The 72089-nt window shown below is 41.2% G+C and overlaps 4 protein-coding genes across 5 annotated transcripts; 2 read left to right on the forward strand and 2 right to left on the reverse strand.

Annotated features, from left to right (window-relative positions):
• The first annotated feature begins 386 nt into the window (after positions 1-386).
• On the forward strand, positions 387-4352 carry LOC306993140 (uncharacterized protein). Of its 2 annotated transcripts, XM_079602722.1 has the most exons (3): positions 1091-1173; positions 1335-1351; positions 2394-4352. In XM_079602722.1, exons 2-3 carry the CDS (start codon positions 1341-1343, stop codon positions 3982-3984), a joined length of 1602 nt encoding a protein of 533 aa, XP_079458848.1. In that variant the 5' UTR covers positions 1091-1173; positions 1335-1340; the 3' UTR covers positions 3985-4352. The 2 variants fall into 2 exon arrangements, with proteins under 2 accessions (XP_079458847.1, XP_079458848.1); XM_079602721.1 differs by having other exon boundaries at positions 387-1351.
• A 13033-nt stretch (positions 4353-17385) lies between these two features.
• On the forward strand, positions 17386-26355 carry LOC306992303 (GTPase IMAP family member 4-like). The gene is made up of 4 exons (XM_079601013.1): positions 17386-17453; positions 22588-22657; positions 23082-23116; positions 23240-26355. The coding sequence occupies exons 2-4, from the start codon at positions 22644-22646 to the stop codon at positions 24487-24489; spliced, it is 1299 nt and encodes a 432-aa protein (XP_079457139.1). The 5' UTR covers positions 17386-17453; positions 22588-22643; the 3' UTR covers positions 24490-26355.
• Positions 26356-33524: 7169 nt separating this feature from the next.
• On the reverse strand, positions 33525-40805 carry LOC306994470 (uncharacterized protein; the record flags this gene model as incomplete). The annotated part of the gene is made up of 7 exons (XM_079604984.1): positions 33525-33895; positions 34149-34293; positions 35411-35768; positions 36024-36766; positions 36871-37055; positions 39253-39376; positions 40683-40805. 7 exons carry the CDS (start codon positions 40803-40805, stop codon positions 33525-33527), a joined length of 2049 nt encoding a protein of 682 aa, XP_079461110.1.
• A 17980-nt stretch (positions 40806-58785) lies between these two features.
• LOC306994471 (aerolysin-like protein) lies at positions 58786-60021 on the reverse strand (the record flags this gene model as incomplete). Its single annotated transcript, XM_079604985.1, has 1 exon — positions 58786-60021. The coding sequence occupies one exon, from the start codon at positions 60019-60021 to the stop codon at positions 59074-59076; it is 948 nt and encodes a 315-aa protein (XP_079461111.1). The 3' UTR covers positions 58786-59073.
• Between the last annotated feature and the right edge of the window lie 12068 nt (positions 60022-72089).

Here is a 72089-nt window from a genome sequence, read left to right on the forward strand (position 1 = left end):
TCATTTGTGGGTGGGACGGGTGGGACATGTCCCCACCACTTTTTGCCAGGGTCGATATTGTCCCCACTACTTTTTAAAACACCTCAGGGTACCAATACAAATAAATAAAACATATCTAGTTAACTAGCAGTGCATTAAAGCAGAAAAAGTTTCATTCACCAAACCTGCACCTGTATATCATAAAAGTATATCATAAAAGCATTTATAGTAGAATATTTATTCATCAAGATAATGAGTTAATCCATTAGCATTTTGGACAGCATGCACACATAAATGTTCCTGGTATTTTATAACAGACTATTCAGATAACAGTGACACGTAAGACACATTGGATTGGGAGGGACTTCAGGCTTGTTAAATAAACCAGTATTTCAGTGAAAGCTGATAGTTCAGACAGACACTCAATATCTTCAGTGAGTCCTCCAGTCCAGCACAAGGTCTTCAGTGAGTCCTTCAGTCCAGCACAAGGTCTTTAGTGAGTCCTTCAGTCCAGCACAAGGTCTTCAGTGAGTCCTTCAGTCCAGCACAAGATCTTCAGTGAGTCCTTCAGTCCAGCACAAGATCTTCAGTGAGTCCTTCAGTCCAACACAAGGTCTTCAGTGAGTTCTTCAGTCCAGCACAAGATCTTCAGTGAGTCCTCCAGTCCAGCACAAGATCTCCAGTGAGTCCTTCAGTCCAGCACAAGGTCTTCAGTGAGTCCTTCAGTCCAGCACAAGATCTTCAGTGAGTCCTCCAGTCCAGCACAAGATCTTCAGTGAGTCCTTTAGTCCAGCACAAGGTCTTCAGTGAGTCCTTCAGTCCAGCACAAGATCTTCAGTGAGTCCTTTAGTCCAGCACAAGGTCTTCAGTGAGTCCTTCAGTCCAGCACAAGATCTTCAGTGAGTCCTTCAGTCCAGCAAAAGATATTCAGTGAGTCCTTCAGTCCAGCACAAGATCTTCAGTGAGTCCTTCAGTCCAGCACAAGATCTTCAGTGAGTCCTTCAGTCCAGCACAAGATCTTCAGTGAGTCCTTCAGTCCAGCACAAGATCTTCAGTGAGTCCTTCAGTCCAGCAAAAGATATTCAGTGAGTCCTTCAGTCCAGCACAAGATCTTCAGTGAGTCCTTCAGTCCAGCACAAGATCTTCAGTGAGTCCTTCAGTCCAGCACAAGATCTTCAGTGAGTCCTTCAGTCCAGCACAAGGTCTTCAGTGAGTCCTTCAGTCCAGCACAAGATCTCTTCAGTGAGTCCTTCAGTCCAGCACAAGATCTTCAGTGAGTCCTCCAGTCCAGCACAAGATCTTCAGTGAGTCCTTCAGTCCAGCACAAGATCTTCAGTGAGTCCTTCAGTCCAGCGAGCACTATGGAACCCAGGTGAGTTTAAATTATTGTTTTTTCTCTTCTGCTTAAGCCCCTAATCTTTTTAATGTTTCACTGAACAAATAACAGATTGTATGGCTTTTTAGTTCACCCCGTGGATATATTCTCAATAAAAAGCAACCAGACTATAAAAAATATGTAACTTCATGAACTTAATAAATTGTCTGAATATCATTTACTTGATGGTTTGAGTTGAATGTGACAACATAATTGACTAAAAAGCCAACAGTTAATTTTGTCTAAAAAGAAAATGTATATATATATATAAAAAAAAAAAATTGTATTTGACTAAACAATTATTTGTGAAATTTATATCAAATTATTTGAGAATGGAGAATTAAACTGATCGGTTTAAAAAATCGTACAATTACTAATATTACTTAATTGAAATGAATATTATTGATCTTTAGCACACACATACGAAATTGAGTAAGTTTACTCAATTAAAACAATGCACCCCCCTCCCCCACCCCCTAACGTATGGACAACTCAACCGTTGAGTGAGCGTGGGCTGATTGTTTCTTCAGTCTCCAGAACAGTTCTCTCTTTTCTTCTCAGCGGCACAGAATTGGTGCATTTCCTCTGTGAAATTCAGGTTTGTGTATGTTTTATTTTAGCTATAAAATCATTAATGTCCTTTAAATCATTTTATTTCATGCAAAACAAAATACTGGGATGCAATCTGCTAAACGAGTGTCACGGCGTGATTGAAGCGACTGATGCCTTGCATAAAACACACAACATCAGTTGAACTGTGCACTGTTTGTTTATGGTCAGGTTATGGAGTTATGGAGTTCACCCTCTCTCCCAGCCCGGATCTTAAGATACAGATCATTGTCAGGCTCACACCTCCAGCTGTGTCAACGTTACATCAGGAAACTCAAAATACAGACAAAGAACATACAGCATTCATTTGTTAAATCATTAGGAACAAAATAGGAAATAAAAGATAAAAAAATGCCACTACACTGTATTTCTAATGTTCAATTCATTCAATGCGAAAAATTTGAGAAACATTTGCCTCCTTATTTTACAGACAGCCAAATCTTCAACCACGCAGATCAACTCGTATTCATCAAGGTCCTCCGAAACGATACCGTCTTCACACAGATAGAAAAGTGCTTGATGATAATGGAAAAGTCAGAAAATGGACTTATGGGAAAAAAGACACCAGTAAACAAAACAAAATTGTTCTGCTGGTGGGAGAAACCGGCGCTGGCAAGACGACCATCATCAACACCATGGTCAACTACTTACTGGAAGTGAAGTTTGAGGAAGAAATGTGGTATGAAATCACAGAAGAAGAAGCCAGAGACCAAGCAGAATCACAAACCTCTGAAATCACCATGTATGAGGTCTGTCCTATACAGAGTCCCATATCTCTCACCATCATTGATACTCCAGGATACGGAGACACTAGAGGACTGGACAAAGATCTGGAAGTTGCTGAGAATTTATCCATGTTGTTTCAGAGCAGTGACGGAGTTCGTGAGATTGACGCTGTGTGTTTCGTGATTCAAGCGTCTAAGAATCGTCTCTCGGACAGACAGAATTACATCATCAGTTCAATTCTGTCATTGTTTGGAAAAGACATTGTGAACAACATTGTGTTTTTAATCACACACTCTGATGGTATGACACCCAAAAACGTCCTCGGTGCCATTAATAAAGCTAAAATCCCCTGCAGACGAGACCACAAAAAACAACCTGTTCATTTCTTATTCAACAACCGGCAGGCTGACATCCGTCACACTAATGAACGACACATTAAAGCTCAAGGTAATGCCTGGGAAGAAAGCATGGATGGCATGAAGGATTTCCTTCAGTCTTTGAATGGAATGAACAGAAGAAATTTGGAGTTGACTTCAGATGTCCTGATAGAGCGCATTCGATTAGAAGCGTCCATGTGGAACTTACAGCTGCGCATTCAAGATAAAGAGCAGAAAAAGTCTAAACTACTTCAGATCCAAGAGGCAATGAAACAAAACAAGGAAAAGATTGAGGAACATAAAAACTTCAACATTAAACTCAAAAAGACTGTCAAAGAGAAGGTGCTCATTGAAAGCGCTTCATGGAAGAGCAGGAAGGCGACGACCTGCACCGTCTGTGAGGAAAACTGCCATGAGGTTGGCTGCTGGTGGGTTTCTGATCCCAGCAAATGTGAAGTCATGAAAGACGGTCACTGTACCGTGTGCACAGGGAAGTGCCATTACAGCAAACACGTCAAAGAAAACAAGAAATACATCATGAAATCCTCATTTGTGATGATGGAATTTGATGAATTTAATAAGGATTTTGAAAAAGCTCTAGAAAAAAACAAGAGGTTTTTGGTTATAATGGATTCACTTGAGAAAGATCTGAAGGAGCTTGAGGACCAGAAGCAAATTCTTCTGTTCAATGCTTACAAGACCATCAAGCATCTGTCTAAGATCGCATTAAAGCCAGACTCGGCCTTCACTCTTCAGCATCTGGACTTCTTCATCCCCAGAGTGAGGGAGGCTGGGAAAGAAAACTGGGTCCGAGAGCTGGAGGAAATGAGGAGAACCGCTGAATCTGAAGAAGCCAATAAAGATGCTCTGAGTTATCTGAAAGCTGGTCTGACAAAACTGTTCCTTGGTGGGGAATGACAAGAGATGAATCAATGTAAATGAAGACTTCTTACAATGAGAAAGGACATAATTCCCTTTACTGCAGCATGAGAAATACAATGAACAAGAATACCATAATGTTTTGAAATGATTAGTTTTACCAATCAATAAATACTCCATGACCTGCTTTAAATGAGTAGTCTAATTTTTGGGGTACTGGATGATAGCTTAACAGAAAATGTTGCAACCGCAAACATTACTTGTCTCACTATTTTATTTTGCTAGACCTGAATATAGAAAGTCTTTCCTGTGGTTTTTTTTTTTTTTTTTGCTTAAAGTCTTCAGATTATCAGATTATCTGTATATGAAAATTGTTAAAACTACAATAAATAAATTTCAGACATCATAAACTTGATATTTTCTTCATTTAATTTCTATTCCAGACACATGTTTTAGTTAAGCCGGCCAACCTCTTTAACTTCAGGTAACATTTGTCATTTTTGAGAAAGTATCCTATGTAAGGTTCGATTTCCTACAGGGGCTCAAGCTGCAAGACTGCCGGATGACTAAATAAATGTTATCAGTAAGATGGTAGAAAACTGTACATTTCTTACCACCCACTGCTACTAATACCAACGACGGGAATAAGTGCAGTTACAATAGCTAAATATGTGGGAGAGCGCTGTTATGGTGTGACAATATTGTATTGCAATAGGTAGCACTTCAAAGTCAATACCAAATCAAAATGAGTTAGCATATTATTTGTAATTGAAAATGTTGAATGACTATATGGTTACACTTAAAATAGTTACAAAATAGATGTATGAGATGATAAAATATTTTACTTTTTTACCATTACTTGTACCCAGCATATATGTAAAATGTTACCAGAGAGAGAGAGAGAGAGAGAGAGAGAGAGAGAGAGAGATTTTTTTTATTTAAATACACTTTATTTACTTGTAAAACAATAAGGTGTTCACAATTATCTTACAAACTCACATAACAAAAACAATAAATACTGTTAATAATAAAAAACAAAACATTAAAAAAATAATTAAATCATCATCATCTACTGAACAAATTACCTTATTTATCTCCCAAATGCACATGAAAGACTACACATTTAACCATCTTATAATAGACATGCTCTATTCTAAGCCGAGCCGGCACAAAGTCTGTGAAGATCTTAAACGCATCCAGAGAACCCTGTCCTAACAACTTATTTTTTCTGGATTTCCAAATAGCATGTTTTGCCAGCAGCCATATCACCCTGTAGCCCAATACCGGTTGCCCACTGAAGCTGAGCAGGGCTGAGCCTGGTCAGTACCTGGATGGGAGACTCCTGGTAAATCCAGGTTGCTGCTGGTAGAGGTGTTAGTGAGGCCAGCAGGGGGCGCTCACCCTGTGGTCTGTGTGGGTCCTAACGCCCCATTATAGTGACGGGGACACTATACTGACAAAGAGCGCCGGCCTTCGGATGAGGCGTTAAACCGAGGCCCTGACTCTCTGTGCTCATTAAAAATCCCAGGATGTCCTTCGTAAAAGAGTAGGGGTGTAACCCCGGTGTCCTGGCCAAAAATATGCCCTTTGGCCTCTGTCCATCATGGTCTCCTAATAATTGTAGTTTATTATTACAAGGACAATGCATATTAACATGACAAGTCAAAATATGCCAGAGTTAGCCAAAAGGCTAGTTTTCATCTGCAGTCCTAGGCCAGATGTATAATAGGCAACCTAAAAATACAATGTCAATACAACAATTTAAGCAGAACATAGATTATACAGAAATACAACAAACCCTACAAATTCTAAAATCAGCAGAGAGAAGAAGAGAGAAAAAAGAAAGAGAGAAAAATCATTCAATGTTGACATATTTGCATGCTAAAAAGCCAAATTTTAAAAGAAGAACGAAATCCATAATAACTATTTACTTCTCTAACTGACGTTGGGATGTCATTCCATTCTTTTGAGGCTTTAATGGAGAAAGCAGACTGACTAAAAGCAGTTTTCCTGAAATGAATCACACAGTCCCTTCTAAATGTACCTCTAGTGAGACGACTGTTTTCTGATCTTAGACTCAGAAACTCACTAAGAGGTGGTGGAGCCAGGCCATTGAGAATTTTATATGCTAAACAGCCATTTTTGAACTTAACAAAGTTTTCCCAACTCAACAAATTATATTTTGATAAAATCTTACAATGATGAAAATGACGTGGTTTCTTATCAAAAAATTTTAGCGTTTGTTTATATATAGTCTGTATTGGGAGCAAGGCGGAGTGGTTGGCCTGAGACCAAGTAGTTAGACAATAATTCAAATGCGAAAATATCATAGAGTGCATAAACATTTTGGCCGCTTGGGTAGACATTGAATTCCTGATATAACGAAAATTAGATAAATTAAATTTTATTTTCTTAACAGTATTTGAAATATGAGAATTAAACTTAAGCTTGGAGTCAATGATAATGCCAAGATATTTAAATTCTGAGACAATTTGAATTTTTTCACCAGTAATAAAAATGTCCGGATCGACTGCAGAGTTGGTGGTTTTACTAAAAAACATACCAACTGTTTTGGAAAGATTTAACTGCAGGCTACAGTGGTTTAACCATTCACTAATTTTAACCATAGCATTCGTAAGTTTGGCAGCCACTTCTGCTTTTGTTGTTCCATGTATATATAAAACAGTGTCATCTGCATACATTTGAACTCTCACTTCTGGGCACGCACTTGGCAAGTCATTAATATACATGCAAAACAAAAGGGGGCCCAATATAGACCCTTGAGGCACTCCAGTGGACAACTGAAGAGGTTCAGAATAATAGCTGCCAATACGTACAGCTTGTGATCGTTGAAAAAGATAAGAGGCTACCCACTTTAGAGCATTATCTGAGAAATTAAAATGAGATAGTTTAGACAGTAGAATATTGTGATTAACAGTGTCAAAGGCTTTCCTAAGATCTAAAAAAATAGCTCCAACAACCTTGTTCCTATCAAGCAATGATTTAATATTTTCGATAAAAAAACAGTTAGCTGTCTCAGTGGAGTGATTTGTCCTAAATCCAAATTGTAATGGATGAAGGGAAAAGACTGAATTATTCAAGTGATTCCTAATCTGTTGAGACACCCATTTTTCTAAAACCTTAGAAATGACTGGCAAAATGCTGATAGGTCTGTAATTGGAAATAATGTGTCTGTCTCCTGATTTAAATAAAGGGGAAACAATAGATAATTTCCAAGCATTTGGGAATTCCCCCACAGAAATAGATTGATTAATAATTTTTGTGATGGGGATAAGCAAGGACGAACCTAATTCTTTCAACATTGTATTATCCATACCAAAGACATCTTTCGCTTTAGAAGTATTAAGTGAACTGATTAAGGATTCAATATTTCTTTCCGAAGCGCTGGAAAGCACAAGGCTGTGCTCTGACGACAAGATAGGGCACTTACTAATATCTACGTGTGAGAAACCCTGTGCAATAGATGCAACAGAGTCTTTAAAATAGTTGTTAAAAGCTGTAGCAACCACAGTTGGATCAGAAATACTTTTCCCATCCAACACAAGTTCAACAGGTTTTCTGTCTTTATGTTCCTGCCCCCGCAATTTGTTTAATTGATCCCAAATCAATTTTGAATTGCCCCCTGCATTGTTTATAATGGTTAGAAAAAAGTCAGCCCTTGCTTTTCTTAACTGAGATGTAACTTTATTCCTCAACATTGCAAAACGGTGTTTATCAGTACTTAATTTTGAATTGTTAGCCCTTTTTTTTGCAAGATCACTGTCACAGTTCAGAAGGAGAGAGAGAGGACCCAAACGCAAAGGCAGATAATGTCTCTTTAATAAACTCAGGTAATCCACAAAAGGGAACACAGGCAGCCAACAAGGCGATAATGTCAACAGAAACTTTGTCTTCAAAAGCAAACGAGAAGGCTGGCGCACTGCCAGTAGCGGGGAAGACCGGCGAGCACAGAGAGCGGGTCCAGGTAACCAGTGGGCACAACAGGTCACAGCAAACTCACGTCAGCGGGAGGCTGTGTAGAGATGGTTAGCAGAACGACACGTTCCAGGCAGGACACGACAAGACAACAGGTAAGCAAACAGTAACGTATGTGACATGAATCAATAATCTGGCGGAGAACAAAGGGAAGAGGAAGACCAGAAATAGCGTGTCTCATCAGGGGAGAAGGGCGTACAGGTGGAGAGGGAAAAGAGAGATGAGCAGAGGATATAAGATGCAGCTGGGAGTAATAACGAGAGGGTAATGAGTAGAAGTGTAAATGCAAGTAGAAAACAAACCACGAGAGGGAGACAGAGATAGGGAAGGAAAACCCGGTTCATGACAGTACCCCCCCCTCAAAGAGCGCCTCCTGGCGCACCCGAGGAGGAGGACTGGCGAGCGCGGTAGAAGTCATCAATCAGCGAGCGGTCCAGGATATCCCGAGCAGGAACCCAGCTCCTCTCCTCAGGACCGTATCCCTCCCAATCGACCAGGAACTGATGACCGCGCCCTCGAGGACGAACGTCAAGTAACTTGCGGACTCTGTAGGTGGGAGAGCCCTCAACGCGCACGGGCGTAGAGACAGGACGGGGAGGCGCACGCACAACGGGTTTAATACAAGAAACGTGAAAAACAGGGTGAACGCGTCGGAGATTAGCTGATAACCTTAGTTTGACAGAGACAGGACTGAGCACCTTGAGAATACGAAAAGGGCCGATGAATTTAGGGGCCAATTTGCGAGACATGAACTGAAGTGGAAGGTTGAGGGTGGAAAGCCAAACCCTCTGTCCGACCGTGTAACGGGGACTCTTAACTCGACGTCTATTAGCCGCCCGTCGAGTGCGGGAACGAGTCTTACATAAAGCGGTCCTAACTCCTCTCCAGGTACGCCTAGCACGCTGAATGAAAGCCCTGACGGAAGGTACATTAGATTCGGAGTCTTGCGAAGGAAAGAGCGGAGGTTGGTAACCAAGGCAACCCTGAAACGGCGACAAACCGGTAGCGGAGGATGGAGCGGAATTATGGGCGTACTCAGCCCAGGAAAGCTGTTCGGACCAAGAGGCGGGGTTACGGAACGCAAGACTGCGAAGGATGCGACCAATACTCTGATTGGCCCGCTCGGCCTGACCATTGGTTTGAGGGTGAAACCCGGAGGAGAGACTGGCAGAGGCTCCGATAAGGCGACAAAACTCCCTCCAAAACAAGGACGAGAATTGAGGACCCCTATCGGAGACTATGTCAGAGGGGAGACCATGAATCTTAAACACCTTGTCGACAACGATCTGGGCTGTCTCCCTCGCGGATGGGAGCTTAAGAAGAGGGATAAAGTGAGCGGCTTTAGAAAAGCGATCGACGACGGTAAGGATTACAGTGTTTCCCTCGGATGGGGGAAGACCTGTAATGAAATCTAAGGCGACGTGTGACCACGGTCGAGACGGTAACGGTAGGGGTCGAAGAAGACCAGCGGGAGGCGAATTGCTGGCCTTGGTCTGAGCGCAGACAGTGCAAGAAGCGATAAAACGCCGAATATCGCGCTCCCGAGTGGGCCACCAGAATTTAGATCGAATAGAGGCAATCGTGCCTCGAACACCGGGGTGAGCGAACAATTTAGATGAGTGCCCCCATTGAATTACGGCGAGACGCGCGGAAGGCGGAACGTACAAACGGTCTCTGGGGCAAAGACGGGGAGTAACGGAGTGCGAGAGCGCGCGCTTAACGAGCCGTTCAATTCCCCAGACCGCGGCTCCCACCACCATGCCCTGAGGAAGGATCTCCTCCTTGGTGGAAGCAACCTCTGGGGAAGCGAACTGCCTAGAAAGAGCGTCGGGTTTTAGGTTCTTAGAACCAGGTCGGTAGGATATGGAGAAATCGAAACGTGCGAAGAAAAGTGCCCAACGAGCCTGACGTGCATTAAGTCTCTTAGCAGAACGAATGTACTCCAAGTTTCTATGATCCGTCCAGACTATAAACGGAACAGAAGCACCCTCCAACCAGTGTCGCCATTCACCGAGGGCCAACCGGATGGCTAATAACTCGCGATTGCCAACGTCATAGTTGCGCTCTGCGGGTGACAAGCGGTGAGAAAAAAAGGCGCAGGGATGGACCTTCTCATCAGCAGATGAGCGCTGGGAGAGGATAGCTCCCACGCCCACCTCTGAAGCGTCGACCTCGACGATGAATTGCCTGTTAGTGTCTGGAGTCATTAGAATAGGAGCGGATGAAAAAAAAGATTTTAGACGATCAAAGGCAGTCTGTGCCGAATCGGACCAAGAAAATCGCGTCTTGGCAGAAGTGAGGGCAGTGAGAGGAGCGGCGATCTGACTAAAATTACGGATGAACCGACGATAAAAATTGGCGAACCCCAGGAAACGTTGTAGGGCGACGCGCGAGTCGGGCAGAGGCCATTCCGTAACGGCACGAACCTTGGTGGGATCCATACTGATGCCCTCAGCGGAAATTACGGAACCAAGGAACGTGACGGAATTAGCATGAAAAGTACACTTCTCCGCTTTTACAAACAAACGGTTCTCCAGGAGACGCTGGAGAACCTGGCGAACATGCTGAGTGTGTACCTGGAGAGAGGGGGAGAAAATCAGGATATCATCAAGATAAACAAAAACGAAAATGTTTAACATGTCTCTGAGGACGTCGTTAACTAACGCTTGAAAAACGGCCGGAGCGTTGACCAGCCCGAAAGGAAGAACGCGATATTCGAAGTGGCCTAAGGGGGTATTGAACGCGGTCTTCCACTCGTGCCCCTCCTTTATCCGGACTAGATGGTATGCATTACGGAGATCTAGCTTTGTGAAGATCTTTGCTCCCTGCAGGATTTCAAAGGCGGATGACATGAGAGGCAAGGGGTAACGGTTCTTGACTGTTATGTCATTCAAACCTCGGTAATCGATGCAGGGGCGTAATGAACCATCCTTCTTTTTAACAAAAAAGAAACCAGCGCCGGCAGGAGAGGAGGAGGGAACAATAGTACCAGCATCTAAAGAATCAGAGAGATACTTCTCAAGTGCCTCGCGTTCTGGCGCAGAGAGAGAGTACAAACGGCCGCGCGGGGGAGTGGTACCCGGCAAGAGATCGATACCGCAGTCATAAGATCGATGGGGAGGAAGAGAAGCGGCCCGGGAACGACTGAAGACCGCCCGCAGATCATGGTACTCCTCCGGAACGCCAGACAAATCGCCGGGCTCCTCCTGAAACACAGGGACAGAAGACACAGCAGGATGGGCAGACACTAAACATTTCACATGACAAGGCAAATTCCAAGAGAGGATGGAGCTGTTGAACCAATTAATCTGTGGATTATGTTCGACTAACCAGGGATGTCCTAACACAACAGGAGTATAGGGAGAATGAAAAATAAAAAAAGAAATAGTCTCTCGATGGTTACCGGAGACGGTGAGACTCACCGGAACCGTGGCACAGCGAACCCTGGCGAGAGGGCTGCCGTCAAGAGCATAAACCGGGGTAGAGCTCTCTAGATCAATGAGAGGAATGCCCTGTTCACGAGCCCAGGCCTCATCCACGAAACTTCCCTCAGCCCCAGAGTCAATCAATGCCCGGCAGGAGACAGCGGAGCCCGGCCAACGAAGATGAACAGGGAAAGTAGTGCGGGTGCGTGGCGGAGGGACTAAAGTTGAAGCGCTCACCAGTAACCCTCTCTCTACTGGTGAGCTCTGGCTTTTACCGGACAGGTAGAAAGGAAGTGAGAAGACGAACCACAGTACATACAGAGGCGCCCAGTAATCCGGCGCTGACGTTCCGCTGCGGAGATCCTTAACCCGCCCAGTTGCATCGGCTCCGCCTCTGGGTTGGTGGCGGACGGAGATGGAGAGACCGGTGCAAAAAGCAGAGATCCTTCGAGGCGGCGGGCTCGGCGGCGAAGTTCGAAACGCTTCTCCACGCGGATAGCCATGTCGATGAGTGGGTCGAGGTTGAGCGGGGTCTCGCGGGCTAAGATCTCGTCCTTGATGTCGGCATTAAGACCCTCGAGAAAGCGAGCCACCAGCGCGGGCTCGTTCCAGTCGCAGGAGGTAGCAAGAGTGCGAAACTCAATGGAAAAGTCGGCTGTAGACCTCTTCCCTTGGCGGAGAGTTGAGAGGAGGCGAGACGCTTCAGCCCCGTGCGCGGAGCGATCGAAAACTCTTAACATTTCCTCCTTGAAGAGCCCATAACGGTCCAAACAGTCGGCGTCGGAGCTCCATACGGCAGTACCCCACTCCCGTGCCCGGCCAGTGAGGAGGGAGACCACAAAGGCGATGCGGGAGCGATCCTGCTTGTATGTCGAGGGCTGAAGAGAAAACACAACCTCGCATTGCGTTAGGAATGAACGACATTCAGACGGTTCACCTGCATAGCAAGGAGGATTGTTCACTCTTGGTTCTGGAGCGTCGATATTCTTGTGAGAAGGCGCTCCAGCGCGAAGGTGGTGAAACTGCTGGGTCAAGTCGGTCATCTGAGCAGCGAGAACCTCCATGGCATGACGGGCGGAGACCAAATCATCCTCATGACGGCCCAGCATGGCTCCCTGTATCTCGAGGGCGGTCTGGAGAGCATCATCCTTCGCTGGGTCCATGTTGGCCAGATTATTCTGTCACAGTTCAGAAGGAGAGAGAGAGGACCCAAACGCAAAGGCAGATAATGTCTCTTTAATAAACTCAGGTAATCCACAAAAGGGAACACAGGCAGCCAACAAGGCGATAATGTCAACAGAAACTTTGTCTTCAAAAGCAAACGAGAAGGCTGGCGCACTGCCAGTAGCGGGGAAGACCGGCGAGCACAGAGAGCGGGTCCAGGTAACCAGTGGGCACAACAGGTCACAGCAAACTCACGTCAGCGGGAGGCTGTGTAGAGATGGTTAGCAGAACGACACGTTCCAGGCAGGACACGACAAGACAACAGGTAAGCAAACAGTAACGTATGTGACATGAATCAATAATCTGGCGGAGAACAAAGGGAAGAGGAAGACCAGAAATAGCGTGTCTCATCAGGGGAGAAGGGCGTACAGGTGGAGAGGGAAAAGAGAGATGAGCAGAGGATATAAGATGCAGCTGGGAGTAATAACGAGAGGGTAATGAGTAGAAGTGTAAATGCAAGTAGAAAACAAACCACGAGAGGGAGACAGAGATAGGGAAGGAAAACCCGGTTCATGACAATCACGTTCTTTCATCATATTAAAAATGTCAGCATTAATCCATGGGAGACTATTCTTATAATTTCTGTTTCTAAATTTTTGAGAAAACTCCTTAATAAAATACTGCAGTCTACTTGTAAGCACTGTACTTCCATCATGTACGTCTTTCCCAGCTAGCAAATCACTCCAGTTAAGCCTGTTTATTGTATCTATAAAATGATCCCGTACTTTGTTGGGTATTCTCAATACTTCCTTCTCCTTAACAGTTGAAACACAGAACCTTCTGCTAGTTAACTTTCTTGTCACCAGAACTAAATTATGATCCGATAATCCAGTGATCATATTAAAGGATTTAGTAATTCTTTCTGGTTTATTGCAAAAGATTAAGTCAATCTGTGTTTCAGTATTATGAGTTTTTCTTGTAGGACCCTTGACTACCTGTGTTAAATCAAAATTATCACATATTTGTTTAAGATTTTTCCTAGCTACTCTGTCTTCCCAATTAACATTAAAATCCCCCATTATTAAAACCTCTTTTTCAAAGTTGCATCTAAGAAGCATATTACGAAAATTTTCATAAAAATCAACTTTGGCAGAGGGAGGGCGATAAATTACAAACAAACTAAAAAACATTTGTGGCGATACTATAATTTTCAATCCAATACATTCCAAGTCCAAGTCACTATTTGACAAGTTAATTTCATCACATTGAATACTATTTTTAATATACACTAAAACACCACCACCTTTAGATCTCACTCTATCATTTCTATAAATTTGATAACCTGGTATGGTGATAGCTGCATTAGGTGAATTCTCATGAAGCCAGGTTTCGGACAGACATAAGAAATCCAAATTAGAGTCCAATAACAAGTGGCGGATTTGTTCCATTTTAGACATGAGACTACGTACATTCAGATGACCGCCAAATAAGCCCTTTGGTTTTATACTGGGGTCCCATAAAATTTTAGAATTGTTCACAGTTCTGAAGACGTTCCACTTTCTATTTTTCACTACTGCTCGGTTTGTCGTCAACTTCCTGATCTGATTTGTAGTACTTCCGATCGTAGCTAAGCTACCCATATCAGCATTACCTTCAGTAGAATGACATTGTGACTGTAACAATTTTCGAATTGCCAAGTCACCGTCCGTATCATCACACCCACGCGGCGATCTCCGTTGAGCAGCGGGGACGCCAGCAGGGCAAGCAACATCTCCCTTGCTCCCCTCCAGCACACCTCGCGAACCCCCGCAGAGCACGCCATTCCTGCGAAACAGACCACACTCCCCCTCCAACGCACCAACCGCCGTCACCACACCAACCACCGGCAAATCCACAGCGTCCACCGAAGAAACAGAAACCGGTAGGTCAATCGGTTGCTCCAAAGCATAGCAATGTGTACATGATGAGCATACCTGTAGGTTTCCAGTGTAGCTCCTACCATAAATGGATGATACACGCGGCCCCGTCCGCGTTGGTGCGCTGACTGGACCTGGGCATTGATGAATATCGCCAGATAATAATAGACAGATTGAGATAATGAAAGCGAGGCTTCGTTGTTGGTGAAGTACAGTTTTGTACATTCGTCCTCTTGTTTTACTGAAGAGATGTGGATGAATAAAGGTGATAGCTAAAGCATGTCTCCCAAAACCAAAATGCTTATTTACATGACTCGCCATCAAATGGCGTTGAGTTGCACAGGATAATTTTAAGTCCTCATACGGAAAAAAACTATTATTAAAACTTTGTCCAGTAACAATGGAGCTGAGATTACTTAAAATCAGCACATAAACAAGGAGCGCCACAGCTATCCCCTGCACACCCGCCGCCATACTGATCATCCCCATCATCCCCATATACTAATTGGCGTCATCACCGTCTCCTCTCCACCAGTAAGCTGGTAATATGGCTGCCGTCCTATCATCCAAGTGGATGCTGCACATTGGTGGTGGATGAGGAGATTTCCCCCCATTCTATGTAAAGCGCTTTGTGGTCTCAGAAAAAGCGCTATATAAATGTAACAAATTATTTTTATTTGCTGTACCAGACAAAACAATTAATAAAGTCAACTTACTTTTTTTTTGTATACCTTGGACCATAAACATTTCAAAAGAAAAAAAAAATAGTTTATGGGGATAACATGGATAATTTTACATGGTTTAAGTGTAACATTAATTTTGGAAAATGTAGTTTTAAAAGTTTGTATTCATATTCAAATATTATGAAATTACAATTCTAACAATAAAAATGACTTTTGTCCAACTTTAGCATTTTTTTGTACTGAAAAATGTTTTTCTTGCATTTTAATGTTCATGTCATGTATTTGTACTCAATATATAATATAACTGACAAAACAATTAATAAAGTCAACGTCCTTTTTTCTTTATACCTTGGACCATATATAAACATTTCAAAAGAGAAAGCTTTACAAATGTCTGGTCTCAATGGTTTATTGAACCATTCTCAATGGTTTATTTAAATAAGAATGAAAACAAATTATTTAACGGAGAACACTGTACAAATAAAAAAATAAAAATAAAAATTTCAACATCTGTACTGAAAGGACAACCCACCCCTACAGAAGGATCAATGTGCACCACGTTTCTGTTTGTGGCTATCGCCCCATATACAAATGGACAAATAAAATCAGTCAATTTTTCCACTCAAACGATTAGCATTGGATGCCTTCACACAGGACATAGAGCTTTTTTCCCAACTTCCTCAAATACTTTTTTTTTAAAGACAAAAAACACTTCCCGTCCTCTTGCCATTCTCCCACAGCAATAGTTACATTAAGAGAGGGGAAAACATAAGGAACCCCCTTTCTCCATTGATCAATTACTACTGAGTCATTTGTCAAAGTCTTATGATCCACATGCAAAGACTTGAATATTTCAGTAGTAGCTTGTTTCAGCAGCCTCAAAGATCTCACCGCAGTCCTTTCACTCAATTCCTATGAGCTTATAGTCAAAATATGTCCCAACTTTGTTCATCCAGCAGCAATTATACATGCACGTAGACTGGGACCAGACATATGTATTGAAGGTAGAAAGTCATTAAGAAAGAGTGGTTCTTTAAAAAGCCATAATCCAGCATGTGTATCTGATGTACGTGAAATGGTAAAATCATTCCATGCCTCCAGAACTGACTTGTAGAAAGATGTAAGATTCACACGATCATCATTCTGGAGCTCCATTAAGAACAAATGATGTCCAAACCCATACTTCGGGGGCAACGTTATTAAAAACTGACAGCTCCTTACTAAAATCATGAATATTAAAACAATTATAAAATGTGTTCAAGTCATTTGAGAGTGCAAGGTCTGACATGCCATTTAGGGAAATCGGACACCTCTTAGGCTGCATCCCCATCATGGCTTTCACACCCTCCCATGCAGGACGTGAGTTGCCTGTGCTCAGCATGTTCAACTTTATCCTTATAATTTAGTTTTGCAAGCTTAAGTTCCTTTTTTAGCTTGTTTTTGAAGTACTCTGTATTGAGTCATGTTACCTTGATTAAAACTAATATTTCGATGATTAATTATGCTTTTGACAGATTTGGAGACCCATGGTTTATTATTTGGATATATGGAAATGAGTTTACGAGGGATGACTAAGTCCTCACAGAAGGTGATGTAAGCTGAAACGGTCTCTGTGAACTCATCGATGTCCTTACATTCGTTTTTAAAAAGATCCCAGTCAGTGTAGCCATGACATTCCTGTAGACACTGGAAATAAATGAAATGAAATGAATGAATGAATGGAATGAAAGATCACTGAGAGATAATCATGGTCATGTTAGTAATAAAGGCGAGTGAGATTAATATATGTAGTGTTTAGTTGTTTATTTTAAAATGTTAAGAGAGAATGTCCCTCAAATTACTTATAACATAAACCTTCTTAGTCACACATGCGTGTTTTATCTGCAGAATAACGAGGCTACAACTTGCATTTAAAAATGAAAATGAATCAATATATTCTTATGATTAATGGCCACACTCTCCGTTGGAGCATTACGGCCACCATGAGCAGCAGTCCCGCTTCTCATTACATCATCCTCTTCCTCTGAGGACTAAACACCAAAATTAAAGTCCTTAACAAAAATATGTAAAAATAGAATACAATTAATATATAATAAAATAAACGTCACAGCATCATAGAAAGTTCCGGTTCATTTTGTGTAAGATTTGGAACTTATCAAAAGTGAAAGCAAAAAATAAGTGTGTATGCAAGTCTTTCCACTAGTCTCCACCCCTCACAATGACAGCAGGAAATACGGTATATAAAAGACATGAGCCTTTGTGTCGCAATACAATATCTATAAATATCACAGTAAGAACTTCTACAAGTGAGGAAACTCTTAAAGGTGAGCAAGATATTCTGATATTTTTTAGATAGCCCTATGCTATCATAATTCAAATTGTGTCAAAATATCAAAGCACGTATTATTTAGTGTAGTTCATTGTCAGTAGTAAATATTGCTGCAGCTGGGCTAATCTAAATTAAAATTAACCCTAAATTAACTTATGACAGGTAATAAAATATTCAAACAAGCAAGTAAAAAGAAACGCAATGTTATAATTTTGAAACAATGTTATAATGTTGAATTTGTAAAGCAGGAACTTTATTTTACACAAGACCAGATTCTAGGACATAAACTGTACTTGTATTAAAGGTATAGCGGAGGATTTTCTTTTTCCGGGTGGGTAGTGTATACTATTGGTCCACCTAAGTGTCAATCATTCTGGTGATATGTTTACGTAAGGCCGTTCACACGCTGGCGTGCGCTAAAAGCACAGGCTGGGCTTCCCACTGATGCCGCAGTCGCAAAGATTCTACTAGACAGGTAAAGTTTGTCATGCTATTTGGAGAAATCCATTTAAAATAGGAGAGGGCGGGTCTTTTCTAAAATTAGGAAAGATCCTCCGCTATACCTTTAATGCATTCAACTTTATTAAAAGAAAAAAATAGAAATAAACAGTAAAATTTGCATTACCCAAAAGTAATCTATAGTACAGTTCAAACATATTTAAATAAAAATATTAAATAAAAAAATAAACAAATAACAAAATGTCAATATTCAGAGCACCAAGTCAATAAACAAATCAACATATTTATCATTACTACATAGAGAAGACACAATGTTTTTATTTGGCAACCAAACATATTTTTGACATAGTGTTGGGTCACACAACTTCATATTAAAGGCTATGCATTTAAAAAAAATGTTGTTGTTGTGAAGCTCTGGTTCTTGCAAATCACGTGGCGTTATGGAAACGAACTAAACGGAAATCTACCAACTGCAGGCATGAAACCACATCCTCAAGATCATATGAGGATTTTTTTTTAAGATGGTTGTCACAGTGTAGGTCTAGTTTGTCTTGTTTTATGGATGTTCTTTCGTTCTGGTGTCATTTTGGAGTTTGAAACATATTCTCGCCCCTTACTGTTTAAATTTTTCCTAGAAAGTCCACGCATTTATACATTTACATTTATGCATTTGGCAGACGCTTTTATCCAAAGCGACTTACATTTGCATTATCCTATACATTTATACATAGGTATGTGCAATCCCCTGGGATCGAACCCATAACCTTGCGTTGTTAACGCAATGCTCTTACCACTGAGCTACAGGAAAGCTGTACTACCTTCTGTTGTTAAAATATTTGGTCAGATATTTGTAACATGAAGTGACTACTAAGGTCACTTTCAATCTTTGATATCACAAATCCATGATGAGTATGCTTTTACATCGATTCATCATCAAAACAACAAAAGCTTTACAAATTCTTCAGTGCTAACCTGCTTCAGGAAAGAACATGTTTCTGTTCATGGATCACAAATGGATACTGAACAATCACTATTTCTCATTCCAAATGAAAGAACATTCAGAACTGTCTGTAGTAATCACACTTTTATTGTTGTTTACATTTAATTTTTAACTAATTTTACATTAATGCACTGAAATCATTACAATGCATTAATGCAGAAAGCTGTGAAAGATGTGCAAAAATGCATAAAAGTGCATAATTCACAAATATATTACATGGATTGGATTGTCATATAATGGCTCACACAATCTCCTAGTTTTGGATCTATCTAGATTTGCATAACAATTGTGTGTAAAAAGAACAAAAAAAACACGGTGATAAAGAACTTATCCCAGATTTGGACCAGAGGCTGTGGCCTATAAATAAGTTTTGTCTATATGTTCATTGGAGAGAAAATTTACCATGGATTTCTGAACAGGTATGGATGCTTATGAAAAAGCGTGATATTGCTTCTGTAAAAAAGCTATACAATTTAGTCTTCTTGGAGAGCCAAATATTTTCTGAGGTGGTACTTGGTGTAAAAAGTTTGAGAAACACTGGTCTAGAGAACATGTCATCCACTCATTGGGCCCTATCTTGCACCCAGCGCAATTGACTTTGTACACTGACGCATGTATCATTCCTATTCTGCACCCGCGCACAGCGGACTTTTCCCTCCACAGACGCACGTCGGTAAATTAGGGAATGAACTTGCGCTCGCGGGGTGGTTCGGTGTAAAGAGGAGCGTGTTCCGGCGCAAACGTTCCCTGGTGCTATTTTCCAGTTTTAGAAAACAACTCCGCCACTGACTAGGAGAAACCCAGTCTAAAGACAGTGGCGCGTTGCACGTTAGTCAAATGGTATTTTAAGGGCGCGTGCTTGGCCATAATGTAGCGTGTGAAGAACACGCATACACTTTGATTCTCTAATATAAACAGACGCAGCAGTTTTAATTTTTTGCAAATCATACATTATTACAAGGAAAAATATTAACACACGAGGGAAATCATTGTTGTGTCCATGAAGATGTGAAAAAAATCTATCTAGATTAAAAAAACAAAAAATCTAGATTAGGCTACACATTTACCCAAATTAGCCGCCTGTTTAACCGAAGCTAATTTGTGTGGTTTCTCCATCATTCCCAATGTCACTTCTCTGTGTTTTACGGCCCTGACGAGAGCGTCGGTCTCCTCGGCTGTGAACCGCTCCTGGCGTGCGCTGGCAAATCCGCCGTTATAATAGCGATCCGCCGTGGAACAAGCTCGCCGGCTCTTAAAGGGAATGTGAGAGGACGCTCTGATTGGTTTATTTCACGTCACGCCCAAACCACACCTATGAATAATGAAGCTAAAGAGGCATTTATCCCACCGGTAAAATAGCAACAGCGCCCAAGACCCGCCCACAAAGTTACTTTCGCTTTGACACTTACGTTTCAGATCGTTAAAATAGGGTCCATTGTCTGAAGGGACTGTTCAGCCGGCATCCCGAGGCATGGCTAGCGACGCAGTGTCTTATTCACTGTTCTCAGGGAACAGAGGTTACAGTCATAACCTGAGACGTTCCCTTCCGAAAAGGAACTCGCACTGCGTCGATTTGACGCCATGGGGAGCGATATACAGTCCCACCATGCTGAGGGGAATGCATGCCAAATTATGGCTGTGACAAAAATGTCCGAAATGTCAGTTTCACTGAAATGCCAAACACTCCCCCTTCGGGTCACATACAGGCTGTCAGTGACAGTATTCCCTATGGCCACTGCCCAAGCTATAAACCTCAAAGAGGCCTTCTATATAATAAAGGCCTACCAAGGCCACTCAAAGGCTTGGAAACCAACAGCTTCCTTGGAAGGGGTTCCTTTAAGGGAATATGGCAAGGAGGTCCAATGGATTCCTGTTTAGTCACTTTCTGAAGGGGACATACAGTCAACCCCACATGCCACCAGGGAGGCTGACCTGGTCTATTTTACTAACCTAGTGTTGCCAACAACCTGTTGTTTCCTGAACAGTCTCTAACATTATTTGCCTCACTCGTGGCATCCGGTAAGGAAGACTGCAGATAGTGGCAGTGATCGCTAACAGACTGGATCATAGAGACGGGTATCCTGGAGAGTTGAACTCAGCATAGCGCTTTCTAACCCTTGCAAACGATTGGGGGTAACTCTACTTGATCCTGGTTCTACACAGTACTTCAAAGGCCTGTGGAGGCTGGGCACACTAAAGGGACCCTAATAAGGGGAGCGCCTCCAGCTCTAGGGCTGATCTAACAGGGAGGCCTCGTGAGAGTCCTTCAACCTTCCGACCAGACTTAGGGCTTTAAGAATTCATTCAGAGCGATCCTCAGATAGATTCTGGAACACTACACTCAACCTGATAAGTACTGACCAGGCTCTGGGCTAGTATCAGGGAGGCTCCATTGCACGACCAGCAACGTGATACTCAGTGCATTTGCAATGCTAAGCATCCAACTCGTTTCCTTCAAGAAGGCCTGTTAAGCAATAACTATTTGATAGCGAGGATGTTAGCAGAGCTATCCTAAGAAGTCAGGTGCTCTCACAGACATCTATACTAGAAAAAGTAGTAACTGAGCAAATTTTAATGTTTTAGATATACACAATAATTTATTGTGCCCTATGGAATTTGGCTTCAGTGAACAGCATGCGACGGAAACGTCTGTATGTTATTTTATCAAGCAAGTGAGGTCAAAATTAGATAAGGGTGGGGTGTGCAGTGTTCATCGATTTACAAAAGGCATTCGATACGCTAAATCATAATATTCTATTATCTAAATTATTACATTTTAACTTTTCAGTAGAAAAACTGTGATTTATGTACATAATAAAACAAATTAAGAAATGACACACAAATTATGTGTCGCAATGTCAAAAATCTTTGACTTACGGTAATACTTACTTTTATCGGATACTTATATTTTATCAAATATTTATTGTATTTTACCAAAAGATTGTATATTTTGGTATGTAATGTGACTACTCTCCTGCCCAGGGACAGCAGATGAAATTTAGCTTTGTAGCTAATTCTGGGGCAGTTTTTTTTTTTTTTTTACTGTCCTTTGTTAGCCTGGGTTTCCCCAGACTGCCTTTGCTCAGCGCGATTTTATTCTCGCTGAAAGGCAGTCTGGAAACCATGGACCTGATTTTCGCCTCGTTTAGGGAACCAATCACAGAACGGGGAGGGAGCAGCAAGACGATGACCACATCTTTGCGACACAACTAAGCAGTTTGTTTATATCTATGGAGTCAACATGGCAGCAGACGTGAAGCTACCTTTTGATGCAGCCTTAGATATTGTTCTAAGTAGTTTAGATCGCAATTTTATTTAGAAAAAAGAGCAGCGTGAGCGTTTGGCGTTAAACCATTTCTCTACATACGTCATCTGGTATAATGGAAACGATTGGCTATGCGCATTTGATAGACATTCTTAGCACCCAATAAACGGCGCCGGCGCATTCGTAAACCACGCCTCAAATACGAGAAAATGAACATGTGGTTCCCAGACCCAAGTCTCAACGAGAATTGGGTCTGGCGTTAGCCAGGCTAGTCCTTTGTCCCTGTCAAATAGAGAATAAAAAAAAAATAAAAAAAACCTGGCCTCAATTTGTGGCTTCTTCTAATCTCTATAAAATGGCAATATAGAAAGTATAAATAAATATCCTTTTTTTTTTGTGGCACAGACAGCCAGGACTGGGTCTATTGGACTGTGGGCAACAGCATCAGACAAGTTGAAGACATGTCTACTGAGAGGTTAGAAGTTCCTCCTTTTGAGAATCGCATAAATACTTGCAGTGACATCAAAGTACTTTCCAATGTATTTTACTGTATTCCAAAACATTACAGGCCTATTGTATGTACTAAACTATAACAAAGATAAGACTTCAGTTTGTTTATTTGTATAGCTTTTTTTTTTTTTTTTCTATTGGCAATGTTTCAATATTCATGTTAAATTTCATAAATCAAGAAATGACCCAGTCCCAGTGAACAGCATGCTGGATTTGTAATTGCAGCCTACATGAAACAGAAATGGTGTTTATAGTTTTGAGATTTTTTTTCTTTAACGAATTGCATTATGCTTTCTTGGATATTTGACTTGATTTTAGTGTCTATTTAGAAAAGCAAAAATGTATCAATAATGTTAACAATGTCCTGAATATTATTTCTGACATTGCAGATATTCAGCTCAGCAATATACACGCATAATGAATGGTAAGAACAGTGTTAATACAATAAGACTACAATCAAATCTCTTTAATATGTATTAACATGCTATAGATTTTTTTTACAGTACTCAAAACAAACTTTACTTACCAGAGTGTCTTTTTCAAATAGCATCTAAACCTGCAAGAAAAATGGCCCTTCTTGGAAAAACAGGAGATGGCAAAAGCAGCTGTGGAAATACAATTCTCAGTGAACAAATATTCACAACTGAATCTTCACCTAATTCTTTAACAGCTGAATGTAAATCAGGAGTTGCGATGGTTGGTGGAAGAACAGTCACAGTTATTGACACACCTGGAATCTTTGACACATGTCTTGATGAGGAAGTCCTCAAATCTAAGATCATTAGATCCATTATTGAATGTGCTCCTGCTGTTGATGCCTTAGTCATCGTTCTACAAGTTAAAAGGTACACAGAACAGGAAATAAAAATGGTGGATAAAATAGTTGAATATTGTGGAGAGAATACCTTTACACATGCAGTGGTTTTATTCACTCATGGTGACGATCTAGAAGGTCAAACCATCGAGGAATTTGTGAAGAAGAGTCCAAAACTGCAGGAGCTTGTTGATGAATGTGGAGGCCGCTGTCACGTCTTTGATAATAAATACTGGAAGGACTGTCAGTTAGGCTACAGGAACAACAGGGTTCATGTCAAAAATATGCTAGAGACCATAGACAAGATGGTGGAAAAGAACGGCTGCTTCACCAATGAGCTGATGTTAAGTGTAGAGGAAGACATTCAAGACGAGATTAATGGTATGGACACAATTCATTTGACTCCAGAGGAGACGCGAGAGAGAGCGAAGGAGAATGTTTATAAAAAATATCTCATTAGGTTTGCAGGAGTGGCTACAGGGACACTGGTTGGTGCTTTTATGGGCATCGGCGTCGCAGTGGGATCTGTCGTGGCTTTACTGAGAGCGGCTAAACTCACAGAAGTATTTAAAGCAATAGCCACAACTGTTACTGCTGCAAGCACATTAGCAGATAAAGGAGCAGTGGCAGCAGCAGCAGGAGCAGCAGGAGGAGCAGGAGCAGTAGGAACAGCAGCCGGAGCAGCAGTGTTAGGAGTGGTGGAGGCAGGAGCAGCAGGAGCAGTAGCGGTGGAGGCAGGAGTTGCTGCAGGCGCTGGGATCGGAGCAGCTGCTGGTACAGGGATTGCTGCAGGTGTTATATTAGGAGCTGCAGCTCTTGCAGGAGCGATCGGAGGAGGAATCACTGGATACAAAGCAGTAGAAGAAGCAGATACTTTGGTTGACGCCATTAAAATGGCAGCCAAAGCTAACTATGAGAATGCAAAAGGGGTTGTTAAAAAGGCAGAACAACTTCCAGCTGATGTTTATAAGAAGTTTCAATAGAATTGTCTATTATGAATGAAATACAACAAACTGCCATTGTCAATTCAATATTTTTATTTATATTTGATAGAACATCCTACCCTGTCACACAGAGTGGCATCCTCAGCTGTACGGCTTTACGTACTGTGGACTCCGACTGAAATAATTTTCTTGCGAAAATTTGAGCAGTTATTATGTCTTGCATTATATTTCCGTTGACTGACTAGTGAATATCCATTCTTGTAAGTTGTTGGTGTCCAGTAAATTGGCCAAACGCATTTGCAATACTGTCTGAATCGATTTGCATTCGTTCAGACCGGTCTCTCATTGCATCATTTTGAGCGATTCAATAACCAATAATGTAACAGCTCTGGATGAAATGGAAATTTACATACAAAGAACTGAAATAAAAAGCTACTTTTTCATAGTTTGGGGAAATTCAGCTACTGATGTTTATATAAATAAGTGTCTATTCAAAAGTGTGTTTGTTTCTGCCTGAGCAGGTTTTCCATTGGTTTCCTATGTGGACATGCATTCATCTTTTTGCATTTCTTTGCTTTTTTGAAGTTTTCCTGTTTTAAAATGTTTGCAATGTTACTAGAGCCACAGTAGACCTACCTTAGTTCTGCTCGTGTGTAAATTTCCTCTCACTGATCGTTAGGTCTGAAAAGTCCCAAGTTTTATGAAAGTGTGTTACATGAATGCCGGTTATACAATTTCTCTCACAGTTGAATAATGAGCAAATATTGCATTTTTGAAAAACTCAGTGCAGACCATCAGATGACTAGAACAATGCACTCTTGAAAATGATCATTAGTTTTAATGACGCTCTGTGTATCAAGTGTCAAGACATTATTTGGTTGCATTGCTCACTTTTCATTTATTGTGTGTCTACATTGCAAACAAGTGATTGAAGAAGATTGGTTCACATTGCATTGATCAACAAACATATCTGTGATTGATTCCAATGTTCAACCACTGCAAAAACACAATGTTTGACCCAGCATTATTAAACATACACTCTAAAAACCTATCAGTGATTGCTTTAACGGCTAAAAATCCGACAGTTAATTTGACCTAAAAAGTACACGTGTTATTTTTATTTTTTATTTTTCATAAAAATTGTGCATTGCACAAACAAATTGTATGTTTAAGATATGCTTAATATTTTTGTTACATTTCAATTAACATATTTAAGGACAAAAAAATTATATTGATCAGTTTAAATCTACTCAATATATCCTCAATATTCTTCATTTTCTTCATCTTTAACAACAATGACATTTCAACACAAATTGGACACAATTAATCATACAAACAGGGAAATCTGTTTTCCCAGATTTTTTTGCCACAGATTGTATAAGGAGTATAAGGAGAGTTATTTTGTGTATTTTTGCGCAGGATTATTATCTGTTAATGTTTAATGTGGGATCTGTTATTGTTCATTGTGGGATCTGTTATTTTTTAAGCTGCATGCTTCTTAATTGGAAAAGCAATATTGCAGTGATAATTACACATTTTTAGTTGGTTATTCATTTATTGTTTTTTTATTATTGATTTCTTCAAATTATTTGAGTTACTTCAAGTTTTTAATGTACTCATTTTGAGTGTTCATGGTACTAAATGTAGTTATTCAGATTCCTCAATTCATAAGGTATATTGTAAGATATATGGTTTAAGGTTTATAGTTTATAGGTTTATATGAAGACATGCTCTTGCTTATCATAACCTTTCTTAGCCTGTTTGGTTGAAATGGATTTTGCATGTACCTGTAATTAGTGACTGTTTAATTTAGTTCATGTCTCAAACCCATTTGTAATAATTTTCTCTCTTTTTTGCATTGTGGTTAAATAATTTGTCTTCAATAAACTCTTTGTTTTGACTGTCTCTCTGTCTGCTTCGTGGTCATTATGATCTCTACTGGACCAAACTGTTCATCTCTAACATACACTAAAAGGTCAATAGAACAAAAGGCTTCATAAAAAAAGAAATTTTCACAACTTTATAAACCACAGCATTAAGTTAATTTACATGAGGACATCTTTTGAAATTATGCCATTACCAAGCTCATTTGATCAAACAAGATGAAAGTTTTCAAGAAACACGAACCAACTAACAACACAAATTGATAAGTCTTACTGGTGATGTTTGTGCTGCTGATTTCTGACTAACATGATGTCACTTCCTGGAGGATGATGTCATTAAGGAACTAGCTTTTGTTAAAGGGTTTTTACAAAACACTAACAGGATGGAAAGTGCAGAAAGGAAATATTCTGAAGAAAACATATTTGATTCTAAACATTTAATTACAAAGAGTAACAAAATTAAGTAAAAATTGTTTTATTGTAGAAGTTAGTGCAGCACCTGGAGACGCAATAACAATGAACCTCCACTCAAACCAGAGTAGTGTAGGCTAATTATTTAAAACTCATCCTTAATTTAATGGTTAAATCATGGTGATAAAGTTACCTAATATCATTACATATACTGTTAAATAATTGTGGGTTAGTTATATTATTCATAGTTCAATATAAGATGGGGTTCTGTGGGTGTGTTATTGGTGTATGTGTATGACTCAATGAGTCAAGGATCCCCAGTTCTGTCCACTGTAATTCGTGTTGCTGAGCTCAGATTGGTTGCTCCAATTTACTGGGAGTAAAATTTCCTTTGGATTCAATATCAAGGGAAAAGTTACTGGCAGACGAAATCCATAGGTTGTAAGATTATGTACAATCCTACCACACTTCTGGACAGCAAAGATCACTCCGCACAAATCAACTGAAGATCACCAAAATCAAGCTGGGAGGCTCGCCATTTTCCATCCGGAAGCAACATTATCAAGCTGCAGACTCGGAGCCTGCTGCATCTACAGTCCCGCACCCAGAGTCCCGCATTCTCAGACCCCTCGTTTTTCGAGACAGCGCCTCCTGCCGTTCGGAAGATCGTATAACACCCTAAAATCACGTCTGTGATTGGAATGCAAGATTACGCTCTCTTTTTATTTAAAGTTATCCAAATAAATATTTGCGTTCCCTGCTTAATGCATGTCTACCAAAAAAAAATTATAATAATTGTGTTCTCAAACTTACTAATTACCCAGTATTTATTTTTTGAGCGTGGGTGTAATTGAAATGATATTGAAAGGATATTACTGATGTAACGGATACAAATACAGATTGAACTATTATCTGAAAAATATTGTGATATTATATTGCTACAATGTTTTAGTTTGTTTTTGTACAATGTTTCAAATTCCATTTTTTCTTTCAGTTCAACATATAATGGTCTAATTAACATGCTAACATTACAAAACCTGTTTTTTGATATTTTGAATGTGAAGCAAAACTCAAATAATTGACAAAACATCAATAATAAACAATTCTGTACTTTATTTAACGATCACCTTATTCACTGTCATCTTGCTGTAAACAGGACAAAGCAAAGAAAAAAGGAAGAAATAATTGTGTTAGTGACTTCATTTTTGTATTCAATTGCATTCAAAAAACCTCCTCATTTATAAGTCGTTTTGGTTAAAAGCGTCTGCTAAATGAATAAATGTAAAATGTAATGCAAATACATAAGGTAAAATAATTACTTTCTGGTAGGCAAATGTCGCTTCTTTTCTCATTCTTTTTGCAATCACCCGGTCAAATTCTTCAACTTCCATAAAATAAAAGATGAATGCCATTGTCAAAAATATTGTATAATATTTTTATTTATTTATTTGCAAATGCAAATTACAAGCATACCCAGGGTGATAAGTAGGGCCACGAAGGAACACCTCCTTTTTATATACTTATGCTTTATAAGAACTAATTTAAGTAGTCTACATAAATTATATAAAGTAAAATTACTCCGGCATTAATTAATTCAATAGTTTTAGGAGAAAAGTTCCGATAATTAAAAAAAGGTAAATCTGATTAAATAATTAATGATGACATTCTTTGATATTAACACATATAATGTATTTACTTGGTCTACTTTAATGTCAACTAATTTTAATAAATTTTTTTACAATGGCTTGTCTACAAAAAGTCCATGGTTAAAGGCTAACGTTAGCTATCAAAATATTTTCGGGGGGAAAAAGGCGAAAAAACATACATTAACGGCTCAAATTTTGTTACAAACTATCATTACAAATATTAAATAGACTGTTCATATGTTGGTGTATCGATGAGCTATAAAGTAGTTTGATTAAAAAATAAATCATTGAATAAAATTGACGATACTCACGGTTCTTCACGTGTTTATTCATGTGTTTATCCGATCTAATTTGATAGGTGGCGCTGTCTCGAAAAACGAGGGGTCTGAGAATGCGGGACTCTGGGTGCGGGACTGTAGATGCAGCAGGCTCCGAGTCTGCAGCTTCATACTACTCTCCGGAAGAGAGAATTCAAGGAAAACCAAAAAACCTACATAGAAACAGGCACATCGGCCCTGTCCCAATTGGCACCCTAAGCACTCGCAGTTTTCCTTAATTTACATAACAATGATAGAAATTTTTTCACAATCATATATGTTTACCACATATTAATCAACACAAATAACTCATTATTAAGTCAAAATTAGTCAATATAATACCTTTCCAGATAATTGTAAACAAAAAATTGTGAGACCTGTTTTTCCTGCTAAGACAAAAGCTGAGATCAAACCGCCTGCAATAAAACGCACACTGGAGAGAAGATCTCAAAGAAAGAGCACAGGACATCACCTTGCCCAAACTTGTCTCCTCTCCTCACATATTAAAATATTTAAAACATGTTGTTCTGCTCTGGGTACTTAAGGGAAAGTGGCAGAGCAGTCTTTGGGAATCTGTTACCAGAAAACCCCCATGCATTTCTGTGTCAGTGTCTTCCCAAGTCAACACATTCATACACTACTGTGTGTCTCTGTCTCTATCAGGTGGATTTCTCACTGTTAGAGTAATCTTTGAGCAACTAATGTCATGTATTTATTATTTCTGAATTGGCATCTAATTGCTTACTTGTGTAAATGGCATGATGCATTTTTACCTGACAAATATAATGTTATATTTAATTTATTCTGTATGATTCTGAAATCATTATTTCTATAGATTAATGTGGAGTCTGGTGCTACCTCAAATATTTGTCCAGGATAAATCAAACTGAAGGCACTAATTAATGGAGCATTGAGCACATCATTTGGGACTTTACGATTTCTGACTATCATTGAATTAGGAAGTTGCTGTTTTGCGACAATAAAAAATGTACGCTTTTGTTATGAGTCAGCAGAGAGTTAAATCTACACTGTGTCATTTTTTTAAGTTGATTCTTAGCAAAAACCACTTTGTTCTTTCAAAATTATATGTGCTCATTAATATATAATTACTCCTACCAACTAATCAGTATTCTCGTTAGCGTAGAATCTGCCATTTATAATACTTACGGGGGAGCTGCTCGAATGGCGAAGCCATGTTGCGCCTCCATCTTGAAAATACATTAGCCGAAGAGGGACATACCTGGAAATTCAAGCTTCGCCTTTCGCGTTTTCACACTCAGTGGCACCGTGACGAATGCAAGCGTTGGACTACTCGCCACTGCCGGCAGATTTGAAATAACGGCCTTTAGAGCAGTTAGTATGGTTTCATGCAGTTAGTATGGTTTCAAGCTGTAGTACCACTACCATGCTCCAGGGGGCTCTCCATACTACTCCTCCTCTGGATAAAAGGCAGGGAGAAGAAGAAGAAGTTGGGGCATGTTTGTTTGGAGAGAAGCATGGCCTCCTCTTTAGCTAACCTTATGTGTAGAGTCCGGGTTGATAAATTATTGTTTTAAGCTCATCCAAGTAAGTGTTTTGTTCATTTTCGTATTATTAACATTGTATTTGGTGGGTTACATCTTATTTTGAGTCATTTCATGTGATTATGTTTGGTGTTAATGCTAGCCTGTATGTTTCTATAAGAAGGACTTCTCATACATCCCTCAGCCACAAGTTTCATCGGTCTTATTCTACTTGGTTGAGACATCTTCTATCCTATGCAGTACTGTTTCGTATGGGATGTTACTGAGTTATATCGATGTCATCATTGGATACATTAAATCACCTGATAACAGGGATGTTTGACTGCTACAAGGACACCATTATTGCAACGTACCCTAAACTGAAGCCTGAGATGATTGAAACCAGGATTTGAAATGATCTACCGGACAGTTTGCTCCTTTCTTGGTTCAAAAACCCCTATCTTCACTTGCACCATTCTTAAAGACCTCTAAATGAAAGCCTATTCTTGGACAATGACCACATAAGCTTGGTTTCTTTATTCACCATAACATGAAAGAAAACATAAATGTCACTATCTTCATGTTGACTCTCTGTGTGTATGGTTTTGTGTGCATTAATTAATATAAACACTTCAGCAACTACTTTTGTGTTTGGACTTTTGATTTGAGTGTTTCTGAATCTGGAAAGTCATTGTAGTCTATAGAGTCCTCCACTTATAAAATTATGTGTGATGTGCCCTTCTGGGAGTTCTCAGTTGGACTGTTACAACGGCCACTGTAGGAGTTAAAATGCCCTCGGAATGGGAAGGGCAAGAAAGTAATATTAAGTTGGTAGTCAAATACAATTTCACCACTAGATGGGAGTAATTCCTACATAGTGTAGCTTTAAAAGATTGCACTGCATCCTCTGACTATTTCAGAACAGGCTATAGTTTGTGTCTGTGAGCTCACGGTTCATGACGTGCAGTCTCAAACCGACACCGGGTCCCTTAATGAACGAATAATTTAAAGTATGGGATACCCAGAATAATCAAAGATCTAAATTAAATACACAATCTAAATTTGATAATCATTTGAAAATTGGAATCAGATTAAACCCAGAGTTAAAGTAAAATTTAAACTAAATTCAAAAAATTAAGTGAACTTCACAGAATGCTGAAAAGACATACATGCATTATACCTTCGCCCACACCGTTGGATTCCGTCGTTGGGCCGATGGGTGGTCTTTACAAAAGTGGTGACCCCGACGTGATCTCCAGTTGGCCAGTGTCTTTTTAGCAAAATATTGGGACTTGCAACAAGCAGGAGGTTTGATCTTCTCTTTCTTCAGCTGTTGTGTTAAATCAATTCTTATTTGCCTTTTAGAAATGTTGAGGGAACGACAGACGTGTCCTACATTGGGTTAGGGTTAACCCTTCTTACAACAGAATTTTTTTTTTTTTTAAATGTCTGGCAAATAGATTAGAAAATTACTTGGGTGTGGTTGTGCACAAGGATCAATCATATGGCATTCCAAAAAAGTATATTATGGATAATTGTTTTTTTAGTATGGGACATTGTAGATATTTGTAATGGTTTCAATGTGAATGTAGGATTAATTGCCCTGGATCAAGAGAAGGCCTTTTATCGTGTTGATCACAATTGTCTTTTTAATGTATTGAAGGTTTTTGGTTTTGGGGAAACCTTTTTAAATTTGATAAGAGTTAGTATATAATGGTGCACCGTGTATGGTCCCCAGGTAACTTTGGGAGACTCTCAAATATAGATATCTAGTTTATTGACATACTGTACTAGTATCTATAATACTAGATCAAGTCAAACTTTTACTCAAGAATCCAATTTTCCATACAGAAACGGGTAGATCAGCCTTTTGGCTGATCGTATGGAATGAGCTTCAGGTATATTACACTTGAAATATGTACAATCTCTCGCTTCATTTAAAAACATCTTAAAGTCTGTTTTTTATAGAACGGTGTAAATGTTTTAATAGTTGACTAGTATTGTCTTTCAGATATGGGTATTTTTTGTTTGTTTATTATGTTGTGTTATGTACTCCTTTTTGTTTTGTGCTGCCTATCTTGACCAGGACTCCCTGGTAGAAGTGATATTGTTTCTCAATGGGGCCTTCCTGGTTAAAACAAAATGAAATGAAAAAAATAAAACTATATAGTTGACCAGACAATGCACAGCCTTGCCTAATACCCCTTAAAATAGGAATTGGCAGACTCAAAGCGTCCCCTATCTTAACCTAATGTGGGGTAGAGAGGGATTTAAATTGTTTAGAGTTTAAAAAATTTAGTTTCAAAATAGAGTTTTAAAATTGTGAGGGTCTAGTGGAGAAAGTGTGCAGCAAGTTGTCTAAATGGAAATGGTTGCTACTTCAGTTGTCCTATAGGGGAAGGATTTTAGTGACCAATAATTTGGTCGCTTCTACTCTGTGACATAAAATAACTGTTACAGCCCCCTGCTGGACTTGAGGAAATTCGAAGGAAACTTGTGAACTTTGTTTGGTCTGGACAACACTGGATTTGTGCTGCTGCTTTATACCTTCCGGTTCAAGAGGCAGGTCAAGGGTTGATAGACATCAGATCCTAAATTATGGCTTTCCAGTTACAAGCAGCTCAGAGACTATTATATCATACGGATGCATCATGGCTAAAGACAGCTTTTGCTCTTCTCAGGCGGGTCAGAAGCAGTGTTGTATAAAGTACTAGAAAGCAATACTTCAGTAAAAGTACAAGTATGGTACTAGAAAAAGACTTTGGTAGAAGTAAAAGTTACCTTTTAGAATATTACTTAAGTAAAAGTCTTAAAGTATCTGATTTATACTGTACTTAAGTATGAAAAGTAATTTTCTGATATTTAATGTACTTAAGTACTTGAAGTAAAAGTTTTTTTTTTTTTTTTTTTTTTTTTAATAAAGCAAGCGGTTAGAACTTTGATTGTGAACTTTTATTGTGTCTTTCTTGAAAGCATAAAGCATATTCAGGGTTCCCATATCTTCTTAATCTCACTCATCAAATCAAAATCACAGTCTTTTCCAGGACTTTTCAGGCACAATTCTCTTAAGATCAAAGAACAAACAGCATATTTTTAGAGCTGACATCAAAGAAATTTCACTTTTGTATGAACTTCAGATAAAAATAAATAATAACTTATTTCTTTCAAAAAATAAATAAATGACCTGCTGGTAGGGAGAACATTTTGGTCATGACTCATGTGGTATGAACATTTGTAGGGCTTACTCCACTCTGTCTGAGAGATGGTGACCTACAGAGTATCTACACAGGCCACCATGTCCAGCAGCTACGCCAGTCAGTAGTTGAAACTGTAAAGGTGTCTGTTCATCTTCAAAAGAAGCTGGTTTTCAAAGTTGCCAGAATTCAGTCTTACTCTTCTTGGACTGAAGACAAGTCCTGCGATGCTAAATAGCCTTTCACAGGCAGCTGAGGCAGGTAGAGGAGTGTTCAGCTTCACAGAAAGCTTGCACACTGCTGGGAAGGACTTCAGCAAGTCCATATGATCTGCTGAACAGGCCAAGTACCCATCCAGCTGTTTGGCGCCATCTTGTATTTGAGACGACTGCAGGGCAGAGAAAAAGTCATCTTCATCAGACGAAGTGGACCTGCTGGCATCACCTATCTGCAGTGAGGGATCTTCCAGATGCTGCCTTATGTAGTCAGTTCCTGAAATAGTGTGGATAAAAATATAAATTATACAACTAATGCAACCGTCTAATCTGCCATGACCCCAACACAAACTTTCTAAGGTTTGTTATTTTAGTTTAATGTACTATCCATGCACCTATAATGCACCTATAACCTTTAGTACCGAGGGTACATTTGTTGTGCAGCAATCAGAATCTTGATTTGTGAATTGCCAGTATGACAAATTGTGAAAATATACACCTCATTTTTCACTATCCCCATGATATCTTACCCGTTTTGATTGTGGCTTCATCCTTTGTCCACATCGTTTGGAATTTCGGAAGCAGAATCGCAGCAGCGATCAACTCTGGTTCTCCTGACATGTGGCCAAAACGGTTCATGATTCCCACCTGAAAGTAGTTGTGGGCAGATCGAGGCTTCGTGAAACAATGAAACAGTTGAAGCAAATGTGTCATATTGTGTCGAGGCTTCGTGAAACAATCCGATACCCGTTTCAACGGTGACACCTAGAGGTCATTTGCAGGTGTTGATCTGAAACAACCTTGACAACTAACCCATAAAAAAAATATTTGTTTTTTATTATTGTATTTTTCTAATATGTGATGTGAAGCTTGTAACCTGTAGGCTCCTCACTGTGCATAATGTTATTTTGGTAATGAAAAATTAATATTAATAAAAGAAATCAAGCCACAATGTCTAACTTTTTTATAGATTTTTATTAAAAAATATTAATTTCTGTGCTGTGGAAGGACTTAGCTAACTTCTTTTACAGATAATTTCTCCAGCCTTTGAAAATATCCTCTCACAAAGGACACTTGTTGTTGGTATACAAAGATATTTTTTTGCAAGGACCTACAAATGAGGAAGCCTATGTATCTATGTAATATATATATATATATTAATCTATCTGTATATATATATATATATATATATATATATATATATATATATATTTCTATCTATGCATCTATTAATGTGTCACTATATGTAGTCTGTCTGTCTCTAGCCTATCAGTCAATGTGTAAATTTAACTGTAAGCCTAAATATAACTAAACAAATCGCACTATACATTTTTTGAATCACGCTTCGGATCAGTGTTTCGAAACATCTGCGCTTCGGGATCTCGCAAAGCTTCGGAGCGACTGTTTCGCGTCAGCCATCCCTACCTGCAAGGCAGGTTATTTATAGCACATTTCAGCAACAAGGCAATTAAAAATGTACTTTACATAAAACAATTAAGCATTGAGACAAAGTGCCAAAGAAACTTAAATATAATTAAAATTAAAGGTGCTCTAAGCGATCTCGGTTTGCGTAACCTCTTGTTGATGTTTGAATTATTATCAAACAAAACGGAGGCTAGCTAGACCCTCCTGTGTAATAACCCCCCAAACCCCACCCCGCATTATTCTTGTCGGTTATTGGCTGGAACAGTTTGTTATGTTTCGTGCTGCGGGTCGCTCTGTTTATTGATCAGTTTGTTTTTGCTGCTGTTTGTGGAGACTAGGCTGTCTGCAGAGACCGCGTTTTTTTTACAGTGTGTTCAGGGGACAGGCAGCTAGCGGATGGTGAGGAGATGTTTGCGGTATGTGAAAAAAATATGTTTTGGCCTAAAAAACGTGTGAGATCGCTTAGAGCACCTTTAATCATTGAAGAGTTAAGACAATAGAAAATAAATACAATAATAAAAGTTACTTGTAGAGCATCCACCAGAGGCTTGCCGTACTTCAGTGGCAACTTGACTCTGTCAAGTTTGACAGTGAGCAGGTTGATGGTTGGAAGTAGCCACCCCATCATGGCATTTGCTTCTGCTTGCAGGATGTTGGTTGCCTGGGCAACAGGGCTCATGGCAGCAGCATACTCTGCGAGAAAGGTGAGTTCAGCTGGATTAAACCTGTTGAAAACAAAACACAACAACATTGTTTTTATAACAATGTAACCATTTCATTGGATTCATCAAAATAACTGCTGAAAGAGTAATTCAGTAAAATTGACCAATAATGAAAGTGGAAGCTGGGATACAATGTGATGTAATGTAAAGTTATTAGTGTACACGAAAGAATGGGACAAAGAAAGACATTCCAGATGTTCGATTATGATTAAATAAAACATAAAATAAAACACATAATTCCTACTTACATCCACTTACATTGGAAGCTTAAAGTCAGTGCAGATGACTCTGATGGTCCCCTCTCCCTTTTCTTTAATTATTCTCAGCAGTCTTTCCACTGCCAGGAACAGGGAGTTCCACCTGGTGGAATTCGGGCGCAGCAGCTGGAGGGAGCAAGCATCTTCCACAGTTTCGGCTGCAAGGGTGGATTTTCCACATTTGTTCCAAAGTGCACTACACTTGCCAAATGTTGAACGGTACACTTTCTTGTACGCCTCATTGGATGTTGCTTTCATGGCATCAACAGTAGCTATTAGGTTGAGTAGGTGACAAGCACAGCGCTGGTGCTTTGGGAGCTGGAACTCTAAACCTTTATCTTCACTCAGAAGTGCTGACACATCAACACACTCCACTTCTTCATCCCCTTCTTGATCTTCTTCTTCCTCCTCTCTTGGTTGAGATGCACTGCCATGATCACCATCACTTCCACTGGCATTATTGTTCTCATCTTCACCAAAAATGTTGAACGCTTTTATGAAGTTAGAGGCATTGTCTGTTGTTGTTCGCACAATCTTCCCCCGAATTTCAAATTCAGAGTGGATGTCATTCAGGGCACTTGCCAACACATCAAATGTGTGCGAACCTCTCAGCTGTTTACAGGCTAGGGCTGCTGAGCGTCTTTTGAGACTGTCGGGGTCAATCCAATGGGCAGTAACACCAATGAAGCTCCGCCTTCTGACAGACCAGCAGTCGGTGGTGGTGGCGATATGGTCAACTCCCCTCTGGCCTCAGTCACAGCCCTCTTCATTTCCCTGGAGGCATCATCAATCATGGAGCGCAGAGTCAGCCGTGACATAATTTTTGCATTAGGCTGCAGTTTCTTCACAAAATCCTGAAATGGTTGTTCTTCAACAACATGGAATGGCCGGAGTCCTTGGACCACATAAGTCACTATAGCTTTGTCAATGGACCTCTGAGACACAGTCTTGGTGTTCACCAATGTGGTCTGCTTGATGCTGGAGGTGGTGGTGGGAGTCTCAGGAGCCCTTTTTCTCTTTGTTGATGTAAGCTCTTCATGTCACGAACACACACACAGGAAAAGGTAGATCCATGTGCAGTATTTTATTATGAGGGTAAATCCGTACTCACAACCAGTCCAGGCAGGGGTCAAAACCATATAAGCAATCCACATACAATGACAAAACAAGAAACAGGCAGCAACAAGAACGGAAGTGTGGGGACATTAAACAAGGACTCCGTGACAAACACTGAAACTGACAGGGTATATATACACAAGTGCTAACGAGGTGACGAGAGACAGCTGAAGGAAATGTACAATCAGTGACAGACAGGATTATGGGAAGTGTAGTGAAAATGCCTAGACACCGTGAAAACTGAGACCTCTAATGTTAAACCCAGGGAACCACCAGACACTGTGACATAACCTCCCCTCTACGGAGCGGCTACCAGACGCTCCAAGACCACAAGAAACAAACAAAACAAGAGTCCAGGCGGGAGGTGGAAAGGCGGAGGATCAGGGGGTGGGATGGGGGGCCAGGTCCATGGAGGGGAACAGGAACAAGGGGGAACGGCTTAAGCGGCGGCCAGGGCGAAGCAGACAATCCATCGGGCGGCCAGGGCGAAGCAGACAGTCCATCGGGCGGCCAGGGCGAAGCAGACAGTCCATCGGGCGGCCAGGGCGGTGAAGACCCCTCGGGCGGCCAGGGCGGTGAAGACCCCTCGGGCGGCCAGGGCGGTGAAGACCCCTCGGGCGGCCACGGCGGAGACGACCAGGGTGAAGACGACCACTCGGGCGGCCATGGCAGTGAAGACCAAGGCGGGACAGGGACAGACCCTGGCTCAGGAACTGGAACAGGATCTGCAACAGACACCACCGGCTCAGGATCTGCAACAGACACCACCGGCTCAGGAACTGCAACAGACACCACCGGCTCAGGAACTGCAACAGACACCACCGGCTCAGGAACTGCAACAGACACCACCGGCTCAGGAACTGCAACAGACACCACCGGCTCAGGAACTGCAACAGACACCACCGGCTCAGGAACTGCAACAGACACCACCGGCTCAGGCTCGGCGGGCGTGACGTGAAGCTCAGGCTCGGCGGGCGTGACGTGATGCTGGATCGGGACCGGCAGGGCGAGCAGCTCGGGCGGGGCCGGCAGGGCGAGCAGCTCGGGCGGGGCCGGCAGGGCGAGCAGCTCGGGCGGGGCCGGCAGGGCGAGCAGCTCGGGCGGGGCTGGCAGAGCAGCATGCCTAACCGGCACGTCAGGGATGGCAGTCACCTCTGGGATGGTCTCTGGATTAGGAACCACCGGACGGTCCGTTGAAGAGGCCCTTCTCCTTCTCCTCCTCCGTCTCCGGACCACCGGAATCGGAACCACCAGACCCGACTCAGGAACAGATGACACTGGCTCCGGCTCTGGAACAGCAGACACTGGCTCCGGCTCTGGAACAGCAGACACTGGCTCCGGCTCTGGAACAGCAGACACTGGCTCCGGCTCTGGAACAGCAGACACTGGCTCCGGCTCTGGAACAGCAGACACTGGCTCCGGCTCTGGAACAGCAGACACTGGCTCCGGCTCTGGAACAGCAGACACTGGCTCCGGCTCTGGAACAGCAGACACTGGCTCCGGCTCTGGAACAGCAGACACTGGCTCCGGCTCTGGAACAGCAGACACTGGCATGTCCAGGATCCGAGCCAGACGCTCTAAATAATCCATCATAGCCTTGGCGGCCCCACAAATGGGCATCTCTAGACCAGTCTCAAGCTGAGCAGATGGGACGTGAACAGTCTCTGACTGGGCAGACGGGACGTGAGCAGTGTCTGACTGGGCAGACGGGACGTGAACAGTCTCTGACTGGGCAGACGGGACGTGAACAGTCTCTGACTGGGCAGACGTGACGTGAACAGTCTCTGACTGGGCAGACGTGACGTGAACAGTCTCTGACTGGGCAAACGTGACGTGAACAGTCTCTGACTGGGCAGACGGGACGTGAACAAACTCTGGCTGGGCAGACGGGACGTGAACAAACTCTGGCTGGGCAGACGGGACGTGAACAAACTCTGGCTGGGCAGACGGGACGTGAACAAACTCTGGCTGGGCGGACGTACGTCTTCCCCTTCTCCGCCCGCGATGGCGAAATGGTGGCTCTAATCCGTCCCTCACCAGTCCAGGGACGAAGGGGGGCCAAGGTGGAGGGTGGTGTTGGCCTTGTTCTCGACCACCTCCTCCTCCTCTGTGACCTCCCCGGGTCCCACGAAAAATGACCAGACGGGTCCCCTCAAAACAATCCCTCCTCTCCCGCTCGATGGCTGGGGAAGAGAAGCTGAAACTCATACTGCTGGATCTAGGTGTGACGGAGTCCTTCTGTCACGAACACACACACAGGAAAAGGTAGATCCATGTGCAGTATTTTATTATGAGGGTAAATCCGTACTCACAACCAGTCCAGGCAGGGGTCAAAACCATATAAGCAATCCACATACAATGACAAAACAAGAAACAGGCAGCAACAAGAACGGAAGTGTGGGGACATTAAACAAGGACTCCGTGACAAACACTGAAACTGACAGGGTATATATACACAAGTGCTAACGAGGTGACGAGAGACAGCTGAAGGAAATGTACAATCAGTGACAGACAGGATTATGGGAAGTGTAGTGAAAATGCCTAGACACCGTGAAAACTGAGACCTCTAATGTTAAACCCAGGGAACCACCAGACACTGTGACACTTCATACCTTTTGAGGTGGTGAACATGCTTTCTCTGTTTCAGAGGGAGAGAGATTTAATGAGCAACTTTAGCTACAAGATTTAAAAGTCACTCAACACAAAACATTATCTAACTGCAAGTAAGTTAATGAAACTATATTTCCATCAGTGATGCAGATTACTAGAAACTAGTTCTAATTTGCTTCACTAATGGGAATATAGTTAAATTTTTAAATGTCACCATATTATCTCGTTTCAATAACAGAATTATAAACACTCAGACTGCCACCCTTAACACCTAGGCAATAACACTATTAACTGGTACAACCTGCTGTTGTTTGTATCCTGTACTGTACTTGTGTTATCGTTTATCTCCCACTGCATGCACCTTAAGTTAGCTGCTCTAAGAAAAATCCGCCAACTCGTTGTGTGGCAATAACAATGCAAGCGTACATTCACAATTAATAACATTAGCCCAACATTATCCTATAACCACTGAGTTTTTAGTTAATTAACATAAAAGGAAATATCAAGTTTGACAAAACGTATGATGCTTTTGAAGACGTGAATAGCCCTTAACACTTTATTTCTAACCTGCTGCCACTGATTAACGTAGCACTAGCAGTTTTCAAAAAATATTTCTCAATCTAACATCAGCCTACTTGAGGAAATTTTTGGCCCGGCGGTTATGCTATACCATAAACAGTTAAGCGTGTTTCAGTATTATGGCCATGTCTTTGAGAATTCTGGGGAAAATCAGCGGTGTAACGTTAATGTTAAAGTTGACATTAGTTAAACGTGCACCATGTCAGCTAGCAACGTTAACAAGCAGACGCTAGTCTGGCCATCAAATTACCCAGCCATATATATATCTGATACGGCTTATGATAAGTTAACTAATGTTGAATCACACTGACATTGTGGTTTTACTGAAAAATAAATATTAATTTATTTAACCTACCTCGATGTGCTTCTTCAGGTTGGAAGGGGAGTTTTTGAATGCCAAAATTTCAGTGACTTTCGGTAGGCATAAGAGGCACTTCATCCGGTAGGATGAATCTTTCATTCCAATGTACAGAAACATTTCTTGCAAATACGGCCACGGGTGTATAACGTTATCATCGCTACCCAGTTCACAGAGTTCACGACTATCATCGGGGTGGTCGTATACGGTAATGGGGCGTCTTCCAGTTGGTGCTTCCATGGTGGTTTCAGTTGTGCTTCCTCCTCCTTTGGCAACAAACAAGCATTACGCTGAAATAGAGTGTGCGTAGCGTGCGTAATGCAGTCTAGGAGCAGTGATTCGCCAAACCTCCCTTATATATCAGTCGCACACATTTCTTCTGATTTTATTTTGTAGTAACGAGTAACGAAGATGCTTAGTGGAAATGTAGCGGAGTAAAAGTATACATTTTATCTAGGAAATGTAGTGAAGTAAAAGTAAAAGTTGACATAAATTTAAATAGCGAAGTAAAGTACAGATACGTGAAATTTCTACTTAAGTACAGTAACGAAGTATTTATACTCTGTTACATTACAACACTGCCCCTGGGCAAGGTAAAGTCCAGGTTGACAGAAACAAGGTCCTGACACTTTTTAGAGGTATAAAGGAAAGGAAAAGTCCCGGCCTCGATGACATTGGAGGCTGTATATTAAAGAACTGTGCGGAGCCATTTTTTATTTTTAAAATGTCCTTATGTAGTGGGATTGCCCCTTTAAGGATAATTGCGTGGCCCCTTTAAAAATAGTGCCCAGATTAGGTTGGGTAATCAGGTGGCTATATAAACACAGGTGAGATCTCTGTCCTTCATGACCGTATGCTGATGTGGCCTGCTGGTGTAGGTCTTGTATCTCCTCCACTCCTCAGGAAAGGTATGTTTTGTTAACTTGAAGGATCAAAGATGGGAGGGAATTATAAAATTAGAATATGGGTGTTTGTGGGGATTTAATTTAGTTCACTTGATTAATTTGCTTGTTCGGTATAATTGTAGATTAGTCGGGTGTGTCCAGGCATGGCTAGTGAGCATGTGAGTGTCATACACTGGAAAGGTAATTTTATTTTTCCCTTACCCTATTTGTGTGATTGAAATATGAGTGGGGAGAGAGAAAAGCCCAAACAAAAATGTCTATTTGTCTTGCAGAAGTTTCCAGCTGCTGCTTTGCTGCTGCTTAAATAGCGTGTCCAGTTTAGGACGCGCGATTTGTATGTGTGCAGGTGATTGCACGGAATGTCTTCCGTTGCTTGTGCCTGTGCGGCGCTCACGCTGTTGCATTGAACACAGGATCGAGCATCGGCAGTTGCTATTGCCTCATACCACGCTCACGCGGTTGCATTGAACACATGATTGAGCATCGTCAGTTCATTATTGCCTTTACCATGTCCACGTGGTTTTATTGAACGTCTTCAGCCATTATTCCCATTAAAACTCTCGCGATCGCATTGAAGATCCTCGTCTGCACAACGCTCACGTTGAAACACGCTGTAACTCCGTGGCCTTGTTTCTGGCGCCACCTGGTTTCCGCTGGTGAAAGTACAGTGAGTGGTATTAATGTATTGTCTGTGTAAATGTGTGCAATGTTTCCTTTAAAATTGTTGTTTCTTTTGGTGTGCTTCATTTCTTTATTGTATTATTGTTATGATTTTTGTTATTAGGTTTTGGTTATTACCCCACATATTTAATTAGTTTATTTTGGTTGTATGTATCAGTTTTCTTTTGTTCTACATTGATACTGCTTGAAGGCAGATCTGTTAAATTTGTTTATTTGGTTGGTTGCATTATTTCTTTGTCTTGCTCTACATTAATGCTGCTCTAATATAGAGCTGATTGACTTGGTTTATTTGATTTGTGCTGAGTGGGGTTAACTACTTATTTGATTTTTTTTGGTTTGGTTGGTTTGAAGTGCTTGTGATTTATTTTGGTTGATTTGAGCAACAAAATGTTTAGCAAGGAAGGAAACAACCGTATCCAATGTGTTTTCTGGTTTTGAGTGCTTGACTAGTGTATGCCCCTTTCCCCCCCTACAAATTGATCAGAACGGGGCCCCCCTTTGGGCTGACTTATTAAAGTGTCTTTTATTATTAATGTTGAGCTCAGCTGTTTTAGTGATTAATTGATAAATAAAATTGTAGACTGTGGTATTGTCTCTGCTTGTCCTTTTCATTTATTTGAAAGCCTGTTATGGAGGGGGCTTGAAAATTTCTAGTCTTATTAGTGAAGTGATACCGCTCGAACGGTTACAAGTGGTGTAGTCGGCAGGGTTGAAGTGACAAGCAGGGACTTCCGCAGTAAAAAAAAAAAATAAATAAATAAAATAAAATAAATTATTTAAGAATTGTCTGTTATCTGTTGTGGTGTGTTTCCTTTACAGCAAAGCAGCAGCTGGTAAGACGCAGACAGGAGTCTGGTAGTGGAGAAAACTTGGGTTAAGTGGTAAGGTTCTCAGCTTCCTTTTATTGCTTTTTTTTTTTCTTAGCGGGGGGAGCTTGTAGACATGGAGGCTGAATTAGAGGAGTTGCGAAGACAGGTGCAGTCATTGAGGGGAGAAAATGAGCGGTTGCAACAACAAGCAGGCCAGGCGGTGGGACCTGCAGGACCCTCAACTGCGAATGCCCTACCTGCCTCTAGCCCCATAGTTGAACGAGTGGTCTATGTTCCTAGAGAACGGAGGGGCCGTATGTTTAGTGGTAGAGGGGAAGACCATGTATTTGAGTGGGTGGAGGAGATACAGGCTTGCTTGCGGGTCCGACATCTGCCTATGGTTGAATAGACCTTATTTATTTTTGACCATCTAGAGGGTCCTGCTAAAAATGAGATTACGTTTAGGGCAAGGGAAGATAGGGAAACACCAGAACAGGTCTTTTCCATTCTGAAGGAACTGTATGGGTGTTCACAGTCCTATATTGCCCTACAGCAAAACTTTTTTTCCCGTAAACAGCTTGAGGGGGAGTCTTTACAAGAGTATTCGCATGCCCTCTTTGCACTAATGGATAAGGTGATACATCAGGCCCCAGGGGGTGTGACTAATTCCGTGGTTTTGCTTAGAGACCAGTTTGTAGAGCACGTGCTGGATAGTGGCCTGCGTCGGGAGCTCAAACGTTTTGTCCGATTGAACCCTAGCTCTACCCTTTTGGATGTTCGTAAAGAAGCCATTAGATGGGTGGATGAGGGGTTTCATTATGAGATGAGGGAAAGGAGTAATTCAGTCCCAGCTGCTCTTCAGTATAGAGTACAGGGACAGATAGATCCCTCTGGCCCATCGGACGTTAAGGTTTCAGAACTCTCAGAACTGAAGAGAATGATGCGGGCCCAGCAGGAGCAACTTAATGAACTCACTCAGAGTTTGCGGCAGCTACAGTCTCAAAGTGTAGGAAACCACCCTAGCCTTAGCCCTATCATTTGTAGGCGATGCAATCAGCCTGGGCATATTGCTCGGAATTGTACATTAGGACAGACTCGGTTTAGAGATCAACATGCTCGTTCGTCACATGTGAATGTATTGCCTCCTAATGTGCAGGCGGAAAACTGCAACCCTCTGAACTGATGAGCCACAGTTCGGAAGGGATAGGGCCTGGCTCAGTGGCTCATGCCCCCACTAGTGCCCTCAAGGGACCTTCTACTTTGTTGGGTAACTGCCCCTCTGTCATAGTTAATATGGGTGGGGTTAATGTTCCATGTTTATTGGATACAGGCTCCATGGTAACCACTGTCACAGAGAGCTTCTTCCTGGCACATTTTGAACCCTGGGGTAAGGAACGGTTGAATGACTGTGGATGGTTGCAGCTTCGGGCTGCTAATGGTCTATCCATTCCTTTTGTAGGATACCTGGAGTTGGATTTTGTCATATTGGGTAGACGCATTCACAATAAGGGTGTCCTTATTGTAAAGGACCCTCCCCAGATCCTTTCAACATCAGGGTTGCCTGGTTTATTGGGGATGAATGTTATAGGTGAGTGTTTTCAGGAGCTTTTTAATCAACATGGGCCAGAGTTGTTCGATCTCCCTATAGTTAAAGAAATCCCAGCATGGACATTGGCAATGCAGTATTGCCAGACTGGTCGCTCTCGTAGGTCGGAATTTAGTGGAGGGCCTGTACGTGTTAGGGGTAGACATGTGGTCCGCATTCCGGCCAATTCTTTGCAGTTTGTTCCAGTCACGTGTGATGCGCAGTGTGGGCTCTTGTCTATGGCTCTTTATGAGCCCTTAGATAATGGGAATCCACTTCCTTCTGGCTTGTTGGCGTCTGTATCCTTGGTTCCGATGAGAGGTGGTATCACTAAAGTCCCTATGGTTAACATAGGTGAACTTGATGTCTTTCTGCAACCACGGCAAGTGGTGGGAACATTGTGCCAGGTCCAGCCTATGAGCTGGCCAGGAGAGGTTATTGCTACTCGTACAAGTGCTGCCAATGACCAACAGGCCGTAGTTTCTTCACAAGTGGGAAGTGTTGATGGGGTAGAAGAGGTTATCCAGCACCTGGATCTCTCCCACCTCTCTGTAGAGGAGCAGAGTCAGGTAAAGGGTCTGTTGGGTAAATATAGATCTGTATTTTCAACAGATGATTCTGATTTGGGGTGTACCAACCTGATTACACATGAGATCCCACTATTGGATTCTGCGCCTATACGACAGAGGTATCGTCGTATCCCTCCTTCTGACTATGTTGCGGTTAAAGAACATGTGTAACAATTGCTTGCAAGTCAGGTGATTAGGGAAAGTAGTAGTCCCTTTGCTTCCCCCATAGTCGTTGTTAAGAAAAAAGATGGCAAAATACGATTGTGTGTTGATTACCGACAATTAAATCAGAGGACTAGGAAGGATGCTTTCCCATTGCCCCGCATCGAGGAGACCTTGGATGCCCTTTCTGGGGCTCAGTGGTTTTCAACTGTTGATCTAGTAAGTGGCTATAACCAGGTTCCGGTGGCAGAGCAAGACAAGGGTAAGACCGCTTTTTGCACACCCTTTGGGCTATTCGAATTTAATCGGATGCCCTTTGGGTTGTGCAATGCCCCAAGTACATTCCAGCGGTTGATGGAACACATGTTTGGGGATCAACGATTCCAAACCTTGTTGTTGTATTTGGATGACATCATTGTCTTCTCGACTAACGTAGCTCAACATCTTGTGCGATTGGAGTTGGTTTTTAGCCGTTTACAGCAGGAGGGCTTAAAGGCCAAACTGGAGAAATGCTGTTTTTTCCGTCAGGAGGTTCATTACTTGGGGCATGTTGTTTCAAAAGGAGGAGTTTCTACCGATCCCGGTAAGATTAGCACGGTGGCAGAATGCAGAGTTACGATCTTTTTTGGGCTTTGCGAGTTATTATCGGCGTTTCGTAGAGGGGTTTGCCAAGCTGGCTGCCCCTCTGCATCGCCTGGTAGCAGAGTTGGTCGGCACAAAGAAGAAGAGGGGCTCAGGAAGACCCATAGAGAGTTGCTGGACCCCAGAGTGTGAGCAAGGGTTCCAGTCTCTCAAAGAGAAATTGGTGGGAGCTCCTGTGTTGGCCTACGCGGATTTTGCTAAGCCTTTTGTTCTTGACATCGATGCTAGCCATTTGGGACTAGGGGCGGTGCTAAGTCAGGAGCAAGATGGGAGGTTACGTCCAGTGGCCTATGCCAGTCGAGGGCTTAGGGCTACAGAGACGAATATGGAGAATTACAGTTCCATGAAGTTGGAACTCCTCGCCCTTAAATGGGCGATGGCGGAAAAGTTTAAAGATTATCTCCTGGGCCATCAGTGTACTGTCTACACAGATAACAACCCACTGAGCTACCTGAACTCAGCTAAGCTTGGCGCAACTGAACAGAGGTGGGTGTCTCAGTTGGCAATTTTTGATTTTGAAATCAAGTATCGCCCCGGTCGGGTTAATGGTAATGCCGACTCATTGTCAAGGCAGTATTCCTCTCGCATGCCGCCACAGCCCCTTGGTACATCATTGCCCAAGACACTCTGCAGAGTGGACATCCACCAGGAGGGGGAAGGTGAGTTGGTAGGCGCAGAGCAGCATGCTATTGTCGCCTTCCCATTCCGTTCTAAGGAAGAGCTCCAGCAGATGCAGTTGGATGACCCAACATTGAGGCAATTTTTTGAATTTTTTTCCAATGATAAGTATCCATCTAAGGTAGAGCGGCAGTCAATGTCTAAATCTGCGCTTGAACTCTTGCGACAATGGGGCCGATTGTTTGTTAAGGAGGGATTGCTGTACCGCCACCTCCAACTTCCTGATGGTGGGAAGGAGGTAGACCAATTGGTATTACCAGAGGTTCTATGGAATGAGGTATTTAGGCAGTTGCACAATGGGCATGGCCATCAAGGCAGGGAACGGACCTATGAGTTAATTCGTAGGAGATGCTATTGGCCAAACATGAGTGCCTATGTTCAAGAGCATTGTCGGAACTGCAGGGAGTGTACTATTTCAAAGTCTAGTCATCCAGTAGCTCGTGCTCCCATGGGCCATCTGTTGGCATCTAAGCCCAACCAAATATTGGCCGTTGATTTCACCTCCTTAGAACCAGCAAGTGATGGACGTGAAAGTGTCTTAATTATGACAGACGTATTTTCCAAATACACCTTGGCAGTCCCAACTAGAGATCAGAGGGCAACTACTGTAGCCAACATTCTGGTCCAGGAATGGTTCTATAAGTTGGGTGTGCCGGCTAGAATTCATTCCGATCAGGGTCGGAACTTTGAGAGTGCAGTGATCGCCCAATTGTGTCATCTTTATGGGATTCAGAAAACTCACACGACCCCGTACCATCCTCAGGGGAACGGGCAGTGTGAGAGGTTCAATCGAACACTGCACGATCTTCTTCGTTCCCTTCCACCCGAACAGAAACGTTCCTGGACTCTGCACTTGGCACATGTGGTCTTTACGTATAACACAACTTGCCATCATACTACCGGGGAGTCTCCTCATTTCCTGATGTTTGGACAATCTCCGCGGTTGCCCGTGGATTTTCTGCTGGCAGGAGTGGAGGATCCAGTCGGGGGTAGGGTGGAAGATTGGGTGGCTAGGCACCAGGAGGGGTTAAGAATAACCTATGGACGAGTAAAGGCCCGTCTTGAAGCAGCTGCAGAACATAGAAAGAACTTGTATGATCAGACAGTAAGAGGTCAACCACTAATCGAGGGCCAGTTAGTACATTTGCGGAACTGTGGAGTTCGAGGCCGGAATAAGATTCAGAATCATTGGTCAACTGCACTGTATAAAATAGTAAGAGCTCCTCGGGAAGGTGGGCAGGTGTATAGTATAGTTTCATTGGATGGGCCCTCTCGGGTAAAACATGTGCATAGGTCTTTGTTGAAGCTGGCTCATGAAACGGTACAACAGGCTTATCATATTGATTTGGGCTTACCGGGACATGATGGGCAGGAATGTTTGAGTGATGGCGACTCTGTGATGGTGGTTATTGAGCCTTTACCACCTACCCCTGTAAATGACGCCTCTGCAGAAATTGATTTAAGTGTGACATCTGAATGTACCCTCCCTTTAGTCTCTGTTTTAAGGGCACCGTCAAGTGAGGCTTCTGTTGTGGAGGCACAGGGCATGCGGAGGATTGTAGTGGGATTGCCCCTTTAAGGATAATTGCGTGGCCCCTTTAAAAATAGTGCCCAGATTAGGTTGGGTAATCAGGTGGCTATATAAACACAGGTGAGATCTCTGTCCTTCATGACCGTATGCTGATGCACTTACATCTCCACACTGTTCCTCACATTTGGAAAGACTCAAATATTGTTCGGGTGCCTAAAAATAAATCTCCAGTCTCTTAATGACTTTAGGCCTGTGGCACTCACGTCCGTCACTATGAAGACGTTAGAAAAGATCGTGAAAGACTTGACTTGATCGCGAAGTTGACTTGACAAAATATAAAAAGTTGTGATACTTTTACTGTGTTACTGTGTACTTTTGTGTAATTTAATGTAAAACAATGCATCATATTGTAAAATAACATAATTTTGTAGGGTTGCTGTCCTGTGTGGGGAAAAAGTACTTCACATTTGTACGTGCACAAAGTATGTAGTTCCTTACATTCCAACACTGGTTATTTTGAAAATGAAAGTAAGAACATAGGCCTATTGTCACAATATTTTGTTGCTAACTACAACTCTGTCCCATTTCAAAGGGCGCATCTGAAGCGCTCGTACCGATGTAGCTTACGGAGGATTGTTCTTGTCGCCTAGCAACAGTGACAGCTGCCAGTTAAATATAAAAAAAGTCCAGTGCTAATGTTACTCCTGCTCGTCATCGGGTTTTATACTCAAATAGGGTTGAAAACCTGTGTAAATATATTTACCATGGTCCATTTATGTGCATAATAAAAATAATACACTAGCGTAAAAAATCGCATCAAGTTAAGATATAAATGAACATTTGAACCTTCGGCTAAACCGAAAGTACATAACCTGAAACATCCTCACCATGTTCTCCAGTGAAATATAAAACATAAAAATGACAATTGCCAGTTCTGGCTCCAGAGCTGTTTACTCAATTATATCAAATGAATTATCAGGATGGCTGTACTCTCTTGGGATGTTGTTGCTTGCCTGGTAGACTTGTAGTCAAGACCGCATTAACTGAGACCAAGACACTACCAAGACCAGAGGGTATCGAGACCGAGACCAAGACCAAGACCAAGACAGAGACCAAGTCGAGACCGGAGGGGAAACAAAAACAATCTAGTGTTGAAGCTAAGCAATAACCTGTATGAATTCAACAGCAGCATACTAGGGTTCAGCTGCAGTTTACATTCAATACATATTATACTTCAACTACACATGCAGAACAATACAGAGACCGACCATGTCGTGTGTGTGACTGTGAGCTCACTGTAAATGTTTATGCAGACTGGGTGAGATCAACTGTGTAGCAATTGCATGACGGCTGTTACTGCACTATTAGAGGATTGAGACTCCCTTAACTTTTGTGTACTGTTGAGGACTGACATGACTGGTTCATCTGACAAAACATCAAACACCATCTTGCTCCTCCAAAAGCTGTCTAAAGAATGAGAAATTGAAATTATACTTAATGTGTAGATGAAATAGTAAGATCAAATTAAAGATACACAATTATAAACTTGGATAAGGCCATCTTAACACCATCTTAAATACAATACTGTAATCAAACAACACACACACACATCTTGGCGGTGCGCTCAGTCATCTGTAAGTTGTGCAATTACCCAAAATCTCCTGAATGAAGTTAAAACCCATCATGTCACTGATATGAGGTTTTTAAATCAAAGTGCTCGTTGCGCTGCGATCAGTGGCGCGGATATAGTGTTTTCTTGTGTGGCTCGCGTTCACGCCGCACTGTCTTCACTCGGACGCGCGCTTCAATCCGTTGTGGATACTCTCTATTCGTTCTGGTGAAATCACAAAACATAATGCACACAAACGTGTCCCTGCTTGATATACAACCACTGATGAACATAATCGGTTTTGATGAGAGAAAAAAAAAAACTATACGAGTGCGGTTTAGAACCCAGATCCTCTGACACAGTTGGCGAAAGTTTTACCGCTGGACCATTAAGATATAAATTTTTCAAATAGGCAAAACAGCTGTTTAACAAAAAATACATGCATGTGATTGGTTGCATTTGAAGGGCGCGAAATAATAATAATGTTGCATTTTCGGGAATGTCACATGGTATTGTTCTTCTTCATGTGCAGTGCATCCATATATGGATTATTCTGTGTATCTCTGGCGCCCTCAGTCTGCTGTATGGATTGAAAACACAGTACATCAGAGTATCCAGCGCGCATTATGATTACATGGACGCATTTTGATATAAATTCATTATTCCTGTCTATAGAAATCTGATGTAAACCTATGAGAATCTATCAATATTTCTCCAAATCTGCACATTTTTGAGCCAAAAGCCCTGAGGAACGTTGTTTTGTCACGCGTTCTCATGACAACAGCACCAGAGTTTTTTTATGAATGGCTGAAGCTCATAATTCATATTAAAGGTATCGAATCATTTTTTCATTACATAAATCCTGACACAAATTAAGACATAACTGTCACTATAAGTTTCTCAGAATACAATAGTGGTCAAATACTGAAACGTGAGACTTATATATTTTTAATGATGTATAGTTTGTCAAGGTAATAACATCTGATAGTAGCCTAACTTTGAACTATAAAAAAAAAAAAAAACGCTTCAGTGCGTCCTTGCTCTGGTGAAGGCTAACCAGGTAGCCTACCGGCCAGACGTCATCAGTTCAAAGAGGAAGTGGTCTGGATGTGAGGGGTCCTGAGGGATCCTGAGGGGTACAGAGACCTTTTCCTTGTTTTTAAATGGTGAGAAGGTGAGCACTGATGGTTCTCAGCAGTCGGGACTGTCCGCTGTAGTCTTCTAATGTAAGATTTGCTATCTGAACCAAACCAGACTGTAATAAAAGTGTATATTGGAAGAAGTGCGCTTCAAAAATGTATAATAAAAATTGAACATCCACATTTTCTAAAGACACACGATCGTTTTATATGATGAAACATATTTCATTTAAACTTTTATTCACATATAAACATTCATCAACTCATACATCAGTTGTGGTAAACGGAAGATCAAGAATGTTCGCTTGATGTGCGAGAACCAATGAGGGTCATTCTCGTGTTACGCAGCACGTTTGATCTTCAGCGAGAACCAATGAGGTTCATTCTCGTGTTACGCATCACGTTTGATCTTCAGCGAGAACCAATGAGGTTCATTCTCGTGTTACGCAGCACGTTTGATCTTCAGCGAGAACCAATGAGGGTCATTCTCGTGTTACGCAGCACGTTTGAGCTTCAGCAAGAACCAATGAGGTTCATTCTCGTGTTACGCAGCACGTTTGAGCTTCAGCACGAACCAATGATGTTCATTCTCGTGTTACGCAGCACGTTTGAGCTTCAGCAAGAACCAATGAGGTTCATTCTCGTGTTACGCAGCACGTTTGATCTTCAGCGAGAACCAATGAGGGTCATTCTCGTGTTACGCAGCACGTTTGAGCTTCAGCAAGAACCAATGAGGGTCATTCCCGTGTTACGCATCACGTTTGATCTTCAGCGAGAACCAATGAGGGTCATTCTCGTGTTACGCAGCACGTTTGAGCTTCAGCAAGAACCAATGAGGTTCATTCTCGTGTTACACAGCACGTTTGAGCTTCAGCAAGAACCAATGAGGGTCATTCTCGTGTTACGCACCACGTTTGATCTTCAGCGAGAACCAATGAGGTTCATTCTCGTGTTACGCAGCACGTTTGATCTTCAGCGAGAACCAATGAGGTTCATTCTCGTGTTACGCAGCACGTTTGATCTTCAGCGAGAACCAATGAGGTTCATTCTCGTGTTACGCAGCACGTTTGATCTTCAGCGAGAACCAATGAGGTTCATTCTCGTGTTACCCATCACGTTTGAGCTTCAGCAAGAATCAATTAGTATTCAGTCGAATTATATGTTGAATACTAAAAGGCTTTGATAAATATTATTTAAAATGTAAATATGATGGATCCTTTTCTTTCCCTTAAAGATGGATCCGCATCACAAACTTTGCAGCAGTGCCTTAGACCAGAACCTGGACATATCTCCTAATGTGATCAGTGAGTATAAATTTCAAATTTAATTTAAGCAATATCAGTTTTATGTTAGCAGCATAAAGCATCAAATCTCCTTCAGAAACCACAATCTGACGAAAGTAGACTGCAGCACGGGAGGACTGAAATATTCCATCTAATCCACTTCATGTCGTTTCTATTACTATTATTATTAATAAGCAATCAGTTGAACATTGCAATATATGTTAATAAATCTACTGATCCATCGTTCCCCAAGTTAAACCTGCCAAGTCTCCATCATGGCTCCTCCCTCCATTGGTTCCACCATGCCTTCGTCCTGACTCTGTTCTGGGTCCCTGCCTGGCTCCTCCTGCTCCTGGCTCCTCCCTGGCTTCTCCCACCCATATCTGTTGTAATACAGAATCTTAATTACAAGCCCTATATCAATGTTGTGTTCTTGTTGTTTGGCGTAACTCAATGTCATTGTTAGTCTTTTAGATCAGATTTGAGTTAGATACACACAAAATCTGATTTGGAGTGACAGTGTGACCGTTACTACCTGATCTTGAATCAGATGTATACATATAAGGACATTTTAATGACATATTTGTAAAATAATAAATAAGTGTAGTAGTTAATTGTCTCCTATTAGCCTAGTAAATAGGCCCATCATAATCATGCAAAACAAACCCCAGAAATAAATAATATAAAATATCAGGAATTTTATATTTAATAGTATTTTATTCAGATTGCATTTAACAGATTACACATTCAAGAAAATATGTACAGTGGGGAGAACAAGTATTTGATACACTGCTGATTTTGCAGGTTTTCCTACTTAAAGCATGTAGAGGTCTGTCATTTTTTTGAATGAATGTGAAAAATATGAACAAACCCAGCCGTTGGGTTAAATTTTTACATTACATTTTTAACCCAACGTTTGGGTTTGTCCATATTTTACCCAAAATTGGGTTGAAACAACCCAGAATTTTTTAGAGTGTATACTGTATAGAGACTGAAGAAGGATAACACAATTAGCTAAACAAAAACATCTGTATAGATGTCCGAAAATTACGCTTTTTTAATACACTATAAGTTAAATTTTTGTCTGACTGGATGTTGATGTATTTAGATAAAGATACAGGACGAATTTATATTGTGATGGAGTATTGTGAAGGAGGTGATCTTTCAAAATTGATGCAAAAACAGAAAGGTGTTTTTGAATAAAAACTGGTGAGTTTCTTATGCAGACATACTGTATATTCTATTATCTGTCCTTTAAACAACCCTCACATAAAACTTTCCACATGTTTTGATTTAAAAACATCTAGTATGATGACGCATAAACACACACACACACACACACACACACACACACACACACACACACACACACACACACAGCTTATGAAGCTGTCTAAATGGGGACATTGCACAGACTTCTATTGTTTTAATATAATTTATAAATATTACAATCTAACAAAAATCACAGAAATGGTCTCTATTTTTACAATTAAAATGAAACAATATTTACTTTATTTAAAAAACACACACACTCACTCACACATTGGGATTTCTCCATGTGTACAGATCCTTGACTGGCTGGTTCAGATTTGTCTGGCTCTGCAGTATCTCTTTGAGATGAAAATTATTCATAGAGATATTAAACCTCAGGTATTCACTGATAAAGTTCAATAAATCCTATCATGTGTCAAGGTAAATCTGTAAGACTTATGAGATTTCTGTTGTCATTGTAGAATGTCTTTCTGACTGAAGATGGTTACATCAATCTAGGAGATTTTGGATGCTCAAAGGCATTGGAAAGGTAAACTAATAACACAAATATGATCTAGTGATGGATAAAGATGAAAATGATTGGCCAAATCCAAAAGCCCGGGACTTTGTTTTTCCTCTGCAGAGCTGATGAGTATGCTAAATCAGTTGTGGGCGCCAATCTCTACGTCAGCCCAGAAGTTTATCAGGGGAAAAATAATTACAAGAGGTATGCTGAACTCAATTTGGACAATTGAATGTATATACAATATTTTTCTGTTCAGCATTATAAAATGCTTGTTAAAATGTTAAAAGTTCTTTACATGAAGGTTGACTATTTTAACTGTAAAACAAAAACAAAAAAACTTTAATTTATCAATTGAGTACAGTATACTTCTTCATTTTCATTGTCATGCATCATCTGTTTTAGTGACATATGGGCATTGGGATGGTTGCTCCATGATCTCTGCATGCTTGATGTGTGGGTGAGTATTTTTCTTTTTCAAAATGTCCTGTATTAAATCATACAGATATAAATTACAAAAATATAACTTGATGGGTCTGTTTCAATTACCTTTATAATCTTCCAATACAGAGCACAGTGCTTTTTCGTGGTAACTGAATAAAAGGCTTCCTTGATTTTCAAATATATTGAAATTACATATTAATATAAAAATTATAAATTAAATAAATATTTTAAACAAAAAAAATATAGGATTGGATGATATAAATATTTAAAACTAAAAAAAAAAATAGGATTGGATGATATGACCAAAATCTTATATCACAATATGAATTATATTATGTGGTGATAAAAAAAGAAGCTATTTTTGCTAAAAATAAGGTTCCCAGTCAGCACACACGAGGAGCCCACATGGACTTGATCTGGGCTGTGTTTCCCAAAAGCATCGTAAGCCTAAGAAGTTTGTAAAAACGATCGTACGACTGATCTTAATATTATGGTCTGTTTCCCAAAAGCATCGTAACTTAAGTAGCACTTGAAAATCTTCGTAGAACTACGAGTGCTCTGGAGTAATCGCAAGTACATCACAAGATTTATGAGGCCACCTGAAGGACAACCGGCAGATTACACTTTATCTAGATTTAACAGATTACACTGCAACGGGAGTATAATATAAGGTTTTGATTGTACTTTATTGTACACTTTATTGTACTCTATTTTTTTTATAATTGATTAATAGAAATGTACATTTCCGGGGCATGGGAAATGTCTTTCTTACTGTACAGTACTATCTAGTAGCCTGACTACGTCAGACTTCCTACGTCCGCTAATTTAATTTCGCTCATGTAGTCAGTCTGAGATAGCAGCCTATCTTTCAGTTTTCCAGAGGTCTTCGGACGGCTGGGCCAAACAACGAACAGAGGGCGGGCTGAGAGCCGTGACGTAGACGCCAAGCGCCAAGCTTTACATTGTAGGTCAGAGAAATCGAAAACCGAAACGACCGCGGAAATGGGAAACGAGACACGGGATGCAATTCGCTCTGTCATGGAGAACCAGTGCCGCCGCTCCCACCACGCGCATCACGCGCTGTACTTTTAGGGCACCAAACAAATAGCGTTCCGGGAGTCTCCCGCATATTGATAGCGGCTCACTGATGCCCGCCAATTAGTTAAAATCTCCTGAATCTAGAGCGATCGTGCCCGCGAGACAGAGACTGTGCTCCAAACCGCGTAGCGCGTACACGGCAGAGAGGGAGAGAGAGCAAGAGACCGCGCGTGTGCATGAAGCTTCTCGGGGTAGAGGGCATCATAAAGGAATTATGCTTAAAGGAACACTCCGACTTTTTGGGACTTTAGCCTATTCAACTTATCCCCCAGAGTTAGATAAGTCCACACATACCTTTTTCATCTCCGTGCGTGCTATACGTCTGTTTGACGCACCCACCGCTAGCCTAGCTTAGCACAAAGACTGGATGTAAATGGTTGCAGCTAGCATACTAATCCAAATAAGTGACAAAATAAATGTTGTGATTTGTATAGTCACAGAGTGTACAAAAAACAAAGTCACATGAGACACAGACATATTTTAACTGTATAAATACTGGGAACTATATTCCCTCATTTCCCTGAAGGCGAAGCACTGCTACTTGGGCGGAGTGATAACCGCAGCACCTGAGACGCGCTCTGAACGAACTCTCTGCTCCTCACCACGGCGCGTCTCAGGTGCTGCGGTTATCACTCCGCCCAAGTAGCAGTGCTTCGCCTTCAGATAATATAGTTCCCAGTATTTATACGGTTAAAATATGTCTGTGTCTCATGTGACTTTATTTTTTGTACACTCTGTGACTATACAAATCACAACATGTAAATAGGAAAATGTTTGTGTTATTTTGTCACTTATTTGGATTAGTATGCTAGCTGCAACCATTTACATCCAGTCTTTGTGCTAAGCTAGGCTAGCGGTGGGTGTGTCAAACAGACTTATAGCACACACGGAGATGAAATGCGCTGGACCATATGAGATTCTACACAGTTCAGCGCATTTGGATCGGCTGTTCGTAGATCGATTGATAGAGTCTGTTTTTCAAAGATGGATTCTGCTTGTATACAAGAAGTTGACTGTATGTATAAAATATCTTCTTATTAAACTGTCTGGACACTTACACAGTTCTCAATGCTTCGGTTTGAAGGTAGGGACCCTCATTATGCTACCGTGATAGTGTGGGGCTATTTTGAGCCTTGTTAGTGGTATTAACAAGCGGTTTTTATTTGTCATTACTCAATGCCCCATATACTAGCGTTATACTAGCGTTATAGGCTAAACTGTTTTTAGAGATAAAACTATTTACAGTCGATAATCATGAAAACAAATCTCAGATAACGGTTGACTAGGTAACAATGTGTAATTAGACCAAAGGTTCATTTTGCACCGGAGTTCTCCTTTAAGAGTCTAGTGGGCAATGCATTTTATAAGACTTTGTATCTTTCATGGCAAAAAAAACATTTTTGTTTCCTTCTTACTGTGCGTTCACACCGGACGCGAATAGCGCGTCAAATTCGCGCCTGTCTCTATAAAAGTATGAACTTGAGTCATATAATTCCGGGTGATCACTCACAGCTAAAATTAGTTTCTCCTCCATTTTGAATGAGTGACTTCGAGCACAAGTTTGTTATGCTGTCACGTGAAGCAAGCAGGCTCCTGATTGGTTAAGACGGCGCAAATTGACGCGAAGTCCAGATTTTTCAACTCGGTCGGCAGACGCGAATTTGCGTCAAACGCGTGAATGCACAACAAGCACTAAAATCATTCGCGCACCAGACGCTCAATTCGCGCCATTCGCGCCGCACTCTACGCCTCATTCGCGCCGCAGGATTTTTTTACGCGCGTAACGCGTCTTTGCATTGAGTTAACATTGAAATCACTCGCGCCTGACATGCTATTTGCGTCCGGTGTGAACGCACCATTAGATTTCAGTTTTTGCAGTGCATCATCATGTGACATCATGTCCCATTTTTGGTTGGTTCACATCAGGGTCCAGGTGGCAGCGTTCACACTTATTCAAATGAACCACACTAACAGAGCAATCGCACCAGGGTTTGTTTTAATCCATAATGCCAAGTGTGAACACACCATGTGTGTCTGTATTAAAAACATGTTAAATGTATAGTTCCCCTGAACACCCAAGAAAATACAATTAAGAACTAATACTTGATCACTGACACTGATCAGAAGGTCACAAACCATGTCGGTGTAACTGCTTTCATTTATTTTTTCATTTTACTATACTGAATTCATATGAAGAATTTAACAGTTCTGCATGATATTTAATAATACAAAAATACAGGACTGTAAACAACTAGAGAACCTGAATTGCTTGTTTTCAAAAATGTGTTTTAATATCTCTAAGTTACTTTAAGGGTCAAATCAAATAGAAATAGCATATTAAAGTTACAAGTTATAACTATATGTTTTAAAAACAATGGGCCCTATTTTCTACGATCTGAAACGCAAGTGTCAAAGCGCAAAGCACAAGTAACTCTGTGGGCGGATCCCGGCGCTATTGTCTAAACTGTGTTGGTCTGAAGTCGCTTCATTATTCATAGGTGTGGTTTGGGCGTAACGTGAAATAAACCAATCAGAGCGTCCTCTCACATTCCCTTTAAGAGCCGGCGCGCTTGTTCCACGTTCCATTATAACGGCAGATTTGCCAGCGCACGCCAGGAGCGGTTCACAGCCGAGGAGACCGATGTTCTCGTCAGGGGCGTAAAACACAGAGAAGTGACATTGGGGATGATGGGAGAAACACACACAAATTAGCTTCAGTTAAACAGGCGTATAATTTGGGTAAATGTGTAGCCTAATCTACTGTAGATTATTATTTTTTAAAATCTAGATAGATCTTTTTCACATCTTCACGGACACAACAATTTTTCCTTGTAATAATGTATGATTTGCAAAAATGAAAACTGCTGCGTCTGTTTATAATTATTAGAGAATCAAAGTGGATGCGCGTTAACACGCTACATTATGGCCAAGCACGCGCCCTTAAAATACCACATCACTAACGCGCAACGCGCCACTGTCTTTAGACTGGGTTTTTCCTGGTCAGTGGTGCAATTGCTTTCTAAAACTGGAAAAGTCTGTTGTGCGCGGGTGCAAAATAGGAATGATACATGCGTCGGTGTTCAAAGTCAATTGCGCTGGGTGCAAGATAGGGCCCATTGTGTCACTTTTCAGGTCTGGTGAAGAGAAAAGTAAAGTGAAAAATGCTTGCAACACAGGGTTTATTTAATCAATTGTAATTATTTATTGAATGTCATTTTAAACACATTATTACAGAATCAGTTTCTAGAGATTATTTTAAAGTGATTACACAACGTATGAAGCTATATGAATATTTGTGTATTGGTATTATATAAGGTTATTTGAAGACAACAAATATTGACTTTATATATTTCCCCTGAACACCCAAACACCACACCAAAAATTACAATGAGGCCTGAATGTGAAGCAACTGATACATGATTGACAAAATTAGAAGTAATCAAAGAACATGTGCATTACATGTGCAATCTGTCTTGACATTACAGAGGAGATTCATTGGTATCCACTTTGATATCAGTGTAAGTGACGCCTTTGTATGTGCCCTTGGTTCCATACGCAAACACACTGCCGTTCTTGCAGGTCATCACCACTGTGCCAGTGTAAGGCAGGTCAAAAGTGGCTCTGCCAATAGTGACTGAAACATCCATCTTCTTCCCTGGAGGCACATCTACATCTGTAGACAGAGTTTCGGTTCTCTCCTCTGTGTGCTCACGACCATAAGTGCTTTCAATTCCCATGGTGACACTGTATCCTGCAGTAACTTCAGCAACCCCTGGAACCCCAGCCTTCACTTCCATACTAAATGTTGCAGATAAACTTGCACTCACAGACCATGAAGATTTGTTAATTATTTTCTTTGAGCTTTCAACTTTTTGTTGTTGAGTGGCGGAGGTGTTGTTCCTGAAAGTGAGGGATTTGATGTCTTCCACGGTCACCTTTGGTATCAGTTGGTGGAAAGTTGGATAGTGGACATCGGTGAGAACTGTTGATTCAACTGCTTTGAGAAACATGAATCCCATGCTGTCAATGTCAGAACCACCTCTTCCTACAACTCCCAAACAAAAACCAGAGCCCACATCCATGGGATATTCTGTTTTTAAACCCCAGCTTGTCATCTTTGCAAAAAACTCTTTCCCCTGACTGGTATTGAATTTGATGGCTCCAAGACGTGTTCCTGCTCCATTCCCCCACAGGGACAGTGATGTGAAGCACTCACCAGGTGTGAACTTGTACTCTTGATATGGTCCGTCTGGTTTACCAAATTGTTCAACTCTTCCATCTGAAAGCCAGACCCTGACAGCCTTCACCTGCCATTCTCCCACCCAGACTCCAATCTTCTCTAAACTGGCACCGTTGTTCTGACCAGTAAGTGAGAATGCACTACCTCCTTTTCCCCCAATTAGCTGTATATTCGTTGTGTCGGACATCTTGGAATTAAATCAATCTGAAAAAAAAATAACAGATTAGAATTAACATCAGCTTTACACTTTATTGCAGTGTTTCCTAACCCAGTTTCTGGAGACAACAAAAGTACACGCTTGATTTCTTTCTTAACTGACCCATTCATTTCCATTTCGGGTCTTGGAGTATCTACTAATAAGCTGACTTGAATCAGGTGTGTCTGAATCAGTCTCAGCACCATTGGCTAACCATGCATGTTGTGACATCGCCACTCAGGATTGGTCACTTGTATGGCTTTCTGTAGCTGGCCAAGTGCCCTATTTGAGCGCAGTAAACACAAGTTACTAACAGAAATATCCAATCGTCCTCCATAATGCAGTGACTTAATTTGCATATCATACGTCTGTAAACTCTTGTGTTATTAAGGCAATGACTGACACATTTGTATTACATTACATAGAGTGCTGGTATCAGTCCCACATGGAAAATAAAACCATATCCATACCGGCTGGGCCGGATTGGCACCGAGAACAGTTTGGCCGATGGTGGAAAAGCGGCTATTGTTGTGTAGTCCTGTGGTAGTTGCATGCAACACAATCTCCTGGCACAGCATATTCATAACACGAGTTCATGCTTTCATCTGGCGTGCTCTTTATAGGCAGAAATCACCTTTTACATGCATCTGATACACAATATCCAGTTACATTTCATTTGCTTTAGTTTTGATAAATAGTAAATGGTATTATTAGGCTATTATTATTGTTATTATTATTATGCTTTTGCTTGCTAAACTTTAGTTTAAGAATTGTCTTGTCTTTGTGTTTGGATCACACTTTCTTCAGTTCACTTGGCTCATGTTAAGTTAAAATATTTTTGCATAACGCTTAAAATGCTTAATCACACTTAAAAGCGCCCTAAACATTAAACGCTAAACACTAAAAAATTTGGTAACACTTTATTTTACGGTGTCCGTGATACAGAGTAATTACATAATTAAGTACTTAGTAGTAGATGTTGTAATAATATGTAACAGCCCATGTAACCCCTGCAGACTTTTTCACACCTTAGTAACATATTTAAGTATGTTTTGTTACATTGTGTAGTACTACGTACTTTCATATATAATTACATTGTACCAAGTCGGTAACACATATGTAAATGACCCAGCTTGTTACATGTGTAACAGTAGCTGCCTATTACATGTGTGTAATTACAATGTGTAAGTACAGGCTGTTCCATAACTTAATTACATGTTAAGTACATGTAGTTACATTAGTTATTACAACATCTACTACTAAGTACTTAATTATGTAATTACTTTGTATCACGGACACCGTAAAATCAACGGACACCATCAAATAAAGTGTTACCCTAAATTCATAAAAAATCTGCCAAACATTGCCTGATGGCCAACCGTCTACCTGGTGTTTCCAGGGTTTAAGTGTTCAAACAACTTTCGCGAATATCTTGGAAACCGTTACCGACCAGCCGGCTGCTCTCGAATCGCTCTTGAGGTACTTTGATGGCATATGTCACAGTCACGTGGCGTCTGCGATGTCTCAAGTCGGGCAAAATTTCTAACCGGCATGTACTTCAAGTCAGCCGCCGGTCGGTCTGCGCAGAGCTGTATGAAGTTGAACAAGCCTAATGTCTCCATCTGGCTTTAATTGGATATGAACGGTTATGAACGGTTATAATTGGATATGAACGGTTATGATATGATATTTTTTGTTCGTGCAATAAATCCCGCTTCTTGTTTTCGTGCGCATTCTCGAATCGGTCTGAATGAAGACAATGATGATGTTAATGGGAAATCTAATGAAAAAGTTGACTTAAAAAGAACTGCTAAACTTTAATTCACAAATAATATACATTGTTTAAATAGTTACTGCCTTTAGTTATTATTTTGGAATAAATGTAAAAATGCGTAAAAACACTAACTTGATGAAATTACTACTTGGTTTTAATAAATAGAAATGTACTGTACATAGTTATTATAGCAAAAATACAAAATAGAATTGTATTTGGTCTCTCTTTTTTATGTAATGTTTATTTAACCAGGAAAGTTATGTGTAACATACATTAATTTACATTTGATATACAAATAAAAAATGTCCTCGTTTTAAAACCCCACCGCACACCACTAGCGTAAGCCTATATCCACATAAAAGATCATTTTTGCATATAAAGACCATGCCAAATGACAACATGAACTGATGCTATAGATATGCAGTGGTAGAAAATTGGGTTGGATAATCTCATGCAAAGTATTAGAAACTGTTAACTAGCTACATCTTAAATCAAGTGCCCTTGAGTGATAGTATACTTACATGGATGACTGCAGTCTGAAATTCTTCTCAGGAATAGCTTGTCTGGTCAAAGCTGGAAAAGTGAATGTGTTTGGAGACTCTGCTGCTTAAATGGAGCTCTAAAGGGGACAGGCAGTGGCTAAAACACACCCAGAGTCAGTGTAATCCGCCCCTAACCTTTTTTTTTAAGATGCATTTTTGACCATTTCACAATTTTCATCGCCCCCAGAATATTTCTTTGTATGAATATCTGACCATGCAATATATCAAAAGAAATAACAAACCCTTTTCAGTTTTATTCTATCTTGTTTATCAACACTTGAATGTGGGTAAGTTTCTTCAAAAGCTGAGAAAATTAAAGACTTCATCCAGATCAGATTCAGAACGGTGATCCCATTTTGTATGCGGTACAATTACAAACTGTTCCAAGAACAGATTTAAAATAATTCAAGAACCTGTTTAGTAATATAAACATTCTGATAAAAGTTTTTTCAGCCTCGCCTGACCATCAATCACCAAGTCAGAGTCCAACTGTCACACCTGAACCTGATAAACTACATATTCAGCATCACTTCAATCGTCCAGACAGGCGTGTTGGGGAAGATGGAGGTCACATCTGCAGGACATTGGCCCTCCAGCCAGGGCTAGGAGCAGGTTTGAACACACCTTTCCAGACAGAACTGAAGCTAAGAGAAGATCAACTGAGAGTCAATACAGATAACTTGCATTATTGCTAACACAAGCGTACATAATTCACCAACCAGCCAAACACTTTGAGGCGATCTTGATTGTAGCAAAGAAGAAGCATACGAATATATCCTGAAAGTTTAAATAACCACTTCACAAGAAAGAAACAATGCACAATGCCATTAATGCACAACAAGACAAGGACCGGTTCACCCAGAATGACCATTCTGTCAAAAAAGTCAGTTTTTAGTCCATTCAATTGATGTCAATGGGGTCCAATAAACCCCCCAAAAACCTACCGGTATACCAAAATGTATTTAAAATACACTTATTTCATAATAGGTATACTTGAAATCCATTAACATATTTATTGACATCATTTAAGACTTACAAATATAAAATTGCAATTCAAATTTATTTGGAGTATTTTTTTTTTTTTTTTTTGCACAATGCACATTTCTTAATATTATGCCTAAAATGTGTTTTAATTTCACTATTAATAATGATTGTCTGATCTGTGTATAATTTCACTCTTTAAATGCAAGATATTTAAAGTGTAACTAAAGTATACTTGCAATAGCTCGACTTTAGCACAATCAAATATACTTAATTATATATTTATTTGGACCTCAGCACTACTTCTGCACAATTAAAGAAAAAAATAAAAGTTTTACAAATTTAGCAGACTTTAAGTATATATATTTAGTAAGCCAGAAGTATATTGCAGGGTATTTTCATTATTATATTCATTATAATCATTATTATTATATTCAATTAAATTAAATTCACATTCGTATAGCGCTTTTCACAATGCATATTGTTTTAAACCTGTCACGATCCACACCCAGAAACACAGGAGAAGATCCAAATGCAGTAAGTGTCTTTATTTGAGGGAAATCCGTTACTCACAATCCAGTCCAGGCAGAGGTCATAACCAGGGTAGCAATCAAACATAAACATAAACAAAACAACGGGCAATAACAGACGCAGAAACAGAACTCAGAAGTGGCGTGATAATTACAAGGACTCCGTGACACATACTAAAACAGACAGGGTTATATACACAGGGAAATAACAATGCTAATGGGGAATTGGCTGAGTGCAGGTCCAGGTGCAGGCCAGGTCCATGGAGGGAAATGGGGACAGGGAGTGACAGTTCATCTGACGGCCAGGGCGGAGACGACAGTCCATCGGGTGGCCAGGGCGGAGACGACCCCTCGGGCGGCCAGGGAGGAGACGACCCCTCGGGCGGCCAGGGAGGAGACGACCCCTCGGGCGGCCAGGGAGGAGACGACCCCTCGGGCGGCCAGGGCGGAGAGACGACCCCTCGGGCGGCCAGGGCGGAGAGACGACCCCTCGGGCGGCCAGGGCACAGGAACAGACACCGGCTCAGGAACTGGAACAGACACCACCGGCTCAGGAACTGGAACAGACACCACCGGCGCAGGAACTGCAACAGACACCACCGGCTCAGGAACTGGAACAGACACCACCGGCTCAGGAACTGCAACAGACACCACCGGCTCAGGAACAGCAACAGACACCACCGGCTCAGGAACTGCAACAGACACCACCGGCTCAGGAACTGGAACAGACACCACCGGCTCAGGAACTGCAACAGACACCACCGGCTCAGGAACTGCAACAGACACCACCGGCTCAGGAACTGGAACAGACACCACCGGCTCAGGAACTGGAACAGACACCACCGGCTCAGGAACTGGAACAGACACCACCGGCTCAGGAACTGCAACAGACACCACCGGCTCAGGAACTGGAACAGACACCACCGGCTCAGGAACTGGAACAGACACCACCGGCTCAGGAACTGGAACAGACACCACCGGCTCAGGAACTGGAACAGACACCACCGGCTCAGGAACTGGAACAGACACCACCGGCTCAGGAACTGGAACAGACACCACCGGCTCGGCAGACGTGACGTGAAGCTCAGGCTCGGCAGACGTGACGTGAAGCTCAGGCTCGGCAGACGTGACGTGAAGCACAGGCTCGGCAGACGTGACGTGAAGCTCAGGCTCGGCAGACGTGACGTGAAGCTCAGGCTCGGCAGACGTGACGTGAAGCTCAGGCTCGGCAGACGTGACATGAAGCTCAGGCTCGGCAGACGTGACGTGAAGCTCAGGCTCGGCAGACATGACGTAAACAGGCTCAGCAGACATGACGTGAACAGTCTCTGTGGCGGCCATCTTGTCCGAAGACACAGGCTCAGGAACAGTCTCTGGCTGGGTGGAACTCCAGTGCTTACCCCAAGCGTGCAGAACCGCCAATGCGTAAAACCCAAAGACAGCTCTCCTGGCCGTGGCAGGACTGATGGTGGGCTGCTCCAGGACGACCTCCGGGACAACAGTGGGCTGCTCAGGCAAAGTGAATTGAAGCAGTTTCAAAGTGAATTGAGCTGAAGCAGTGTTAAAGTGAATTAAGGTGAAGCAGTGTCAAAGTGAATTGAGCTGAAGCAGTGTTATGGTGCGTTCACACCGGACGCGAATAGCGCGTCAGGCGCGAGTGATTTCAATGTTAACTCAATGCAAAGACGCGTTACGCGCGTAAAAAATTCCTGCGGCACGAATGAAGCGTAGAGTGCGGCGCGGTAGACGCGAATACGCCTTATTCGCGCAAACTTGACGCGCGAATGGCGCGAATACGCCTTATTCGCGCAAACTTGACGCGCGAATGGCGCGAATTGAGCGTCTGGCGCGTTAAGCGCAAATTATTCATGTAGTGCTTTTTGTGCATCCACGCGTTTGCCGCCCGAGTTGAAAAATCTGAACTTCTGCGTCAATTCGCGCCGTGTTAAGCAATCAGGAGCCTGCTTTGCTTCACGTGGCATAAAGTGACATAGCATAACAAACTCCTGCTCGAAGTCACTCATTCATGGAGGAGAAACTAATTTCAGCTGTGAGTGGTCACCCGGAATTATATGACTCAAGTTCATACTTTTATAGAGACAGGAACAAAAAGAACCTCGCTTGGAAGAAGATAAGTGAGGAGATTGTACAACCTGGTAAGTTGTAAGATATACAAATTTCACTTTTGTTTCACGTTATTGACCTACTAACTCGCTAGCAAGCTGCCGTGCTGCTAGTTTACACATAGACAGGGTTTACAACTATTTAAATGATCTATCAACATCAGACATATTGTAAAAAGATGGTCGCCAACGGGTTTCGAACCTTTCGCCTCTGACGCAAGTAAATTCCGCTTCAAATGTATGTTTTTGCGCGCGTCATTTTCGCTCTTGACACGCGAATGGACAGAAAGTGATCAAGCGTATAACTAGACGCGGCAGGCACAAATTTGACACGTTATTCGCTTCCGGTATGAACGCACAGTTAAAGTGAATTGAGCTGAAGCAGTGTTAAAGTGAATTAAGCTGAAGCAGTGTTAAAGTGAATTGAGCTGAAGCAGTGTTAAAGTGAATTAAGCTGAAGCAGTGTTAAAGTGAATTGATCTGAAGCATTGTTAAAGTGAATTGAGCTGAAGCAGTGTTAAAGTGAATTAAGCTGAAGCAGTGTCAAGGTGAATTAAGCTGAAGCAGTGTCAAAGTGAATTAAGCTGAAGCAGTGTCAAAGTGAATTAAGCTGAAGCAGTGTTAAAGTGAATTAAGCTGAAGCAGTGTTAAAGTGAATTAAGCTGAAGCAGTGTCAAGGTGAATTAAGCTGAAGCAGTGTCAAAGTGAATTAAGCTGAAGCAGTGTTAAAGTGAATTAAGCTGAAGCAGTGTCAAAGTGAATTAAGCTGAAGCAGTGTTAAAGTGAATTAAGCTGAAGCAGTGTCAAAGTGAATTAAGCTGAAGCAGTGTCAAAGTGAATTAATCTGAAGCAGTATCAAAGTGAATTGAGCTGAAGCAGTGTTAAAGTGAATTGAGCTGAAGCAGTGTCAAAGTGAATTAAGCTGAAGCAGTGTCAAGGTGAATTAAGCTGAAGCAGTGTCAAAGTGAATTGAGCTGAAGCAGTGTTAAAGTGAATTGAGCTGAAGCAGTGTCAAAGTGAATTGCAGCAGTGTCAAAGTGAATTGAGCTGAAGCAGTGTCAAAGTGAATTGAAGCAGTGTCAAAGTGAATTGAAGCAGTGTCAAAGTTAATTAAGGTGAAGCATTGTCAAAGTGTATTAAGGTGAAGCAGTGTCAAAGTGAATTAAGCTGAAGCAGTGTCAAAGTGAATTAAGCTAAGTGAATTAAGGTGAAGCAGTGGCAAAGTGAATTAAGCTGAAGCAGTGTCAAAGTGAATTAAGCTGAAGCAGTGTCAAAGTGAATTAAGCTAAGTGAATTAAGGTGAAGCAGTGGCAAAGTGAATTAAGCTGAAGCAGTGTCAAAGTGAATTAAGCTAAGTGAATTAATCTGAAGAAGTGTCAAAGTGAATTAAGCTAAGTGAATTAATCTGAAGAAGTGTCAAAGTGAATTAAGCTAAGTGAATTTAGCTGAAGCAGTGTTAAAGTGAATTAAGCTGAAGCAGTGTTAAATTGAATTAAGTGATTAATTGAGTGATGATTGAGCATTAGTCATGTAAGGAACAACTGTCAGCCCACCTGTGGAGTCCAGCGCTGTGGGTGAAGGTATAATGATCTTTATTTTCAGCATTCTGTGAAGGTCACTTCATTTATTATAATTTAGTTTCAATTTAACATTAGCTCAATTCTTAATCCGACTTATCCCATTTTGTTTCTAATTAGAAACTAGTCATACATATCATCATAACAAATATCAAAGATATTTGATTATTTTGGTTATGACATACTTTCAATTATTCATTCATTAAGGGACTCGATCTCATGGACACAATCTCTCCAGTCTGATCTCGGTCGAGGGTGCAGGGTTTGCTAATACCTCTTTAGTCAGTTGCCTACTGCTCACTAGTGCAAAAAAGTGTAGTCTATTTAGCCATATATGATACAAGTTTAGGAATGCAAAAATATGCAAGAGTCGAATTAAGTAGAAGTAGTTTTTTTAACTAGTCACCAGATAAGCAGTGGTCAGCCACGCCTGGCCATCAATCACTAATTATATCTCAAGTCAGAGTCCAACTATGGCCACAGTCACACCTGAACCTGCTAAACTACATATTCAGCATCTTGGCGATCTTGATTGCAGCAAAGAAGAAGATCTGAGATATGAATGTATCCTGAAGGTTTAAGTAACCACTTCACAAGAAAGAAACAATGCACACTACCATTAATGCACAACAAGACAAGGACCGGTTCACCCAGAATGACCATTCTGTCAAAAAAAGTCGAGTTTTTTTGTCCATTAAATTGATGTCAATGGGGTCTAAGAAACCCTAGTAAAAAAAAAAACTATACCAAAATGTTATTTAAAATACATTTATTTAATACTAAGTATACTTAAAATTCATTAACATATTTATTGACATATCACCTAAGACTTACTAATATACAATTATAATTTAACTTTAAAGGGACACTAAGTAGGAATTACTCCCATCTAGTGGTGAATTCATATTTTGCATCCAAACTAATTTTGCTCTCCAGCGCCTCACTTTTTCAAATGCGCATTGCATCTACGGTAGGCGATATGTACCAAAAAGCTTTGACAGGATGTCTTCTAATAGCACTTCGTCGAGGGGGGGTGTTTTGAAACATTGTTATTCATAAAAATAAATCATGAGAACATGAACTTCATCACTGCATGTGCAGGAATTGTAAAATCTTTTTTCTTATTAACTGAAGTAGCCTAACGCAATATTTTTACTCTAATAGCTTATCTTTCCCCACACATATGAACTGTGATCATGCAATAACGTTAACTTTACATCACGATGCTGAGCTACAGTGAAATGATGAAAAAGACATTATCTGTGATAGCAATTCGCGCAAACTGGAGTAGAATGAGGCTCGCGTCGACCGCGCCGCGCTAAACACCGCGCCGCAGGACCTCAAGACGCGCATAAACGCGTCTTTACATTAAAATCACTCGCGCCAGACGCTCAAGAGAGAGTGAGTAATCATTTTAAAATAAAATTGACTTTAATCAAACACGGATCCGTGATAAGTTTTGTGATCCGTCTGTTAGCACTATGATCACTTTGAGGGGAGGATAAATTTATCCCCACCGGGGATAAAAATAATTAAGCAGATATATTGACCAGAAAGGGGGAAATCCCACGCATGTTACGTTCTATTTTTGACCTTTTTGGCGACGATGTTTTCTTCTCCTGTGGCTTGGCATATGTATGGTCATAATAACAATGCAATCCAGACTTTTAAACTGGCCGGTGCAGTTTCAAGCGCCTCTCACTGCTCTGCACCTGCGTTTCTGCTGGTTTCGGCTGGCTCTGAACGAAAATGCGTTGTGGAAACGCGTTGGCTTAGTACTTTTTGTCCCTCTCTGCTATTATAGTTTTGCAAGATGGCGGAACTACATGCAAGCCTCCGTGGACCTACCCGTCCCATGTATATAAAGATAATTGTATATAATGTATATAAAGATAATTTTATAGCACTTAAGTGTAGCTGTTCATAGAGACAGTTTCGATTTTCTCCCATTTTCGGATTATTTGATTTGCCTGTGCTAATTGGCTGGCCTAGCAGCAACTGTAGAACAGATATAAGGCTAGGAGAATCAGAACAGTGCAGGACGAGCGTCAGTCTGCGTGTAGAACGAACGAGAGCGCAAGTGGTTTTTTCTTAATATTCAGTTCTCTTGTTGTTTAGTGTATTATTTTCCAGAAAGTAGGGCTATTTTCGATTCTGTGGTTATTGTACATTTTTTCCTTCACACAAATCTGTATTTTAATTAGACGCGTGACTACTTTATATCACAGCCGCGTCTGAGAAGTGGGCTATTGCTAGGGTTGCCACCCGTCCCTTAAAATACGGAATCATCCCGTATTTACAAGTAAGATGATGCGTCCCGTATCAAATCAATAAGGGACGCGATTTGTCCCGTATTTTACATTAGGCCCACATATAGTTGAATAAAAACATAAGGATTTTGCAGTATGGATAATACTAATAGCAAATATAAAGAAATCAATTTCTTAGTAGAGAAGCTCATTGCGTGATTGCATTTTAGCGTCTTTGTTTCTATAGCGACTGAGTCTCGTGAACATGCGCGGTAAACCTGCACGTTTTTAACCCCTTGTAGCGCGCTGTTCGGGTCTTTTCGACCGCAAATGACGTTTGCTGAAATAAATAAAACATTATATTTGTCCAAATGATGTGAGACTTTGCACGGTTGACAACACTTTCTACATCTACAAAAAAAATTCAATAAATTTGAATAATATCTGTTTTTTATGTTAGTGTGGGGGGAAAAAGTCACACTTGTGTTGTTTCAACAAAATGTCATTTTGAAACATAATAGTTTTTTTTTTTAGGATTTATAGTTTTAGGAGGATTTATTATATTTTTTTTTACTTTAGGCTATATAAATAAATATTTTTTAAACAAAAACAGTAAAAAAAAAAAGTTAAATTCACTTTATAAAAGACCCACATTTCTAACGTTCATGGATATAGATAATTTGACATGGTTTAGTGTAAGATTTTTGCCCATCTTTTGGAAAATGCTGTTTTAAAAGTAAAGAAATTATCACTTTAGTAGATGGCTGCAGAGCTACACCATTTGCTATTTGACTAAAATACATATTTTCAATAGCTTTTAGTTGGATTCATATCTACATATTATGAAATCACAATTATAACAATAAAAATGACTTTGTCAAAGTAGAGCATTTGGGGGGGGGGGGGGGGGGGGGGGTGAATGGGTGTCCCTTATTTTGCCACACTGAAGGTGGCAACCCTAGCTATTGCAGTTTAAATTTTATAGCACTTAAGTGTAGCTGTTCATAGAGACAGTTTCGATTTTCTCCCATTTTCGGATTATTTGATTTGCCTGTGCTAATTGGCTGGCCTAGCAGCTGTCCTCACTCAGGCGTTTGAAAGCACTATATTTCTGTAGTGTGCGCGCTGTCGCAGAAGCGTCAGCGGAAGCGTTTCAGCTCTCCTCGTGTGAAGACCGACTCGGGTAAAGACCATCGACTCTACCTGCGCGACTCCACCGAGCAAGGACACCTGCAAGGCACTTAAGTATCCTATTCCCCCTCTTCCTTTCACACTGGTATAGTATTTCCCTACTAAATATGTGCTTTCAATACATTCCTGTTGTCTCTCGACGACGCTCTCTCATCACGCACAGAAGGCAGCGCAATACTGCTAATCTGCGTCCTATTCTCCCATCCTCTCACACACCTCTCTCCATTTCTATGGGTCTATGGAATTGTCAGTCAGCAGTCAACAAAGCTGACTTCATTCCAGCCTTTGCATCTCACTCTACTCTTAATATTTTAGGCTTAACTGAGACCTGGATTCGTCCAGAAGACTCAGCAACCCCGACTGCTCTCTCGAACAACTTCTCCTTCTCTCACACTCCTCGCCAGTCTGGGAGGGGTGGGGGCACAGGTCTTCTCATTTCTAACAATTGGAATTACTCAACTCTCTCTTCTCTCTGCAATAACTACTCGTTTGAATATCATGCTATTACTCTTACAACTCCCATTAAGATCCATATTGTAGTCATATATCGCCCCCCAGGTCAACTGGGAAGCTTTGTAGAGGAGCTGGATGTGCTGCTGTCTTCTTTCCCTGAGGATGGAACCCCACTTGTAGTCTTCGGTGATTTCAACATTCATCTAGAGAAGCCGCATGCAACAGACTTCATCTCTCTCCTAGCCTCATTCGATCTCAAACGGCTCATCACCTCAGGTACTCACAAATCAGGCAACCAACTGGACCTGGTCTACACACGCAACTGCATCACAGACAACATTGTGGTGAAACCTCTCCATGTTTCTGATCATTTCCTCATTACATTCAATCTACAACTCACTACCCATGCTCCACCAACCCCCCTACCAGCTACTTTCAGACGAAACCTGCGCTCACTCTCTCCCTCCCATCTCTCCACTGCTGTGTCATCTTCTCTCCCCTCACCCTCACAATTCTCATCTCTGGATGTTAATACCGCAACAGATACTTTATGCTCCACTCTAACTTCTTCTTTAGACAATATCTGCCCTATCTCCTCCAGGCCAGCACGTACTACTCCCTCTAACCCCTGGTTATCTG

This window comes from Phoxinus phoxinus (genome assembly GCF_949152265.1).
Source record: "Phoxinus phoxinus genome assembly, chromosome: 2".
Classification (NCBI taxonomy): Eukaryota; Metazoa; Chordata; class Actinopteri; order Cypriniformes; family Leuciscidae; genus Phoxinus; species Phoxinus phoxinus.

Coding starts and splice junctions, on each gene's coding strand:
- LOC306992303 (XM_079601013.1), top strand. Junction 23,117..23,239: donor ATATACACGCATAATGAATG/GTAAGAACAGTG, acceptor TTTTTCAAATAG/CATCTAAACCTGCAAGAAAA.